Here is a 72089-nt window from a genome sequence, read left to right as displayed (position 1 = left end):
AGGGGGTTCGAGGTAGTCTTGCTTGATCCTATAAGGATAAACAGGGTGAACGCCTTGTTGTTGTGAAAAGCAAGACTCCATCAGCTTTAGATATCAGTCAAAAAGTAAGATTCGAGAGAGATATGAACATCAGACATCAAGTGAAGCTGATGAGAACATGGAGAGAAGGTTTTCAGATGCAAAGTTGTATTCATAGAGCTTGATTCTCAAGAAGAACACTCGAGTTGTATATCTTGATGGGATTTCAAGTCATTATATTCAAAGAGTAGGGACAATTCTTATGTCCAAAAGAAAGAGCACATCTAAAAGAAACAAGAGCCTGAGAAAGATAAAAAGGAGAAGGGAATGTGTCCCTAAGACAACTCCTTAGAAATATTAAAGACCCAGATGATGGAGCCAGCAAGATAGATTGAATATGGGAATTGTCTTCAGCATTTGGACACTAATGAGAGTTGCTGAATCTTGAACATAAAATTCGAGATTTCCTAGATGAGAATAGAGCATCATGGTTGAAGTCTTGTCTGCAAATACCGCCAGACTCTCGAAAAAAAAATTCGAAGTCTTGAACCTTAAACATTCAAAGGCTTGTACATCAAAACACCAGGAGGCCATCCTTGGACGTTTGAGCCTTTATAGCCAAAATCCCAATGTTTAAAAAGAATCCTTTTGTGAGCCCTTTGAGCCAACGTTTTAAAACCAAACAATTCTTTCAACCATATTATAAACCCGGGGCATTTATGCACCCGAACTACGCGGACCTGATCCCCAGCTCTTCAGGGATACGTAGGCAACCTAATCAATTTAGGTTCGGTCAACCTTGGGGATAAATGCTAAATCATCCCCCTTTCAAAATTTTGAAGCTAAAAAGCTAAACCATTCTTTGTAAACCCCAAAGCGAACTACGCGGACCTGATCCTCCATTTTTGGGGTACGTAGGTAGTCTGGCAAGACCAGATTCGGTCCAAATCGTTTGAACTTTTGATATCTAACCCTTTTGAACCCGAGCCTACCTATAAAGTTCTTCTGGTGAAACGAGCAAAGGTTCATGGCAATTGAAAACAAAAACAGAAAGAAATGAAAAGAACAAGAGTCTGAAGACCCACTAGGTTGAAAACCCGAAAGGGAGGCCTAGAGTCATGCGTTTGTTAAGTCAACAACCAAAAGGGTTGGCTTATGTGAAAGTGAGGGTAGCGGTCTGATGGGTTGAAAATTGAAGAGGCAATCCAGTCAGAGGCAAAGACTTCTTACAAAAAGTGAGCTGATAAGCATGGAAGGAGTTCCTCGATTATGGAGAACTCTAAAGTTTGAATAGTATGAGAATTCTAGGCAAAAGCTGAGGCAAATGGTTTGCTAGACCAGAAACCTAGAATGCAATAATCAGAGTTCCCACCAGAGGAAACTCGAAGAGAAGAAGAAACAATCACTACACAAGGCAGGATCTTGAAATCCAAGTAGTGTCAGTGAGATTTACTTTGACACCTTTTTAAACTAGGGGCATTGAAACTGAGCAATCCAAAGGGGGTAATAACCATGACAAAAATCCTGATGGAGGAAATTAGTGCCTCTTGACATGGTTTTCAAAATTATTCTGAGAGCGGCTAGCCTTACCATTTAAAAATACACATCAGGTCTAAGGGTGAATCAAAAGTGAGTCGAGTCCCTCGAATAATATACGTCTTCTTTGCTAGAGTCCTTGAAAGTCTGTTCCTCATTCATATTTGTTTTCCTTCTAGGTCCAAGTCCTCTGGCACTGGAAGAATGGGTGTATACCTTCTGAAGTAAAAAACAAGTGAATAGATCTTGGTTTAGGTATCAGAGAAAGGCAAGAGATATCCTGTTCAGACATGGCGAAGATGTCAAATTTCAAGCAGTAGGTGGTGGAAAGAGTGAACCTCAAATAATGGTCAGTGGAATAAGAAATTTTTCTTGCTCAACCATCATCCTATCTTGATTCCAAAAAAAAAACCCATGCAAACCCAAATTTTCTTACCTATCCTGGTTCTACTCTCCTTAGGACTCTTGTCATGAAAGTATAATTCACTAGGGGCATCTTTTATGACTTGCGTCATAAAAGATATCAAGGAGAAAAGGCAATCAGTGCCAATGTTTATAACAAGTTGAGATAAGAGAGATATGAGCACAACTTAAACCAAATCTCTAAACTCCTCATATGAGTCCACTCTTCAAAAGAGTTAATTTTCAAAGAACATCAATTTCCCCAGTGGAGTCTAGAATTTGTTCCCACAACCTTCAAAACCTGAGCATAATGCTTTTCACCTGTTAAAGAAGGGCTAATATCCAAATCCCTGCAAGTTATCTGAGTCCAATTCTCAGCAAGGAACTCGTACTCTCAATTTTCTCGGCAAGAGGCGATCAGTCTAAAAAAAAATCATCATTCAAAATCAATCAATTCTCAGCAATATCCTTGTCTTTCCAAGGCTCTTCGTGGTCTACATTCAGGTATACCATGGACCCTTGCTTCCTGAGTGGCTCTTTGTGATATATCCTTTCAGATATATTATGGACCCACTATTCATGGTCATTTCATTCATATCTTTTACATGTCATTGTTTCTGTATGCTGGGCTCTTAGTGGCTTATTGTCATGGACCCCAGATTCAATGCTTGGCTCTTCACGGAGTATTGCCGTAGACCCTTGATTCTTTTCTACTGGGCTCTTCATGGTTTATTACCATGGACCCTAGATTCATTGTGTGGCTCTTTACGGTTTGTCACCGTGGACCCTCGATTACTTCTTGGCTCTTCATAGCTTATGGCTATGGACCCTTGATTCCTAGTTTTCTAACCTACCAACCTCCTCAATATCTTTCTCATGAGGCTCTTCGTGGTTTATTATCATGGACCCTCAATTCCCGTTTACCAAATATTCTCCCTGAGAGCATCCACCCCGAGTGAAAATACCAAATATTCTCCCTGAGAGCATCCACCCCGAGTGAAAATACCAAATATTCTCCCTGAGAGCATCCACCCCGAGTGAAAATACCAAATTTTCTCCCTGAGAGCATCCACCCCGAGTGAAAATACCAAATTTTCTCCCTGAGAGCATCCACCCCGAGTGAAAATACCAAAGAATTCTCTCTGAGAGCATCCACCCTGAGTGAAGAACCAAATATTCTCCCTGAGAGTATCCACCCCGAGTGAAGAACCGAATTATCCATGAGAGCATCCACCCTGAGTGAAGAAACCGAATTCTCTCTGAGAGCATCCACCCTGAGTGAAGAAACCGAATTCTCTCTGAGAGCATCCACCCCGAGTGAAGAAACCGAATTATCCTTGAGAGCATCCACCCCGAGTGAAGAAACCGAATTATCCCTGAGAGCATCTGCCCTGAGCGAAATATCTAATTTTTCTCCTTGAAAGCTTTCGCTCCAAGCGTAGAACCCAATTTCTCCTGAGAGTTTTTCGTCCTGAACGTAAAATCTAAATTTTCCTTGAATAGTGTTCGCCCCGAGCGCAGAAAGAACCAAGACCCCTGAGGCATCCATTCCATCTGAAGACCCCTGAGGCAACCTTTTCATTTCAAGACCCCTGAGGCAACCCTTCCATTTTCAGACCCCTGAGGCAACCATTCCATTTCAAGACCCCTGAGGCATCAATTCTTTCCAAATAATTCAATCTTTCTAAAATCACTTTCTTCATTCTTTTTTCTCTCCAATCCATCTTGGTCCGAGTCAGGTCGCATTAGAGTTAGGACTCATTTTGTCCAGTCATGTATAGAATTGAAGTGTGTGTTTTGCTGTGTTTTCTTACTTTCATGTACAGATCCTATACCTTTAGCTGTAGTATGCATGTGTTTGCACACTAGAACTCAGAAACCAATTAGGTATGACACTCATAACCTAGTTATTCTTAGGCGACACTTATTTCATTTCTTTTAGGTTTGCTTATTATTCATCTCCGAGACATGCATGATTAGATAGACGTCTTCTCGGAGATATTCGTTCCCATTTCATATGACTTTCGCCCAAAACTCTTCAAAATTATTAAATAAATGGCATAAGAGACCAGGTGTTTGCACTTGGGCGGATGAGGTGCTCTTTCGACCTTCCGAATTCGTAACCAGGCACGAACCCTCTTTTTATAATCTCTGGTTATCCGTTGCAACAGAGCATAGTATGGGATCTTTGGCCCACTTCCTTGGATGGCGACTCTTCTTTGTTTAAGGTACGCCTCGAATCTGGGCTAGTCCCCGAATCGAGAGGTATCTCACCTTTTATATCGCCACTCATGCTGTGAGAGGCACTTCTTTCGAGAGTTCCTTGGTAGAGCTCTCCATTCACGTGGATGATCCAGTGAGACTGCTAGTGTGGGGCACGCTCCCCGCCCCTCTCTCGGATCGGGGTCCACAAGTAGGTTCCATCCCAGCTAACCTACCAAAAAAATGTTGTCCTGAGTTGGATGATGATTACTGTGAAATACCCCAAACGTAGAAACGTTTTTGAGGGGGGTATTTTTGTCCGGAATAATTAATTTTTTTATTTAATAAAGTAAAGAGGGATAATTAGTTTTCTAATTAGAATAGGTTAGGGTTTCTAAAAGCCTTCTATTTTAGGACTCCTAGTAAGAGACTATAAAAATACACTTAAACTACAGCTTTTAGAACTTTAACCCCAAAGAGAGATTGGAGTCCTTGAAAGTTGAAATCTAAGAAAGAGAAGAGCAATAAAGCTTGTGGAGATCGTCTTCTAAAGGTATGTAGAACTTGATTTTATGATTAATTCTATTCTCTACCGAGATCTAAGATCTCTTGAGGAGAAGATTAAAAGTTTAATCTAGGGTTTTGTTGGATTGAAAACAACAACCATAGATTCGAGGTGAAAATCTTATATTCATCGAGTAAAGAATAATAGATTAGGGTTGAGGAAAATTGGTTTTCCCCGAAGATCTTCGCGATTTTTCGCATTTGATGCCCTAATCGATTGAAGAAATCAAGAGAAAATTTATTAACATATTTTAATATGCTTAAAGGAAGGAGAAAAAAGGGTTTTCGGGAGAGAAAAAAGGGTTTTCGGGTAGAAAATCAAAGGAAACTAGTGTTCTTGCGCGAATTGGGAAAACCCAAATCGTGAGTCTAGGACGCCTGAACACACTGTTAATGCCGAATTTTTGGAATATTTTTCCGGGCAGTTTTGAGAGCACAAATTTATTTTGTAAGACCTAGATATTAATCCAAAGTGTTAATCAAATGTTAATATGGATTGTAGGTGATATGGATACTACACAGTGATTTAAAGATCTTGTTCATGGGAAATGATTCAAACTTATATCACAGGTGAGTAGACTTGTTCTGCCACAGATATTCTGCATATTGAAAATGATTTATTATGCAAAGTTATGCATGTTCTTGATTGATATTGACTGTGTTAGTGTACACAAGGGCCAATATTCACAGTATGGTATGACTCCTAGTTCGTATCTACCACACGCACGTATGTGCCAATTAGACTTTATAGTCAAAATTTTGCATCACGACATGGTGTTGTTCGAGTGAAGATGCAACAGTTAAGGGCCGTTTGGATACACGAATTTTAGAATCTGGGATTTCTTCAAAATTGTAGCCAAGAGACAAGAGAAGAAGCGGACCAGCCGTCGTTTTGGACTTGTCGCCCTACTTTCTGTCAGCAAGAGAGTAGCAAATCCTCCCATATTTACAGGTTTTAGAAATCTCAGGATGCAGGAGAGATTTTTAAAACCTGAATTTCTCACTTAAAATCCAATAAACGCTCTCAGGACAACATACATCAGCTTGATCTTAAACCCTCGTTTACACTGTTTTTAAACTGAAAACCTGGATTCAAAAATCCTCGTACCCAAACAACCCCTTATAGTCCTTTGAGATGAAGTGTTATGCTTGATTTCCAGTGTATGAGACTTTTTCTAGGCGGTCGAAGGAAGGTCACGGATCAAGCTGCAATTATAACCCTATGCAGTATTTTCGAGGGTGTAATCTCATACAAGATCGTTGGGATTCGGCTTCCTACGAGTTAGTAGGCATGTTCTGTTGGCTACGTAGTCTAGCAGTACTAGTCTCACTACACCAGGCATCAGGCGCAGTTGCAGTTATAGTTAATGCATGTTTATGCCAGTTATACAGTTTTGCTAGCCAAATTGCTATGCCAGTTATAATTATTGCATAGATTGCCAGTTATGCTGTTTTTAGTGATTGATATCATATTATTAGTGTAGACATATCTATTTCACTGGGTATTAGCTCATTCCATGCATTCTATGTTACAGGTGGAGAACGGTAGGATGCTTGATTTTGCGGGCTTAGGAGTGAGCAAGGGCGACAGTTTAGGAGTTTATTATTTTAGTTATTCAGTTTAATTGAGACATAGCTTTAATAGGAATGAACATCTAGTTATTTCATTTGGTTTAAATTGATGTAGTCCATTGGCCAAGAGATTTCAGTTTCTGCATAGATTACTCTGATGGTGAATTAATTAATTAGTTACTGTTTTAGTGGCTCTGTTTATTGCATGGTTCCAGTATGAATACCTTACATATTCGTGGTTGATGAATATGTGGCGCTGTTATGTGCCTAGACCGGAATTCAATTTGGGAGCATGACAGTACTGACTTTTTTCAATTTGGTTAAAGTCAACACTTACAGCTGGAAACTGTCAGTTAATTTAGAAATTCAGAACTTTGTAAGATACGTGATGGGTCTCTTGGCGCCCTCTTCACCCCACCTTGTTGTTGAAGAATAGCACCCCTTCTGACATCTAATTTGCCTCACCACCCACGTATACTCCTCTACACACCTTTTGCATATGCTTGTTACCCTCTCAAGATCCCTGCAACAAATCTAAACTTGATTATAATTTTTAGATTTGGGATCAAAACAAGGCTGCAAGTTCCTGTTGCGACCCAGGTAGAACTTACCCTAAAAAACTAGCCATTAAGGGGAGGGTCCCGAATCCTTATAACCCATCCACATCAATTCACTTTTCTGATGTGGGATCTTTGCTTTCGCGTGGAACCCCCAACAATCTCCCCCTCCACCAGAAGCAATGTGAACAATCTCGCGAGCAACGGGTGAACTACAAGACCTTTCCCGAGGGATTTTCTTTGTCCTCGAGTGTATCCTTGAGGGTACATAGGATTTACCACGTCCCGGTTTTGATACCACTTGTTGGGACCTGGGTAGAACTCACCATTAAAAGCTAGCAATTAAGGGGAGGGTCCCAAGTCCATATAAGCCCATCCACCTCAATCTCACTTTTTCGATGTGGGATCTTTGCTTTCGTGTGAACCCCCAACAGTTCCTTGATCCTCACTCTGAACATATTCATGTGATACTTCCAGTTTGAAGAATCATTGGCAATGGTTCTGCCACCGATATAACAACCACCGTTGCACTGCTCTAGTGGATTACACTGTCATCACTTATTCTCCTAAAATTAGTTCACCGGCCACTAAATCGTGATTATATAGTTCTTGGATAAGAACTACTTCAGGACAACTTTTTTTTTGAGGGTTTGTGTAAGAGAAGAAATTAGTTAAGTTGTAATGCCCCTGTTTGGATCGCAAGAAAATATTTTTGACAGAATAATTTTTCTTGGGAATTTTTTTTTCCACAATTTTTTCTAAATTGATATGATTTTAGTTCAATTAGAGGTATATTATCATAACTTGAAAGCCTCTCTTAAGTAAAAATCAAAGGGGGTTGGTTAAAGTTATCTTTTCTAGTAGGTTAAAGAAAAAAACTAGAAAATTTCAGAAATAATTTCCTTTCCAAACTTTTCAACAAAATACTTGCAATCCAAACCCTGCCTAATGGAAATTTTGCCTACAAAAACGACTACTAGGAGAGAGCAATATTATAGAGTACTGACGGGAAATCAAAGGAGTGATATGACATCTTAAAGGAGTAACACAGAAATTACCCATAATTGAAGGAGCATAGACAATGTTGGCTTGGCCCAATGTTTTATTGGCCGAGTTTGGGTTATGTCAATGGACCCTTGGATCCAAAGGAATCAAATGTAATGGACAGGATTTGGGAGAGCAATGTTGGCTTGGCACAACAACTGGATCCCACCACGTCCATTGGATCCATATCCTAAGGTCCAAAATTATTTAGGATTGTGACCTAGACATAGGTACAAAATTTGATCACAGACGTAGCTAGCTCAATTGAGTTGACTTGACCTGACTCGTCTTAAAAAACTTGGGAACATTGAGTTGTCTAGACCCGACTCGAACCGACGATTTATAACGAGTTGACTCAAATTTTGGTTGAGTCAACCTGACCCCTCCAAATTTTAGTACGATGCTCTCTGCTGGCAAAGGTTAGTAGCACTCATTGTAGACAAAATGACTCTCACGTTGGAGTCCTCTCGATATCATCAAATTCAGAACTCTGTACTTGAAGCTCCAAGATACCCCAGCGGAAAAGAACATAAGGATCTCAAATATCCTTGGTCTCCCCTGCTTTAGCAAAGAAAAATCGTCAAGACATTGCATATGGGATCCTCCACCAGAGGACGTGGCTAAACTAAACTCTGATGCCTCTTTAGCCAATGACCAGGGTAGTATTGGTGGCCTCATCCGAAGCAGTGCTAGTAATATTCTGGTAATGTTTTCTTGGAATAAGGCCCAAGAAACTATTTCGGAGCTCGAACTTGAAGCCATCCTGGAAGGAGTGATGCTAGCAAGGTCTATGCATATCAGAAAGTTATGGATTGAAACAGACTCAATGAATGCTCTTCAAATCATCACAGGAAAATGCAACTGTCCTTGGAGGAAGAAAGTCACTCTCGAGTTACTGAAAGATCTCCTCACTTCATTTGAAATGTGGAAAGTGTCGCACCAATGGAGAGAAGCAAACTAACCGGCGGACTATCTCTCTAAACATGCCTGCCCTTTGAAAGGAATCAAAATTCTTCCCAACATAGCAGAGGTCTCTGAAATTCTGATGAACCTTCTTAAAAATGATACCCTGGGAGTCAGCTACTGTAGAATGCAATCTTTTCCCGTTGTGGACAGTTTTGTCCCTTTGCTTCTGTTTGTCTGGCCTTGTGCTTGTGTTGCCCTTGTGGCCCCCTTGTATCCTATCTCTTTTTTAGTTAATACATCTGGTTGGGGTCCTGCCTAACCCCAGCTTGCCAAAAAAAAAAAAGGGTGAGATATTTTTTCTCAACGAACTATTAATTAATTTATGGGGATTTGCTAGGAACCTTCACTGAAGGCATTTCGCGCTCTGGCTGTTGCATGAGAGAGCAGCCACCTCAGATGAATTAAAGTAATAAGACAAAATCTGTTGAAAAGTGAGCCTATGCGGTTGCTCTCTCATGCAACAGCTGCCCACGAAATGCCTTATGTGATGGTCCCTAGCAAATCCCTAATTTGTGACAAGGAATGTTAAGGTTTAATTGTCTTTCGAAAATTAATTTTCTTCCCGTCGTTTGTTGGCTTCATCTAGAAACTCTTAAGACTTAAAACAAAGAAAGTAGTAGAGAAGACCATGTATGAATGTCAAAGTAACTGTTTTTGTTTAAAGTATAAATGATTAAATAACACCCATTCCAACAGCTTAAGCTTTTGGAGTAATTGGTCGTTTCACATGGTATCAGGTCCGAAGGTTCTGAGTTCAAACCTCCTTGATAGCAAAAATCCACATGCATAGTCCACATGTGCCATGTGTAGGCCAACCCTAGAAAGAGGGGCCGCACGTGAGGGGGAGTGTTAAAGAATAAATGATTAAGTAACACCAATTCCAACGGCTTAAGCTTTTGCAGTACTTGGTCGTTTCACACTTTTAAACCACGAAAAAAGATTGATTTATTCATTAGTTCAAAAAAAGAAAAAAAACTATTTTAAAGCATTATCTGCTTAAAAAATGGACATTAATCACACATTTTTCGGGGACAAAAAAATTTAAGGAAATAATATCAGCACAACCAGAACCACCTTAGAATTGTGCTCAGACACGGAAAGAACGGACGGGAGGAGATGAAGCAAAACCAGAAAAAACAGAACCGTTTTTTTGTGTGGATCTCTTTCTTTTTCTATTGGAAAAAGCTACCTAAAACGTCTGTCCAGATTCTTAAGCCCCCAAAATCTCTTAGCCTTACCCAAACCGTATTCTCTTATCCTTTTTATAGACACCAAAGTGTCTGTTGGAAAGAGCCATTATTTATGAGTATTAATGTTAAGAGAAGCCACCATTAAGAGCCTTGAACGTTTCTCTTCCAACGGTCACAAATGTGACCGTTGGAGATGAAATGGTTTTGCTACTTTAATGAGTGTTATTATCACAACCGTTTAACAAATGGGGTAAGCTGAAAACAATTTTCGGAATTAAAAAGAATCTTTTCATTTAACCCAAAAAAGCACTCAAAAGTCACTAGCTTTTGAAATAAGAGGGAAACCAAATTTTGAATCTTTCCCTCTAAATTTTAAAGACTAGGCAAAAAGCAATTTTGACATTTACAAACCTTTAAAATTTCCAACAGTACTACAACTAGAACTAGGAGTTGTAGTTACACTAGTAGTAGAAGTTGAAGTGAAAATAGGCAATTCCTCCACTTCCATTCCCATCCAACCCTCAAATTCCTCTATCCCAGGAAACTCATTCTCTAGCTGGCTTTCAAGTATTACCGGTGCCATTAATACTTCAAGATTAGGATGTTCACAAGGCAATGGCTGTTGTTGCTGTTGTTGTTGTTCTTGATTATACTATTCTTGTGGTGGGTTTTCAGGGAAAGGAAAATTGAGCTTCTCACGGGGCCCACAGAATTCGATCGCGGCATTGTCATAAGCCCTAGCGGCATCTTCCGCAGTGTCAAATGTGCCTAACCAGACTCGAACCGCTCTTCGGGGGTCCCTAATCTCGGCACCCGATTTACCCCACGGCCTCTGTCAGACGCCCCGATACTTCTTCTTATTTTATGTGAATAATTGGCAACCCAAGCAACCGTCGATACCACAATATTAGCAAGTCTCAGCTCCGCCGGAAAATTGCAAAAGACTAGAAGAACTTCCGCCATTGTCGGTGCCGGAGCGGATAACATGATCTCGGCCTCGCGCTCGCTGGAGATTGGGAAGAGGGAGTTTGATGTCTCTCCGTGTGGCTGTGAAGATTCTGATCTTTTGAGCCTTTTGGAGGTTGATTTTGCTTTGCCTTTTGCTTCCTCCATCACTCTCTCTGTTTTTAATTTTGGGGAGACATGTTGGAGAGTGAGGGCAATGAGAGTATTTGTATGTACGGGGTGCTTACATGGAGTGCCAACATTGCACTGTCATCCTACGCGGCCATGCACTTTATGCACGTTGCATTTGTTGTATAAAGTATAAACCCCTTTAGTCCTGGTGGAGCCTGGAATTTGGTCTAGTGGGGGAAAAGAATAGCTGTTGTTGTATGTTGTAGCCCACATTTTTTTAGAGATTTCTATAAACAAGATGCAGCCTATTTACATTGCGGCCTATCGAATGAACACTTTGGATCATCCTATGAAGTGGGACCTAGTCCTTTGTGAAAAGTACTACAGTTTGGATCAACCTATTCATATTGTGGCCCAACTAATCCCGAATTTCGCTCCTGATTGGGTGCAACCTATTTACACTGTGGCCCAACAAATGTACTCTTTGAATCAACCTATGAAGTGTTCCCGTCGTCAGTTTTTGACAATCTCATAATTACCTATACCAGTCATGAGTTTTTATACGGTGCGTGGCTGGCCGTATAGTCCACCATTTACAAAAAGGACTGTACATCCCACTTCACGGGTTGATTCAAACTGTTCATTTGTTTGGCCACGATGTAGATAGGTTGTGCCCAAAAACTCATGTCCATTTGATGATCCTAACCTATAGAGGTTGTTCCTTTGTTGATCAGAGGGTTAGGATCATACTATGAAAATGATTTTTGGGAAATAACTTATTTATATTGTGGTCCAAGAAATGAACGATTTGAATCATCCCATGAAAATGGGTTTCAATTTTTTTTGAAAAATTCATACGGCCACAAACCATATCCAGACTTTTGGTAGGTGAGTGGGTAAGTGAGATGAGAGAGAGAGAGAGAGAGAGAGAGTTAATTGCATTAATTTCGCTGTTTGTTGACATAATCACGAAACGGAGAAATAAAAAAAGGAAAATTTTCCTATTTTGAGGGTTTTGCTATGCACTTAAGGTGCATTGGAAGTAGGGTTGCAACTCGGGTCGGGCGGGTCGGGTTTTGAAGAACCCTATCCTACCTGAGAAATATCTCGGGTCGGGTCGGGTTTTTTCCCGGAAAACCCATGATTCCCAAACCCGGCCCTACCCATGATAATTCTCGGGCCGAGTCGGGTCGGGTTGGGTTTTTGTTTCACGTTGACGTGTTGTAGAAAAAAAAACAATTCTTCACACCAAAAATCTCTGAATTTATGTAATCAAGTGTATAAATTAAGAAGGAAACTATGTTCCCACATCGCAAAACATGATCGCCTCAATGAAAACAATTATATCAATATATTGAAAAGTAATTTCCTATGTTATTCAAGAGATAATTAAAAATGTCATAGTTCGCATACATAAGTTGGGTCTGGTTTCGGGGTTTTTTCTTTAAACCCTGCCCTACCCAAAATTGAGTTGGGTTTTTAAACTAAAACCCATTGGAAAGAGGATGATGACAATAACAAATGCCTAACACAACCATAACAAATCCCTAACAAGTAAACAAGATGCTGACAATACACCATAGCAGTGTACGGAACATTTAAATGTATTCAAATGTATCATAATGGACCTACTTGAGAAGCTTAGGTTTGATAGCCAAAGAAAAATAAAAGATCCAATAAAATCTAATTTTAGGAGAGGGGAGTTTCACCTCTCTGCAATGGAATTTCGTTTGGAATTTTTACAATAGCCCATGGAGTTTGATTTTGGCATGGGAAGAAGAAGGTAAAAAAGTCAAAATGGTAGGTGAAATGATTTGTTGCTTACTTTTTTAGAGGGAAAGGCAACATAAGGGCATTTTTGTCCTTAAACACTCATTGGGATGCGTTTCACCCATTTTTGAGAAATTAGCCAACTCTACCCTTTTTTGAGATTTTCAAGATAAAAATCACAATTTTTTGAGAATTTTTCCTAAAATATATAATGAATTGAAATATGTTCCCATAAGTGAAACAGTTCTCATGCAGGGTAAAATAAATAAATAAATAGCATCTCATGGAGGATGATGGACAGTTAAGAAATTTAAAAATTGAAGCTCTGTCATGGAGGTGGAAAGATCATTCCAGTATTACAACTAGAACTAGTAATTGCAGTTACACCAGTAGTAGTAGTAGTAGTAGTAGAAGTTGAAGTGAATATAGGAGATTCCTCCACTTCCATTCCCATCCAATCCTCAAATTCTTCTATCCCAGGAAACTCATTCTCTAGCTGGCTTTCAAGTATTACCGGTATCTATAATACTTCAAGATTAGGATGTTTAGAAGGCAATGGCTGTTGTTGCTGTTGTTGTTGATTATACTGTTCTTGTGGTGGGTTTTCTGGGAAAGGAAATTGAGCTTTGCATGGGGCCTACGGAATTCGATCGCCGCATTGTCATAAGCCCTAGCGGCATCTTCTGCAGTGTCAAATGTGCCTAACCAGACTCGAACCGCTCTACGGGGGTCCCTAATCTCGGCAGCCTGTTTACCCCACAGCCTCTGTCGAACGCCCCGATACTTCTTCTAATTTTCTGTGAATAATTGGCAACCCAAGCAACCGTCGATACTGTAATATTGGCAAGTCTCAGCTCCGCCAGAAAATGGCAAAAGACTAGTAGAACTTCCGGCATTGTCGGTGCCGGAGATAACCCGGGTGAAGGGTGAAGGCGGATAACATGATCTCGGCTCGCGCTTGCTGGAGATTGGGAAGAGGGAGTTTGATGTCTCTCCTTGTGGCTGTGAAGATTCTGATCTTTTGAGCCTTTTGGAGGTTAGAAGTTTCAATCTTAGAGACTTGCTAACCTTAGGTGTGGCCTTGCATTTAGGCAAGCCTTTAAGTTGAAAACTAATCATCTAGGTTTGGAATGAATCTTAGGCTCCAAAATTGCATTAAGTGGCTTGCTATTATTGTGCCAAGATGCCAAATGAATTTGGCTAAGCTTAGAAAGTTCTATGGGAGCTCTCTTAGCCTGTAAATATAGACTATTGGTCCCTCTTCCTCTTACCATGAAAAGTGTTTTTCTCTTCGATGAGAAAATACATAAAAGGAGGTTTCCCATAAGCCTAATGGTAGGGATAATGAAGAGAAGAACAAGGGGCGTTTCTGGGCCCTTCGTTTTGCTCGGAAAAGCACCCATCTCGTTTAATTCAGATTTTTCTTTGTTTTTCATTGCCCAAGATCCAATGGGATTATTAATTTAATGTTTAAAATACAATTTGGTATCAGAGCCATAGGTTGTAGGCATTGAATTTCAAAGAAAATCAAGTTTTGGGTTATTTGTGGTCATTTGGAGGCTGCCGGAAATTCATTTCCGCCGGCTAATGGCAATATTTTCCGGCAATCGGCCGATAGTTTTGTATTCCTCTCTGACCAATGAATCTCCCACTAAAGTTTCGTATAGATCTGACGGTTGGAGAGTGAGAACTTACTTCCAAAGTCGATGGCATTTTTGGTAATTTCAAAAAATTAGTTTCAGCTTTAAAACTGGGAAAATGAAGAAGACGACTGATTTATGAATTTTAATACTAATAAATGATTTGCTAGCCAACTTCTCTAAAAGCTATTAAAGCATGGTTTTGCATATGATGAAAGCATGTCAGTTGAATTAAAAGAATAAGACAAAGTGTAATAGCATATTTTGAAAATTTGAGAAAAAGTTTCTGGTTTTAGAAACTGACGCTGTGAGGAAGACAACCACACGATTATTCTGGAAGTTTTTAAAGAAACTGATGTATGTTTGTAGTTTTGAAGCTTTAAACAATTACTTAAAGACAAAACTTATATTCGTAGTTTTCAAGAAAAACAACACGTGTTGGTAGTTTTTTTAAACTGGTATTTTTAGTTACATACTTTTTTTAAACGTAAGTGCGTCACCAGTGAGAACTGGTGGGGTGATTTATCTTAAAGTGAAATAACGTTCAGTAGGGGTGTGATTTTTCCTGAGGACGAATGACATCCAGAGGGGGTGAATTTATCCTGAACAGTTTTCTAATTTTTTTTATGCGGCAGTTCAGCATTCTTCCGTCCAACTCTTTGCGAACTGAAATCGGTTCAGGGGTCCTCTAGGTCACCTCTATCTTCCGTTAAATTTTTTTTTTTTTTAGGGGTGTTCATTATTTGGTTATAACCAAATCACCAAACCGAATTGCTTCGGTCGGTTCGGTTCGGTTTTTGCTTTTTTTTTTTTTGGAAATTCAGTTATTTGGTTTCGGTTTCGGTTATCTCAAAAAAAATTCGGCTAACCGAATAACCGAAATTATGACAAAAAAATATTATTTTTTCAAAAAAAAATGCTATATGGGCACTTCGTAGGATGATCAAAATCGTCAATTTGATTGATCACAACTTAATTAGGTTATGCTCAAAAAATCATTTCGATAGGATGATCCTAGCCCTCCGATCCAAACCAAATAACCGAATTTTTAATTGGTTCGGTTTCAGTTATCGAAATTTGATAACCGAAATTATTTCGGTTATCAAATTTTAATCTATTCGGTTCGGTTATAGCCGAACGAACACCTCTAGCCATAGCCTTTCATTTTTTATGAAATCTGAACCTTTTGGCATATTTGGGTTCCCCTACTACAAGATTTTTTATGCCGTTTTTGAAATCTTTTTTTACAAGATACAATTGTTTCCTAAGGTTTCCGTCGTTCCGGATCCATTGGCGTAGGTTTCGAAGCCATCTGAGTATCGGATCTTATAGCTCATGTGTAAATATGCTTGTAGGGCCTCCCTTTGTGAATAGGATTTGGACCCTTTAGAATTGCAGTTCTTTGTTTCTCACAATTGATACTTGTTTGGTCTTACTTTGATGCATTAATTGCACAAAATGTCTTTTTGTGATATGCATGTTTAGTTTACCTTTATGCACCCAAACACATATTGTGGATGTTTTATATGCCAATAGATCTTTTAACCCTTTTGATTCCTCGATCTTAAGGTTTTCAGGCATACTATTAATTGTGTGCATCTTATTGTTGTTATTGGATATGAATCTAATATGAAGATATGCTTTCGGGCTCCTTTTAATATCCAATTATATTTTATGTGTACTTTTGTGTTTGGATTTAGTTTGATTACTTAGAAATATTTGTGCATGCTTAGTGAATAAGGGTGTCAATTTTGGCTCGGGCTCGGAAGCTCGCTCGAGCTCAGCTCGAATCCTTAACGAGCCGAGCCGAGCCGGTTGGCCAGGTTCGTTAAGCTTAACGAGCCGAGCCCCGAGCTAGGCCAGGCTTGGCTCGTTAAGAATTTAATATATTTAAATATATATATTATATATTAATATATACACTAAAAGGGTTGTCTAGGGAGTGAAAGGCGGAGGCAAAATATGTCACTTCTTTTTTGGAACTCCATTTGTTACTTGGACCACCCCCCGTAGTGTAAAGAGAGTAGTCAAATTACACTAGATAGGGCTGTCCAGGGAAGATGACGGATGTGAACTTAATATAAGCTGAGCACGATAATGCTCGGGAGCCGCTCGAGAGCCTGACCGAGCCGAGCCTGGTTCGAGCCCGAGCCGAGCCGAGCTTGGCCAAGCTCGGCTTGGCTCGTTTACACCCTTATTAGTGAAGGAACTTTGGATTCATGCAACAAAGTTTCCAAAGGAATCCTATGGATTTTGAAGCACAAATTAAGAGCCTTATCTGTGAACACGCACTAATGGATTGAAATCTTGTGACTTGCATTATTGGTTGATCGTGGATTAACACTGTTGTTGCACGTGTATCTATTTAGTTTCCCTTAGGGGTGGACATGGTTCGGTTCGGTTCGGTTCTGGGATAAACCCAGAACCGAACCACCAACGGTCGGTTCCCAGGTTCTGGAACCAGAACCGAACCAGGTGAACCTGGAACCGAACCGAACCAGAACCGAATTTAATCGGTTCGGTTCGGTTCTGGTTCTGCAACAGTAGCAAAAAGAGACCATGTCACTTAGACAATGAAGACTTGTAGTCTTGCTGCGGTTATCATTTGTAATAGTAATACAGTTTAGACATATTGAAAGAGACCATGTCATTGAAAGGTTAAAAAGGTTAAAAGAGACCAACCATGTCAAATGCCACATTTATACAAATACAAACCTATTAGAATTCAAGAGATAAGCCATGTATATCTAAACCACCTTCAGGTTTGATTAATGTACAAACCTGTTAAAGAATAGAAACCAACCATGTAAAAGAGTCAATGACCAACCAAAGGCCACCTTTATACAAATACAAACCTGTTAGAATTCAAGAGACCAACCATACAAATACAAACCTGTGAGAAGTACAACAAAATCCAAACCATCCAATTTCCAAACCACTTAAGACCCAAAAATAAAACAAGATACAACACCACCACCTCTTCTCCACCTAAAAGAATAGTCAAGACTCAAGATATAGTCACAACCCAACATAGCATCTAAAGTCTAAGCATCCCAAGCATCAAACTTCAAACTTCAAAGTTGAAACTTGAAACCACAAAAAGATATAACATGCACATGATCCAAATCGAAAAGAGGGAAAAATAAAAAGAAATTCCATCCAATCCTCCAATGTCCAAGCTCACACTTCTTTGCATCATTTTTTCCTCGGATCCATAGATATTCTGAAAAAAATAACATAAATTTAGTATATTAGTATCTGAATAATAAATTAAATAGTGCAAGATAAACTTTCTGAAGCAATAAAATTATTTAAATTTAGTTATGTTGAAGCCATTTACCATAAAAAACATGAGTGAAGTGGCATTTCGACTTTCAAGGTCAATCCAAAGAAACTTCCGTACTATCAACTGCAAAGGTATAATATAAATCAAATTTTGATGAAAATGAAAATTTTTGTGAGCTTCCTACAATTAATTATAACATAATAATTGAGTTAACATTAAAAAAAAATGTTACCTAATTCAAATTCTTCAAGTTCATCTAGTTGTTCTTCTATTTCAATAGGGAGTGGCGAAGCCCGTAACCAATCCTGTCCACAAATCAAGCACTCCACTAACTTAGGGGTTAGAGAACTGCGAAACTGATCAAGAATACGACCTCCGGTGCTGAAAGCAGACTCTGAGGCAACAGTGGATACGGGAATAGCTAGAACATCTCTTGCTATTTGGGAAAGAATTTTGTATCTAGAACTATTCACTTTCCACCAATTCAATATTTCAAATTTTGGGTCTTGAGTTTCACATCCTTCCTCTAAGTATCTATCCACCTCAGACTTAGAATCCTCACTCTCCTCTTCTTTTAAGAATGCAACAAACTCTGAGTCAACAATCTCCGATTCAACAACCTCCATGTCATTTACATTCTGAACTGTACTAGTAGTGGGCGGTGAGGAAATAGATTTGTAATGCACAAAGAGACGATGTAATGCTCCACCTACTCTATTAGTGAGTGCACTAACCTTATCCGAAGTATAAAGTTTAGAATAACAAAATTTAACATACTTCAATTTAAATCGAGGATCCAACACCACAGCAAGCAATAACATCATGTTTACTTTATCAATGTTTCCCCAATACTTATCAAATTTTTCCTTCATTTTGAAAGCCATATTGCTCAAAAAAACATCTTCACTTTTCAACAACTCATACAACTGACGTTCAATTTTAAAAACTTCATGAAAGTATGAGTTAGATGTAACATGCAAAGATCCAGATAATCGTAGAGTAGCATCGTAGAAAGTTTTCAAAAAATGAGTCAACACTCGAGCATTATCCCAATCTTCAAAAGTAGGAGACCCATCTTTCAACTCTGTCACAAAAAGTACATCTTCATCTTCAAGCCTTTCAAAAGCTTTTCTAAATTTCAATGCAGTTTCCAACATAAGATAAGTAGAGTTCCATCTAGTTGGGACATCTAGGCAAAGAGAACTCTTACATGTGATTCTCTCTTTCTCCACACAAGACTTGAATCTTCCCAATCTAGATGGAGAACTCCTAATGTACCTTACTGCCTGTGGAACCAGATCCGGGACGGGCGTGGAGGACGGGCCCCCGCGCGAGTCTCTCTAGATCGTCCACGTGAAGGAGAGCCCCACCAAGGAACTCTCGAAAGAGTGCCCCTCACAGCATGAACGGCGATGTAAAGTGAGATACCTCTCGATTCGGGGACTAGCCCAGATTCGAGGCGTACCTTAAACAAAGAAGAGTCGCCATCCAAGGAAGTGGGCCCTGGATCCCATGCTGTGCTCTGTTGCAACGGATAACCAGAGATATAAAATAGGGTTCGTGCCTGATGACGAATGGGGAAGGGATTAGGCGCCCCCAATTCGCCCAAGTGCTAGCACCTGGTCTCTTATGCCATTTATTATTAATTTTGAAGAGTTTTGGGCGAAAATCATGCGAAATGGGAACGAATATCTCCGAGATAACGTCTAGCTAATCATGCATGTCTCGGAGATGAATAAGAAGCACACACAAAAGAAATGAAAGATATGTCGCCTAAGAATAGCTAGGTTATGAGTGCCATGCCTAATTGGTGTCTAAGTTCTGGTGGACAAGCACATGCATGTTACAGCTAAAGGTATAAGATCTGTACATAAAAATAAGAAAACACAGCAAAACACACAACACAACACGACTCGACACACGACCCGACACGACAAACCCTAGACTCTAATGCAATACTTGACTCGGACCAGGATGGCCATCCATCCTAGCTGCACTACGTATCCCGGCCTCGGGAAGAATCAGAGCCAACGTAGTTCGGTGCCCTATTCTAAACTACGATGCCTAAAACTCTAGGACCGCTATCCTAGACTCGATCCACTAGACTCGACTGATGTTTAAAGCTTTTTGTGCGATTGCTTAAATTCAAGTGGATTGTAATTTTTAGGACTCTATATGCCCTAACTAATGCAAGTTGATTAGCCTTAAGCTAATGCAGGTGGGCCCTATATCCTATGTGTATCTAGGCTGTGCAACATAAAGAAAACCATGGGCTGACTATATGCTTCCTAGTCTAGCCATCGGTTCGACTAAGTGTCTGACCGATCGACTCGAGGCCTCCTAACTCTAGGGACACTCACACGACAGGACACACCACATCAATACAAATCAAGACCGACTCCTAACTCTAAAACACCCTAAATATCTAGGACAGACTCCTAACTCTAGGGGAAGATCTTTTTGAAAAGGTTTTGAAGTTTTTTGTATTTTTTGGAGGTTTTGAAGTTATGAAAAATGGTGAAAGTTGTGAGAAATATTTACAAAAAATGGTGACTGAAAATGGTGAAAGGGTGTAAAAATGGTGTCTAAAAATGGTGACTGAACTCAGGGTGCCAGCAGCACGCCTGAGCTGCCTACGTACCCCTCAGCTAGGGATCAAGCCATCCGTAGTTCGGACCAGAATTCCTAACTACTCTGCACATGACTCAAGATTTTTTTTGAAATTTTGATTTTTAAAATGTTTTTGGATTTTGAATTGTTTTTGAGATGTTTTTGAATTTTCAAGTGTTTTTTGGAATGTTTTTGTTGTTTTCAAGTATTTTTGAAATGTTTTTATTGTTTTTTGACACCAGAGAATAAAATCCTATCATCATACGGGTAGGGAGACTTCTGGAATCCCGCAAAGGTTGGATAGCATCCTATGCTTTGCGGGGGAACGAACAGGAAAATAACTCGGCAAGGGTTGGACAGCATCCTATACCTTGCAGGAGCGGGTAAAGATCACGACTTGATGAGAGGATGGACAGAATCCTAACCCCTATGATGATAGGAAAAACTCCTGGACTGACTGAAGGACTGACTCCTGTGCTGAAGACTGTTATAATTACTATTTATAATTACTATACAAGATTACTATTCAAAACTACTATTCATAATTACTATTTATAGGTACTATTCAAAACTACTATTCATAATTACTATTTATAAGTACTATTCAAAACTACTATTCATAATTACTATTTATAAGTACTATTCAAAACTACTATTCATAGTAGGACTCGTTGATGTGGGACCCGCTGTTGTGGGACCCGCTGCGGGACCCGTTGTGGGACCCGCTGTGGGACCCGCTGATGTGGGACCCGCGGATGTGGGACCCTCTGTGGGACCCGCTTTGGGACCCGTTGTGGGACCCGCTGATGTGGGACCCGCTGATGTGGGACCCGCTGTGGGACCCACGGATGTGGGACCCTCTGTGGGACCCGTTGATGTGGGACCCGCTGTGGGACCCACGGATGTGGGACCCTCTGCAGGACCCGCTGTTGTGGGACCCGTTGATGTGGGACCCGCTGATGTGGGACCCGCTGATGTGGGACCCGCTGATGTGGGACCCGCTAATGTGGGACCCACTGCTGTGGGACCCACTGTTGTGGGACCCGTTGTGGGACCCGCTGTTGTGGGACCCGCTGGGACCCGCTGTGGGACCTACTGATGTGGGACCCGCTGTAGGACCCGTTGTGGGACCCACTGTGGGACCCATGTAGTGCAAAGAATGAATAATTAAAAAATAAAAAATAAAAAAAATGAACTTACGCCACAAGAGATCCAGGAAGGTGTTGACAGAGTCGTGCTTGTGTGGGGCCCGCTGATGTGGGACCCGCTGATGTGGGACCCGCTGGAGGTGGGGCCCGCTGGAGGTGGGGCCCGCTGGAGGTGGGGTGGAGGAGATGTGGATGCCGGTGGAGCTCCGGTGGTTGGTTGGGAGGATGTCGGAGAAGGTGGTGGTGATCGGTGGATGGCCGGTCGGAAATGGGTTTGGCCTCGCCGGATTCCGGCTGGGTTGCCGGAGGAGAAGACTCTCTCTCTCTCTCTCTCTCTCTACAGATCTCTCCTCTCTCTCTCCCCTCTGCAGATCTCCCTCTCTCTCCCTCTCCCCTCTGGTTTTTTCTTCTTTTTTTTTTTTTCTCTTCCCTCTGGTTTTTTTTCTTCTCTCCCTCCTCTCTTTTCTCCCCTGGTCTTTTGGTTTTTTCTCGCGAGAGAGAAAACAATCATGAGTCATCATGATTTTTTTTTTCTTTTTTTTTCGTCAAATGGGAGGTGTGGGCCCAAGAAAAGAGAAAAAGGGGGGACAATGATGATGGGTTTTTATTTTATATTATATATATATATATATATATATATATATATATATATAAAAGAAACCGACGATTCGCTTCTCTCTCTCTCTAAAAAAAACGGATTTTTTATTTTTTTTATTATTTTTTTTATTTTATAAAAACAGGGTGGTGATATTGGCACTACCAATATTGATGGGCGCACTATTGGCGGAAAAATTGATGGGCGCACCATCCAATCGTGTCTTATTCGAAATCTGCTCTGCACCGTTCCAGGATAATTCACCCCCCTTTTCTGGTTTACACTACGGTCCTTTCTCTGCTCGTTCGCTAGGCGAACGTACTCGGATTTTGACGAAATTTTGCGGGGACCTAGCTGGGACCCAAAGCTAGCCTAGGGTTAAGTTTGGGACCCTAGATCATTGATCTGATGGGGTTTTGCACAAAATTGGAAGGTTTAGGGCACGGTCAAAATGGGGTGTCTACAGATGCCCCTCTTTGGCAGAGCGTGCTTGTCGCGCGAATGTCAAAGCTGAACAGACAACACATTTTAACTGGCCCAAAATCAGAGGTTTTTTTTTTTTTTTGATTTTTGAAAATGATACTCACAAAGATAACATGGTGAAATAGCCTTTCACCGGACTCTGACTCTACAAACGCTGGTGAGATAGCCTCTCTTGAACTCGTAACTCAATAATGGATGTATGGATGAGATAGCCTCTCTTGCAGAACCTTAAAAGATTGATTTGGCTGCGAGAGAGCCGGGAAAGATATTGGCATGGTTGCGATTGAACCAGAAGCCTAGAATTGACTTGATTGCGAATGAGTCGGAAGGTCAAAAATTTGCTTGGTTGCGAGCGAACCGAGAAGCGAAGGGTTGACTTGACTGCAAAGGAGCAAAAATCAGGGATACTGGCCGAGTTGCGAATGAACTATGAGACCGAATAATTGACTTGGTTGCGAATGAACCAGAAAGTCAGGGATTGACTCGACTGCGAATGAGTCAGAGTTAGGGAGATTAGCTTGATTGCGAATGAGTCAAAGGAACGGGAACTGGCTTGGTTGCGAACGAACTGAAGCGAACGAACCGAAAAGCAAAGGGTTTGACTTGACTGCGAGGGAGCCAGAGTCAAGGATACTGGCCTAGTTGCGAATGAACTAGAAAGTGAGGGATTGACTCGACTGCGAATGAGTCAGAGTCAGGGAGATTAGCTTGATTGCGAATGAATCAAGAAATCAGCAAGAAACTTGGCAGCGAATGAGCCGAAGAGTCTAAGATTTTAGCTTGGTTGCGAATGAACCAAAAGACTGGAATTTGATTTGAGCTGCGAATGAGTTAAGAATTGGAAGATTGACTCGACTGCGAAGGAGTCGAAGTCAGGGAGATTATCTTGATTGCGAATGAATCAAGAAATCAGCGAGAACTTGGCAGCGAATGTGCCGAAGAGTCCGAGATTTTGACCCGGTTGCGAATGAACCAAAAGGCCAGAATTATGACTTGGCTGCGAACGAACCGAAGTCAAAGAGATTAACTTGACTGCGAATGAGTCAAGAAATTAGAAAACAGGCCTGACTGCGAATGAGTCGGAAACCTAAGATTTTGACCCTGTTGCGAATGAACCAAAAGGTCGAGGATACGAGCTAGACTGCGAATGAGCCAAAACTCAAAGGATTGACCTGGTTGCGAATGAACCGAAAGGTCGAAGATATGCAAACCTGAATTTGGATCTGAGAATATAGCATCTTGGCAGATGATCAGGGCGGAACGATTAGACAGTTATCATGATCAAACCTATGACCTGGTTGCGAATGAACCGAAAGGTCGAGGATATGAGCGAGACTGCGAATGAGTCAGAACTCAAGGATTGACCTGGTTGCGAATGAACCGAAAGGTCGAAGATATGCAAACCTGAATTTGGATCTGAGAAGATAGCATCTTGGCAGATGATCAGGGCGGAATGATTAGACAGTTATCATGATCAAACCTATAACCTGGTTGCGAATGAACCGAAAGGTGGAGGTTATGAGCGAGACTGCGAATGAGTCAAAACTCAAGGATTGACCTGGTTGCGAATGAACCGAAAGGTCGAAGATATGCAAACCTGAATTTGGATCTGAGAAGATAGCATCTTGGCAGATGATCAGGGCGGAATGATTAGACAGTTATCATGATCAAACCTATAACCTGGTTGCGAATGAACCGAAAGGTGGAGGTTATGAGCGAGACTGCGAATGAGTCAAAACTCAAGGATTGACCTGGTTGCGAATGAACCGAAAGGTCGAAGATATGCAAACCTGAATTTGGATCTGAGAAGATAGCATCTTGGCAGATGATCAGGGCGGAATGATTAGACAGTTATCATGATCAAACCTATGACCTGGTTGCGAATGAATCGAAAGGTCGAGGATATGAGCGAGACTGCGAATGAGTCAAAACTCAAAGGATTGACTTGGTTGCGAATGAACCGAAAGGTCGAAGATATGCAAACCTGAATTTGGATCTGAGAAGATAGCATCTTGGCAGATGATCAGGGCGGAATGATTAGACAGCTATCATGATCAAACCTAAATTGGGATCTGGGAAGATAGCATCTTGACAGATCAACATGGTGGAATGATTAGACAGCTATCATGATCAAACCTAAATTGGGATCTGGGAAGATAGCATCTTGACAGATCACCATGGCGGAATGATTAGACAGCTATCATGATCAAACCTAAATTGGGATCTGGGAAGATAGCATCTTGACAGATCAACACGGCGGAATGATTAGACAGCTATCATGATCAAACCTAAATTGGGATCTGGGAAGATAGCATCTTGACAGATCAACACGGCGGAATGATTAGACAGCTATCATGATCAAACCGAAATTGGGATCTGGGAAGGTAGCATCTTGACAGATCAACAGGGCGGAATGATTAGACAGTTATCATGATCAAACCTAAATTGGGATCTGGGAAGATAGCATCTAGACAGATCACCATGGCGGAATGATTAGACAGCTATCATGATCATACCTAAATTGGGATATGGGAAGATAGCATCTTGACAGATCAACATGGCGGAATGATTAGACAGCTATCATGATCAAACCACTCTAAGAATCAAGAGCACGAAACTCAAGGAGGAACAATTTTGATTCAAGAAATCGAGATTTCGATCGATTCCATTACATGATTGATTGTCTCTTGCCGAGAACGTTAGGAGTGTGCGATCTCTGCTGAGAACCAGACACAGGTAACTTGCTGAGGTTTTGAGTATTGACCATTTTTCTGATTTTGCCGGGGATTGAAGGCTGCGCGAGCAAATTCTAGACTCTGCTTGGGAAACTGATTTTCTGGGGAAGTAGACCTTTTAGATAGTGCACTCGTCTGAGAAGTTTGAAGTTTGGCTCGAGATATACTCTTACATCTCTTATCTCAAATTACTGAAGACATTGGCACTGATTGCCTTTTGTGCTTGATATCTTTTATGACGCAAGTCATAAAAGATGCCCCTAGTATATTGTGTTTCCATGACAGGAGTTTTAAGGAGGCATGGCAATGATGGTTGAAGAAAAGATGCTTCGTTTCATGAAGGCTCGAGGATGCAAAGTTCTTTTGTATGGAGAGAATAGGACAATAACCATGATGGCTGAGTCTGGAAATCTCTTCTTTCGCATGGCTCACTTTTGGAGGCTTAAGGTCTCGGGTAGGTTTGAACAAGATGTCTCCCGCCCCTTCTGATACCTAAACCAGGATTTACTCTGAATTTTCTTCGCAATTTGGAGGACACGCTCCCATTCTTCTAGCACCCGACAGTTTGGACTTTGCAAGGAAAGGGAACACAAATATGAAGGAGGAATAGATTTCCAAGGACTCGGTCAAAGAAGATTCTTGTTGTTCGGAGGACTCGACTCGCTTTCGACTCACTCTTGGATCTGATGTGTTATTTTTCAAGGGTATGGCTTAGCCACTCTTAGAGTATTTCGAAGACCGTGTCAAGAGGCACTATTCTCCTTTTTCGGTGTTTATGTCATGATTATTATCCCTTTCGGATTGCTCGGTTTCAATGCCCCTAGTTTAGATGAATGTTAAAGTAAGCTTGCTGGCACTACTTGGACTCCAAGATTTTACCCTGGTTGAAGACTGTTTCTCCACCTCAATGATTCGCTTTTTCGTTGGAAGTCATTGCCATTGACCAGATTGCCTTGTCAGGTTTTCAATCTGGCGGACCGCTTGCCCTAACTTTTGCCTGGTTCGCCCTTTCGGGTTTTCAATCCAGCGGGCTCGATACCCTAACTTTTGCCTAAGCTGAATTTTCAGTTGTCAACTTAGCGGGTAAATGACCCTAAATTTTGCCTAGACCGCCCTCCCGGGTTTTCAACCTAGCGGGTCTTCAAACTCCATCATTTTTTCTTCTTGACTTTGAACCTCTGCTTGTTCACCAGAAGGACTTTCTAGGCGGGCTTGGGTTCAAAAGGGTTAGATATCGGAAGTTCAAACGATTTGGATCGAATCTGGTCTTGCCAGACTACCTACGTACCCCAAAAATGGAGGATCAGATCCGCGTAGTTCGCTTTGGGTTTAACAAAGAATGGTTTAGCTTTTTAGCTTCAAAAGTTTGAAAAGGGGATGATTTAGCTTTTATCCCCAAGGATTTGACCGAACCTGAATTGATCAAGTTGCCTACGTACCCCCGAAGAGTTGGGGATCAGGTCCGCGTAGTTCGGGTCGAAATGCCCCTGGTTTGCGGGTGTTTGAAAAGAATGTTTGATTTTGTTGAGGCTCGAAGGTGTTCGCAAAAGGATTTTTTTTAAACTTGGGATTTGTGGCGTTTAAGGCTCTGGCGTCCAAGGATGACCTTCTGATGTTTTGGCATACAAGCTTCTTGAATGGCTAAGGTTCAATGGCTTTGAACTTTTTTTTTTTTTAGGAGTCTGGCGGCATTTCCTGGCAAGACTTCATCTGCACTGTGCAAGCTAGACTGATTGAATTCCCACTTTGTCTTTGAGATCTTGCACTGATATTTGGGATTCTACGACTCTGGGTCTTCTCTGAATGCTGAAGATTTTGAAATTTTCAATCTACTTATCGACTCCGCTTCCTGCGATTCTGATTCTCTTGAGGAGTTGACGCGGGGCATGCTCCCTTCTCCTTTCTTCTCTGGATTCTATCTTATTTTTCTTTGTTCATTCTGATTTTTATTTTTTTGCTTGGATGTGGGGAATGCCCCTACGCCTGGAATGCTTTAACTTGAAATTCCATCGCAATGTATAGCCCAAGTATTCTTTTTGGGGTTCATGCTCTATGCTCATGACTTTGTTGTCTGAAAGTCTTCTCTCAATTTTTCATTCACTGCATTTGATGTTTGGTATTCTTTATTTGAATTTTTTTGCTTTTTTGACCTGTCTGAAGCCGAGGGTGACTCACATTGAACGATGCCAAGGCACGCTTCTGGTTTATCCTCATAGGACCAAGCAACACTTCTTTGAACCCTCTAAATAGGTTTATCGATTCTTTGCGCTCTTCGGGAGATTTTGCCAATCCTTACTTCCCGAGTTTCGGATTTCGATACCACTATCCACGGTATCGATTTCATCTGCAAGTGGCTTTGCTCGACGCTCTTCCTCTCGTTTGATTATCTTTCAAATCACGAGGAGAATTTCATCGGCATCCTCGTCCGAGGAGGGTGTCTTTAGTTATTTTAAACATTAGATCCAAGAGTGAATCATAAAACATTGAAGATATTGAAATCAAACTTTATTGAATTGAAAACTTTCAAGTACATCAATAGTTCTCAACACGCCTCAGTGGGGTCTTCATCAGACTTGACAGAAAATAAAACACCGACTCTAAATGAAAAAGACTGACAAACAGGACACCCCCTTCTTTTTTTTCTTTTTTTTTTGACATTGACACTATGACTCACCAACCTTCAACACAAGAGTTGGTATACACTCGATAGAAGTTAAATCTTGAAACATGACATTTGGAACACCTCACTTGAAACACGACACTTGGACGCGGACAAGGACTAGGCACTGAAGTTCAGAAGTACACGTCTTCCTCCATGATGTTGTCGGCTAGTGGTTTCGGTCCTGGTATAGGAATCTCGGAAGAGGCGGTCCCATGCAGTTTTGTCGACCTGGCCCAAACTGCCCTTGAAAACCTGCTGGTGGCATCATGCTCTCTGCCCTGACATTCTTCGGAGGCTCACATTCTGACATTTTTTCTTTCCCTTTCGGTTCATCCCTCTGCTTTGATGCAGCATAAACAGAGGTGGTGGAACCTTTGAAGGGTTGAATAGGTCTAACCGGTGCATAATTCATGAAAGCACAGAGTTCAGGAAGGGAAGAGTCTCCATCTATCTCGTCCTGAATTTTGTGTTTCAATGCCAGGCACTTTTCTGTTGTATGACCAATACCTCTATGGTACTCGCAATACTGATCTCTTCTCCAGTGCTTGGGGAGTGGGTTAGGAATAAGCTTCGGATCTAAAAGTGTCAAACGACCTTCGCTGACCCATTTCTTCATGATAACTTCCTGAGAACATGGTAGCTGAGCGCATTCTCTCCTCAGTCTCTGACCCATCCTCTCTTCTACTTCTATGATTGGCTTCTTAAAAGGTTGACGATAAGGTTCAACATTCTGAACTTCACTGGGAACAAATACAGGCTTCGTCCCACTATGCAAATCAACGTATCTGTCAAGAATTAAACTCTGAACTGATGTTTCTTCTGTCATAGTACCCATATCGGCAAACTGCTTAGGAGCTGAATCATATCCGGTAGACAGATATCGTATCTGAGTTTTCATCTCCCTCACTTCTTCAGTTAACATGGCCATCTGACCAAAGAGTTTAACCATCCAGTTTTCCATTCGGATGAGGGCCGACCTTTCAAAAGATTCCTCCATTGGTCGAAGGCTTGATGGAACAGGTGGCATTTCTGAGATAGGACGAATAAGGGATGCAGGATCCAATAATGGTTCATCCGTAGAGATAGCTCCTACCATCGGTAAAGGGCCAACTGATCTTTGCACTGGTTTTTTGGTAGCCCCGGGTTCTCCAACAACTACCTTACCACCCTTGATAAGTTTTAGGATCTTATGTTTCAGGGCTTGGCAACTGTTGGATGAATGTCCATGAACTCGATGATATTCACAGAAATCTTGTTCATAAAATTTGCTAGGAAGAGGATTTGGAGGAGAAGAAGGTTCAGGAAGTTCAAGTTTACCCACTTCGACCAATTCTCTCAAAGCTTTTTCAAGATTCTTCGGCAATGGAGGAATCTCTTCTTGTAACCTCTGAATAGGCTTGTTTCCTTTCTGAACCACCTTCTTGAAAGGTTGACGAGAGGTCTCCACATTACTGACTTCTTCAGCTGCTACCATAGTCCTCTTTCCGTCTCTAACATCAGTTGAGGTCCTTGTCTTTAGGCCTTTAGCCAGTGCATCCTCTACTTGGGTTCCCGTCTTGATGAGGTGATTGAAATCGAGAAAGTATTGGATAGCCATATGATGATAATACTGTGGAGACAGGTTCTTAACTACAATCTTGATCTGATCTTCATCGGACAATCTGTGGGTCATCTGAGCAGCTTTTCTCCTCCATCTTCGGATGAAGGAAGTGAAAGTTTCATTATGCCCCTGTTTCAACATTTTCAGATCCCTTTTGGTTACCTCTATCCCTTCCTCCATGGAAAATTGTTCCACAAACTTGTTAGCAATGTCTTCTAAGGTTCGGATCTCTTCAGACTTCAGACTCAAAAACCATTTCTTTGCAGTTCCGACTAGAGACCTGGGGAATAGGAAAGCAATCTGCTCTGGAGAGAGTCCATGTTGCTGTAGAAGAGGAATGACAGATTTCAGATGACTGGTGGGGCATCCCGTCCCATCATACTTGTCAAGATCAGGTACTGTGAACTTAGGAGGAAGAACAACTCCCGGGACTGTCATGAAGTCGGACATGTTCAACTTCTTAGGGCCTTGGAACTTCATGCTTTCCATTTCTCGGGTTAGCTTATCCAATCTATTTGTTATCGCTCTGCCCTCATTGGCTCTCTCCAGATGAGGGAAACAATTATCTTCTGCATACTGCTCATCCTCGACATCGTCTTCGACATTCAAAACAGCAAGCCTGGCCATTGCAGGATGTGGGGGAGGTATAAGTGGAATTTGCCGGGGTACAGGTTCTTCAGAAGTAGAACCTCTATCACTTTTCAGACGGACTATCTCCTCACTCATATTATTCATCTGTTGGAGCATAGACTTCATCAACTCATTCATCTCGGCCAGAGTATTTCCAGATTCAGCCATAGGTTCTGGTGTGGGTTGAATAGAAATAGGTACTGCAAATGAGTGAGGTTAATAAGGTCAGATTCCCGCCATGGAATGGACAAACACTATAGCTCAATATAGGGTAATCAAATGAAAATCCCATACACAAGCTGAGACAAAAGATGATACGAGTATATCCTCCCATGGATAAAATCCGGCAGCATAACATCTATGCAAGAAATGTGGTAAGATAAGCACATGGTTTGTCAACGAACCAGAAAAGATAATGATTACGCTCAAGGTTTCTAAAAAAAAATCGGCAGCATGACGGCTATACTAGGAGATATGGTACGGTAAGCACATGGTTTGTCAACAAGCCTAAAAAGATAGTGACCACACTCAAGGTATTTAGGAAAAATCCGGCAGCATGACGGCTGTAGTAGGAGAGACTCAGCAACTAAACATGAAGAGTATGCCGTCATGGTCAAGATAAAGCAGGGCTCTCAGCAAGAACACACACTCCGGTAATGATGATGGCAAGATAGACTCATAATCGACATGCGGAGTGATCTGATCAGGATCGATCAAATGATCAGGCTCACGGAAAACAGATCATGACTAAAAGAGCCAAGAATCTTATGATAATCCACAGAATGGATAGATGGGGAAAAATTGATTAGATTATAAGAAAACCTAACTAAGAAGCAAGCCCTAATCTAATAATAAATATATACATATATATACATCCTAACCAGGGGCACCAACCCTAGTCTAATCTAGCGGAGTCGAGAGAGTCTCGACTCATGACAGACAAGTGAGTGTACTAGGACTGCGTCTGTAGCCACATAAGGTGGGCTACAATAATCTATAGATAGGACATGGCTCCTAAACCTAGGCTCCAACATGTGTAAGCCACACATGTTCGTCCTTATATGAATGCAATATACTTATATAAACACGGGTACTTCCTAGTTGGGTTTCACTAGGTCAGTAAGTATATACATAATATATAAAACAAAGTAGGGCTCCGAACTCAATCTATCGGGTACTATGCGTATGAAACATACTTAATATGTATAACTCAAGTGCACCGAGTGTTATACATAGTATGCTTCATTGCTCATCGGCTGCTGTAAACACAAGTGCACCGAGTGTTTACGGCCGCAGCGCTGGCGCATAGCTTGGAAATAGATTCAACAGCACCATCAGGGTGTAATGACATCCCAGTCGGGCACGCATCGAATCTATCCCGTGGAGCCAATAATGAAAAACAACGAAAGAAATAAAGAATGAACGATATGGCAACATATGATGTGCAGTGTGTGAATCCCTCGTTTTATTTACGCACCTACTTGGTGCCCCTGGATTTCTAACGATAAAGTTCCCATTTAACTTGGTTTTGACCCAAATTTCTTCAAAATTAGTAAAAATGGCATTTTTACAGAGTTAGGCAATGTTTCAAGAACTCCCCAGCAGAGTCGCCAGCCTGTGGAACCAGATCCGGGACGGGCGTGGAGGACGGGCCCCCGCGCGAGTCTCTCTAGATCGTCCACGTGAAGGAGAGCCCCACCAAGGAACTCTCGAAAGAGTGCCCCTCACAGCATGAACGGCGATGTAAAGTGAGATACCTCTCGATTCGGGGACTAGCCCAGATTCGAGGCGTACCTTAAACAAAGAAGAGTCGCCATCCAAGGAAGTGGGCCCTGGATCCCATGCTGTGCTCTGTTGCAACGGATAACCAGAGATATAAAATAGGGTTCGTGCCTGATGACGAATGGGGAAGGGATTAGGCGCCCCCAATTCGCCCAAGTGCTAGCACCTGGTCTCTTATGCCATTTATTATTAATTTTGAAGAGTTTTGGGCGAAAATCATGCGAAATGGGAACGAATATCTCCGAGATAACGTCTAGCTAATCATGCATGTCTCGGAGATGAATAAGAAGCACACACAAAAGAAATGAAAGATATGTCGCCTAAGAATAGCTAGGTTATGAGTGCCATGCCTAATTGGTGTCTAAGTTCTGGTGGACAAGCACATGCATGTTACAGCTAAAGGTATAAGATCTGTACATAAAAATAAGAAAACACAGCAAAACACACAACACAACACGACTCGACACACGACCCGACACGACAAACCCTAGACTCTAATGCAATACTTGACTCGGACCAGGATGGCCATCCATCCTAGCTGCACTACGTATCCCGGCCTCGGGAAGAATCAGAGCCAACGTAGTTCGGTGCCCTATTCTAAACTACGATGCCTAAAACTCTAGGACCGCTATCCTAGACTCGATCCACTAGACTCGACTGATGTTTAAAGCTTTTTGTGCGATTGCTTAAATTCAAGTGGATTGTAATTTTTAGGACTCTATATGCCCTAACTAATGCAAGTTGATTAGCCTTAAGCTAATGCAGGTGGGCCCTATATCCTATGTGTATCTAGGCTGTGCAACATAAAGAAAACCATGGGCTGACTATATGCTTCCTAGTCTAGCCATCGGTTCGACTAAGTGTCTGACCGATCGACTCGAGGCCTCCTAACTCTAGGGACACTCACACGACAGGACACACCACATCAATACAAATCAAGACCGACTCCTAACTCTAAAACACCCTAAATATCTAGGACAGACTCCTAACTCTAGGGGAAGATCTTTTTGAAAAGGTTTTGAAGTTTTTTGTATTTTTTGGAGGTTTTGAAGTTATGAAAAATGGTGAAAGTTGTGAGAAATATTTACAAAAAATGGTGACTGAAAATGGTGAAAGGGTGTAAAAATGGTGTCTAAAAATGGTGACTGAACTCAGGGTGCCAGCAGCACGCCTGAGCTGCCTACGTACCCCTCAGCTAGGGATCAAGCCATCCGTAGTTCGGACCAGAATTCCTAACTACTCTGCACATGACTCAAGATTTTTTTTGAAATTTTGATTTTTAAAATGTTTTTGGATTTTGAATTGTTTTTGAGATGTTTTTGAATTTTCAAGTGTTTTTTGGAATGTTTTTGTTGTTTTCAAGTATTTTTGAAATGTTTTTATTGTTTTTTGACACCAGAGAATAAAATCCTATCATCATACGGGTAGGGAGACTTCTGGAATCCCGCAAAGGTTGGATAGCATCCTATGCTTTGCGGGGGAACGAACAGGAAAATAACTCGGCAAGGGTTGGACAGCATCCTATACCTTGCAGGAGCGGGTAAAGATCACGACTTGATGAGAGGATGGACAGAATCCTAACCCCTATGATGATAGGAAAAACTCCTGGACTGACTGAAGGACTGACTCCTGTGCTGAAGACTGTTATAATTACTATTTATAATTACTATACAAGATTACTATTCAAAACTACTATTCATAATTACTATTTATAGGTACTATTCAAAACTACTATTCATAATTACTATTTATAAGTACTATTCAAAACTACTATTCATAATTACTATTTATAAGTACTATTCAAAACTACTATTCATAGTAGGACTCGTTGATGTGGGACCCGCTGTTGTGGGACCCGCTGCGGGACCCGTTGTGGGACCCGTTGTGGGACCCGCTGTGGGACCCGCTGATGTGGGACCCGCGGATGTGGGACCCTCTGTGGGACCCGCTTTGGGACCCGTTGTGGGACCCGCTGATGTGGGACCCGCTGATGTGGGACCCGCTGTGGGACCCACGGATGTGGGACCCTCTGTGGGACCCGTTGATGTGGGACCCGCTGTGGGACCCACGGATGTGGGACCCTCTGCAGGACCCGCTGTTGTGGGACCCGTTGATGTGGGACCCGCTGATGTGGGACCCGCTGATGTGGGACCCGCTGATGTGGGACCCACTGCTGTGGGACCCACTGTTGTGGGACCCGTTGTGGGACCCGCTGTTGTGGGACCCGCTGGGACCCGCTGTGGGACCTACTGATGTGGGACCCGCTGTAGGACCCGTTGTGGGACCCACTGTGGGACCCATGTAGTGCAAAGAATGAATAATTAAAAAATAAAAAATAAAAAAAATGAACTTACGCCACAAGAGATCCAGGAAGGTGTTGACAGAGTCGTGCTTGTGTGGGGCCCGCTGATGTGGGACCCGCTGATGTGGGACCCGCTGGAGGTGGGGCCCGCTGGAGGTGGGGTGGAGGAGATGTGGATGCCGGTGGAGCTCCGGTGGTTGGTTGGGAGGATGTCGGAGAAGGTGGTGGTGATCGGTGGATGGCCGGTCGGAAATGGGTTTGGCCTCGCCGGATTCCGGCTGGGTTGCCGGAGGAGAAGACTCTCTCTCTCTCTCTCTCTCTACAGATCTCTCCTCTCTCTCTCCCCTCTGCAGATCTCCCTCTCTCTCCCTCTCCCCTCTGGTTTTTTCTTCTTTTTTTTTTTTTCTCTTCCCTCTGGTTTTTTTTCTTCTCTCCCTCCTCTCTTTTCTCCCCTGGTCTTTTGGTTTTTTCTCGCGAGAGAGAAAACAATCATGAGTCATCATGATTTTTTTTTTCTTTTTTTTTCGTCAAATGGGAGGTGTGGGCCCAAGAAAAGAGAAAAAGGGGGGACAATGATGATGGGTTTTTATTTTATATTATATATATATATATATATATATATATATATATATATATATATATATATATAAAAGAAACCGACGATTCGCTTCTCTCTCTCTCTAAAAAAAACGGATTTTTTATTTTTTTATTATTTTTTTTATTTTATAAAAACAGGGTGGTGATATTGGCACTACCAATATTGATGGGCGCACTATTGGCGGAAAAATTGATGGGCGCACCATCCAATCGTGTCTTATTCGAAATCTGCTCTGCACCGTTCCAGGATAATTCACCCCCCTTTTCTGGTTTACACTACGGTCCTTTCTCTGCTCGTTCGCTAGGCGAACGTACTCGGATTTTGACGAAATTTTGCGGGGACCTAGCTGGGACCCAAAGCTAGCCTAGGGTTAAGTTTGGGACCCTAGATCATTGATCTGATGGGGTTTTGCACAAAATTGGAAGGTTTAGGGCACGGTCAAAATGGGGTGTCTACACTGCCCCACGAATTCGAGAAATCGATTCGATGACCTCATTTATCCCATCTTTGACAATCAAATTTAATATGTGTGCACAACATCTCATGTGAAAGAACTCACCATCTAAAATGAAACCATTTCTATTAGAAATTTTTTTCTTCAAATATCCAACAGCTGTATCGTTTGAACTTGCATTATCTACTGTAATTGTGCACACATTTTCTATACCCCATTGTATCATGCATGACTCGACAGCTTGTCCTATTGCCTCACCCTTATGACTAGAAATGATACAAAAGTTTATTATTCTCTTATGCAATTCCCAATCATGATCAATGAAATGGGCTGTAAGGCACATATAGGAAAGATTTTGTAAAGAAGTCCATGCATCTGTTGTCAGGGAAACTCTTTGGTTTGTTTTATGCAACAAGTCCTTCATTTTTTTTTTCTCACTGGCATACAATGCCAAACAATCTCTAGCCACTGTTCGACGGCCAACTAACTTAAATCTAGGTTGCATGACACTACAAAAATACCGGAAACCCTCTCGTTCCACAAACCTAAAAGGTAATTCATCAATTATGATCATCCTAGTGAGTGCCTCTCTACACAATTCTTGATCGAATTTCCATGCAACAAGACTACTATCTCCTCCCTCTTGTGACACTGATTGATATGAGGAAAGAAGCTTTTGCCTCTTGTCTTGAAAATTGGGATACTTAGGACAATTTCTAAAATGCTTCCATAATGTACTAGTCCCATAACTACTACTATATGTATAAGCACTTTTGCAATAATTACATATTGCCTTTTCAGGTTTCCCCTCTTCCATATTCAGGACTTTAGTAAAGTGCACCCACACCTCAGATATAATAGCCTTTTTTTTAGTGGGGCATACCTTTGTAGATTGAGAGCTGACTTCCTCAGTAGGATTTGAACCTCCACCAACTTCGGCATTAGGATTGTAGGTGTCTCCCATACTTGACATCTAATAAGAAATAAAAACAATAAAAAAATTAATATCCCATACATGGGTAGTTGGGTACTACATAGTACATACAATGCTACACAGTCGGTGTATGATCAATTTACCAATATGTGCACATTTTTTTCTGCAAGCATCACTTATAAAACCCTAAACTAGGATTAATAATGGTGTGACCTCAACACAAAACCCTTTTAGATTAGATGCAAAAGGGTTTGCAAAAGGCCCTGTTTGTTTCAGATTGATGAAAATAGAGATGTCTCATATTCCAAAAGGCCCTGTTTGTTTCAGATTTTTGCAACTGAGTGTTGCCCCAAAACTGATTATTGGACTCCAAATTACGTTTAATTTGGAGTCCATTAATCGGTTTATGCCTTTGTGGTCCACAAACAGCTGCAAAAATCAAACACGAACAGGGCCTCCATAGTAGTCCAAGCAATTATTTGATTGCTGCTTACACACGTCAAAAGAGTATACTACTTGTGTCAACAGTCCAATTTTAAATTCTAAGGGCTGTACCCATGCCAAAAAAAAGTAGCTTTGATTCTCTACATCCTTTTCAGGACTGTGCAAACAGAACATGGTAGGAAATTTGCATGACAATGGAACAGTAAATTTGGTAATCTTTTGCCAACTTCTCTCTAAATAATTACATAAAAAGTATAACTCCTTTCTAATTAATTCAAATTATTTTCATCATATGGGTGAAGGCGTGAAACCAGTCTTTATCAAGGGGGTATACCTATTTTCTGAGGCACAAGGCCAACCAAAGAGAGTCATATCATATAGATCTATACCACTAAGACAGATGTATCCTATTACATACAGTATGTTCCATAGAACCACAATATAGCGGGGTACTACTATGCATAATCCACCCGCATTACCTGAATATCACAACCATGCCACTGTGCATACGTCTAAGATGTAGGTACTCAACAAAGCTCCAAATGCTGATACTAATAAAGTAATAATGACTGGTTTGCCAATGGCTCTCTATGAATTAATAATTATGATTGCGCCTATATATGGATAATTACGATTACCATAACTGATGTTGATTTATTTGTGGGAAAATGATAAAACCTTCTTACTTTTTAAAGTAATTAACACAAACTATTTAAAAATTCATCCTGTAAAAAACAGACTTACTTTTCAAAGACTTAGGGAACATTTGGATGGCCGGAATTGGGAAGCAGAAACAGTACCACATTCCGTTTCTGCCAATTCCGACTTTTGGTTCAAATTTTTCCGTGGGATGAGAGATACTGGGCGAAAATAAAGGGGTAATTTTTGGCGGAACGTAACCCACCTAAGAGGTGGTATTCTGATTCCAACGCGCCTCTCTCTCCCCCGATAGTCTTCCTCTATCCCTAACATCTCTCTCTCTCTCTCTCTCTCTCTAGCTACATGGGAGGGAATTGAAAAGATGAAGAAAACAAATAGGGCATGAATAAAAACGACACATACCTTCCTCTTCTTCTTCTTCTTCTTCTTTTTCGTCTTCACCACGCCGGTCGGACGGACGGACGGAGGTGGGTGCCGGTGGACCGATGGAGGCGCAGCAGAAAGTCGAAACAGGAAAGGGATGGGTTTTGCAAAAAAGCAAATCTAGGGTTTTCATTTGTCTAACTTAATTCCTTTTGAATGATATTAGCCTCAGTCAAAATTGATATCAACAACCCCTTTTTTTGTTAAAGAATTAACAAATTCTTAGCCTAAAAAATGATATCAACACCCCCCTTTTTGTTAATATTACAAAATGATATAATGAAGTGCCGGTTCGGTTCGGTTCTCGGTTCCCGGTCCCCAGACCCAGAACCGAACCGAAATCCATCGGTTCCCAGTTCTGGGAACCAGAACCGAACCATCATTTCGCAGAACCGAACCGAACCGAACCGAAGCTGCCGGTTCGGTTCGGTTCTTCGGTTAAAACCGGAACCATGTCCACCCCTAGTTTCCCTTGTGAATCCAACTACAGTTTATGCATGCTCATTATTCACATAAAAGATTTTTGTGCGTATATGTAAATGATTTTTTGGATTCACGCAACAAAGTTTCCAAAGGATCCCAATTGGACGTGAGGCACAAATTGAGAAGCTTACATATGTATGTACACAGTGAGAGCTAGTTTGCAATCTTGAAAATTGCGTAAGGGTTTTGATCGGCCCAACGGAATGTCATTGCTCTTATGTAATTTTGTGTATGTGTTATTTTATGGCCAACTTTAAATATGTAATCTCCTTAAATTGTTGTTTTGGGTGGTATAAGGAAGTTGCAAATGAATAATCAGGTTTGGAATTCTATTATGTCCAACAATGATGGAATTCCTAGTGCTAGGTTCATTTTCACTTATCTCGTTGCTGCGAGAGCTCACTGTGTGTTGTGGTTCTCCCCAACGGAAGTGCCACGATGATACGACGAGTGTCTCGACAGGATCACATAAGGATATTTTGAGTGATCTTGTAAAGATCTAACAAATCGGTTTGTCGGCCAAACCGATAAAACAATGTAAATTCTTAATTTACATTGTTGAAGAACTTAACTATTTGGTGGTCGGTTTAAAAAGCTAAGAGATAAAACTCATTTTTTAAGCGTCCTATGTGGGGTGGGGTTGAGGAGCTTGTTAATTTTAACATGGGAAAGGAGAACTCGAGGAAACCAAGGTTAAAGTCTAAAAGAAAGAAGATCTTATTTATGAGATTTTATATCCCCTATTTATTCTGGACATGATAAGGTTGGGATATATGTGGACCGTAAAAACCAGAAAAGGATCTCTCAATGACATGATAGGATATACGTGGACCAATCAAAAGCCAGGAAAGGGTCTCTTGATGATGAAGACAAAGGGTGGTTCTTGGAGAAAATGTGTAAGCAAAAAGCAAGAGGGGACGCTCTGGGCTTGATCGACAAGCAAGATTTTTGTGCTCCTTCTTGATCATGAGGGTATAGTATGTCTTCTTTCTCTCTTTTTGATCTATGGTTGGAATAGTCTAGGATGGTGATTTTGCTTTCATTTTTTATGTTTTGAATCTCTTAGCATGGTTAGATCGTTCATGTATTTCGGGTAAAACTAAGGAGAGGGATCACACCCATGATCCAGATTCTTAGGTTCCTTTCATTCGAAAAAAATCCCCTGTTTCTTCAGAAAGTTAATTTTCTTCCTATACTTTGTTGACTTCATCTAGAATCTTGACTTGAAACAAAGAAAAGAGTAGAGAAGAAGCGAGCTGTGACTCCAACCATGCACCATTGGATGATCCAAACCGTCCATTCGATTGGCCATAACATAAATAGGTTGTGCCCAAAAAAATATTTACGCATGATAATTTCAACCCTGCCATATAGAGGTTTCCATAATATGCATTTCCTCTATAGATCGAAGGGCTATGATCATCCTGTGGAAATAAATTTTTGGAAAGAACCTATTTGTATTATGGCCCATCAAAATGGACGGTTTGGATCATCCTATGGTGCAGGCCGTACAGTAGTTCTAGTAGGGGACCATAGGGCTTAAATCATATAATTACACGCATTATGTTTCTGAATGGAAAGTGGTATATCCGCCCCTTTTGATTACCACGAACACCCCCTATCAGTGTTTGTGGCAATCAGGAGCATTAAATTCTTCTGAAATATGTACAACAGCCCCTCTTTAGTCATTGATACACTGACAGGGGGTGTTCCTGGTGAGCAAAAGGGGCGGATATATCATTTCCCTTCTAAATAGTTTTGAGATATTTCCGTCTTCCATTCATTCAATAAGTGGGCCTTTGGACTTATTTAAATTTGTGGGGTCACTACAGGATCCATGACCCAATCACAACGTAAATTTCTTATTGATACAAGGACAATTATTGAGGCCGGTCTCTTATGGTGTCGGTCTTTCTACCTCCACTGTTTTTAAGATTAGTGCTTACTTTGCACTAAAGTCCGAAACTAACCGCACAGTGTAATATTTTGCAATCTCTTCAGAAATGCAGTGAAACTTTAAAAAATAATCCAAAGTCTAAGAATTTTATTAATTCAATCAAATATATAATGAATGAAAATATATTCCCATAAGTGAAACAGTTCTCATGCAGGCTAAAATAAATAAATAAATAAATAACTTGTCATGGAGGGTGATGAACTGTTAAGAAATTTAAAAATGGAAGCTCTGTCATGGTCTCATGGAGGTGGAAAGCCCATTTCAGTACTATGTAGTTGCAGTATATCAGTAGTAGTAGCAGCAGCAGTAGCAGTGAATATAAGAAATTCGTCCACTTCCATTCTCATCCAATCCTCAATCCTCAAATTCATCTATCTCAGGAAACTCATTTTTTATCTGGCTATCAAGTATTACCGGTGCCGGCGCCACTGGTTTTGGCACCGGAAAGTCGATCTGAAAAGGAAAAGATACTTCAAGATTTGGATGTTCATTAGGCAATGTCTGATTATACAATTCTTGTGGTGGGTTTTCAGGGAAAGGAAAATTGAGCTTTGCACGTGGCCCACGGAATTCAATCGCGGCATTGTCATAAGCCCTAGCGGCATCTTCTGCGGTGTCAAATGTGCCCAACCAAACTCGTACCGCTCTTCGGGGGTCTCTAATCTCGGCAGCCCATTTGCCCCACGGCCTCTGTCGAACGCCCCGATACTTCTTCTTATTTTCCGCTTGGGCTGTGAAAAGATGGCACCCCAAGCAACCATTTATACCACATTGTTCACAAGTCTCGGCTATGCTGGAAAATGGCAAAAGACTAGTAGAACTTCCGGCATTATCTCCACCGGAGATTACCCGGGTGAAGGCAGATACCATGATGTCTCCTTCACGCTCGCTGGAGATAGGAAAGGGGGAGTTTGATGTTTCCCCTTGTGTTTCTGAAGATTCTGATCTTTTGAGCCTTTTGGTGGTTGATTTTGCTTTGCCTTTTGCTTTCCTCATTGCTCTCTTTCTTTTTCTTATGTTGGAGAGAGTGAGGTATTCTTATGTTGGAGAGTGAGGTATTGGAGTGGGGTAATGAGGGGTATTTATAAGTAGAGAGTGCTTCGGCGTAGGATGACACCGCTTAGTTGGCACTTGGGGATTGCTTAGTCGGCCCTTTGAATTTTTGGTCTTACACCGCTTAGTTGGCACTTGGGGACTGCTTGGTCGGCCCTTTGAATTTTTTGTCTTAGTAACCTGTTCCTTTGGTGGGAGGATTATGTGAACAGGGGGACCAAGGACGTGGTCCTTGACGTCATATTTTTGTCCCCCTCTTCTTCCTTGGGTAAGCCCCACTTTACTGTATTTATGACTACACTTTAAGACTAGAGATGGGTGATCCCACGAAGAAAAAGGTGACCTTGGTGAACTTTTATAATTTCAAGGTTGATTCTACTCAAGGATTGGTGGATTGGTCCTTGTCTTCGAAAGGCAGAGCCTTCATTAACTTTTATTTGGAAAAATAGGGAAGTGATATTCCCCGCGCCCCCCTTCTGACAGATAAAATTCCCCCCTTTAACTTTATCTATTAAGTTTTAAAGGTAGAGAAAAAGGGGGTGAATTTATCCTCAAGCAGTGAACCATTCTCACAGAAGCCGTCAAACCATTGAAGGTGGGGATTTTATCCATTTAGGTTTAAACCCTAAATAATCAGATTAAACTAAAATAATTGTGGAAGTTTATATTGAAAAAAATATGATTTTAATTATTTATGAAAACGGTTTTAATCAGAAAAAGTTGATTTGAATCGGCAAATAATTGCATCTTTTAGGAAATTGACGGACAAAGGTCCGACCAAAACCCGAAATCAAGAGCAGGGTAAAACAAGCACACAATAGTAACCCACAAAGAACACATATTCGATTTACGTGTTCTGACATAAAGTCCTATATCCAGGGGAGATCCAGATACATATTTCACTTATCAAGAAGTAAAGATTACGTGGGTGAAGGCGGATATGACGTGGAATTGGAATGGGGTGTTTTTGGTGATGTCACGGCCGGAGATGACGTGGGTGAAGGCGGATACCATGATCTCCGGCTCTTGCTCACCTGAGAGCGGAAAAGGAGTGCTTGATGTCTCTCCTTGTGTTTGTGAAGCTTCTGACCTTTTGAGCCTGCTCTGTTTGCCGGAGTTTTTTTTTTACGCATGGAGGCTAAAAATATATTTACGCATGATAATTTCAACCCTGTCATATGGAGGTTTACATAATATGCATTTCCTCTATAGATCGAAGGGCTATGATAATCTTTTGGAAATATTTTTATTGGAACAACCTATTTATGGCCCATCAAATGGACGGTTTGGATCATCCTATGGTGGAGGCCGTACAGTAGTTCTAGCAAGGGACTATAAGTTTTAAACCATATAATTACACCGTGGACCAAAAAATAATTTATATAACCTTTACACGACCACGAAAGTACACGCAATATCTATCTGAGTAGTCTTGAGATATTTCCGGCTTCCATTCGTTCAATAAAGTGGGTTTTCGGACTTTGTTTCTTCTATTTTAATTTGTGGGGTCACAACGAGATCCATGACCCAATCACAACCGAAATTTCTTATTGATACAGAGACACTGGTGTCAGAAAGGGCAAAAAGGTCTTTCTACCTCATTTTTCAAGATTCGTTCGTACTTTGCACTAAAGTCCAAGACTACGCGCATAGCGTAAGAGTTTGGAATCTTTATCTGCATGCAGTCTAAAATAAACAAGTAAATAATTTGTCATGGAGGGTGATGGACCTTTGAGAAATTAAAAAATGGAAGCTCTGTCATGGAGGTGGAAAGCCCATTCTAGTACTACAACTAGTAGTTGTAGTTGCAGTAGTAAAAGTAGTAGTAGTAGTGAATATAAGAAATTCGTCCACTTCCGTTCTCATCCAATCCTCAAATTCATCTCTCTCAGGAAACTTATTTTCTGTCTGGCTTTCAAGTATTACTGGTGCCGGCGCCACTGGTAGTGCCTGGAAAGGTTACCACCTTCGAAGAAGGCAGTTGCAGCCAGAAGGAGGTCAGATTTGATCAAGTCCCAACAAGAAGAGTAGAAGATACCTCCAAACCCATTTGGCCCAGGGACGCTTTCCAGTGGGCTGCTGAATATGGCTTTTTTGATTTCCTCCTCCGATGGGGCTGCTAGAAGCATCTGATTGTCTGCAGGAGAAATCAACTTAGGGATGAGATTTAGAAGGCCGTGGTGAGTCCTTTTCCCCTCCTCAGCTAATGCTTTTTCAAAGTAGGTGGAAGCCAAGTCTTTGATCATGCCCTTGTCTGTGATCCAGTTCCCGTTATGTCTTATTTTGGTGACCCCTCCCAGGTTCCTTTGATGGTGCATTGCAGCATGGAAGTATTAATTGTTTCTGTCTCCTTCTTTTAACCACTTCTCCTTGGTTTTCTGTCTAAGGAAAATTTCCTCATGGAGAATGGTTTCATTCAACCTGCCTATGGCTTCTGATAGACTTTCCGATGTGGTGGCATTTGGGTTAGTTTGGTGGTCCAACTCGGCTTTGAGAACCATGTCTTCATTGGATCTGACATTTTGGAAAACATTGCCAATATCTCTCTATTCCAGGTTTTCAGTACATTTTTTGTGTTTTTCAGTTTGGCAGAAATGATCTCAAGAGGATTACCAGTGGCTTCAATAGACCAGGCAGACTTCACAATGGATTGAAATTGGGGGTGTTTTGACCACATAGCTTGGAATTTGAATGGTTTTATTTGGGGGGTTAAGGTGGGATGGATGTTTAAAAGGAGGGGACAATGATCTGAGCAGGTGCGGGAGAGATGGGTGATGGAGGTGGAGGGGATTGAGCTTAGCCACTGAGAGTTTGTGAGAACCCTGTCTAATCTGGTCCAAGATATCTGGCCATTCCTACTGATGCCATACCTAGTGAATTTGCTACCAATGAACCCAGCATCAATGAGGCCTGCGCCATCTATGGCTGATTGGAACTCTCGGCATGGAGCGGGATCTGGAGGCCTTCCTCCTAATTTCTGATCAGGAGATAACAGGGCATTGAAGTCCCTCCGACAGCCCAAGCTTTAGAAAAGGATTGGCTGCAGTCCCAGAGGTAACTTCATAGATCTCTCCTTTCTATGATGGAACAACTGGCATACTTAAGGGTCATAAAGGCTTCTGAACCAGATTGCAAGTGAGCAATCTCTACTGACAGCGCTTGGTTATTAGAAGAAACCCGACTCATTGAGAGGGAGCCATCCCATAGAATCCAAATTTTGGATGATTCGTTGAGGTTTGTCATATAGTTGGTGAAGTGTAGCAGCTCTGCAGCTTTATGAACCTCTAGTTCATTTAAGAATGGCTCTAAAAGAACAATGAAATTGAGCTTGTGAAGCTTGGATAAAGCTTTCAGCCTTCTCCTGGAAGGCCTATTTTTGCCCCTCCTAATATTCCAGATAAGACCGTTAATCATGGGACAATTTTCCGGGTCCTCCCAGATCGCTTCCTCTTTTCTTTGGTTGGGAGCTGGGTTTAATCGGGAGCTGGGGTGAGAGTTTTTGGAGAATGGGATCATTTGGGTGCTGGAAAGAGAATTCTTGGGCTGGGGGTTGATCAGGCAGAAGATGATCGGTGGGATTGTGCATTGGGTAGGAGGATGGCAGGGGGGGGGGGTGAGGAGGATGGCGAAAGAGTAAGGAGGTGAGGTGAGGGGGATATTGGGGAATGTGCTGAGGGGCCATGGAGTGGAGAGGGAGCTAAAGGAGGAGGGTTAGAAAGGTCTCTGCCAGTCAGATTGGCTAATCGAGAGTTGTCTAATTTAACCAGCTCTGAGAGTGTTGAGGTTCTAGCCTAAAAAAAATCCTCACTTATTGAGAGGTTAGAGGAAGTAGTGATAGAGGAAGGGTGAAAGTCTACTGGTGATGAATCATAATGAGCTGACCTTTCGATGGCTAGAGGGGCGGGCTCCGATGAGGGCAAGGCCATCAGGGGATGTGGGGTGGGGAAGCCGCTTGGTTGATTTCTTGAGAGAGGTAAATGGTGGGGAGGCTCAGTTGAATGAGCAGAGGATGGTAGTGGGGGGAGTAATGGGTTCTAGCAGGGGCAGGCAGGTTAAGTCCACAACGAGGGATAGACCATCGGGGGAGAACAGAGGGATAGAGAGGGGGGAGGGAGGTGGTAAGGTCGAGGGCGTCAATTGGGTTATTGACGGTTGGAGATGTGGCAGATTTTGGGTAATGACTGGGTCAAGGGCTACCTGACTATCTGGTTGCATACTAGGTGATTCAGCAGGGGAGATAAGGTTTGGAGTTCCTACTGATACAAGTTCGAAGGCGCCTACTTCGGTCGGAGATCCTCCCGATAGTGGGTGAACATCTTCAAGGTTGATTGGGTCAAGTGGGGCAGCATGCACTCCTGGAGTTTGTTTATGAAAAGCCAATTCCACCCAAGATTTGGTGGCTCTATTCAAGTCTGGATGAAGGGAATTTTCAGGGGGCACAGCAGCTGCCAACCCCTCAGTTGGGGAGGAAGGCTTAGCATATGGGTCTTGGATTTTAGGGGGTTGGAGCTTACAGTTAGGTTGTAAGTGGCCAAATTTGAGACAACAACTACAGTAGTGTGGGATTCTTTCATAGATTACCTTCTCCCATTTGCCTTTTTGCCCAGGGAATCCTAGCCAAAGCCATTCCGGAAGGGGCGCGTTAATTCGGATTTCTACGCAGAGTCTGGCTGCTTCTGTTCTAGAGCCAGTATATGTATATCCATCAATTTTTAACACTCTACCAACAAGACCTCCAACGGAGACTAGAAAATCGTCATTGTAGCAGAATAGGGGGGTGCCATGGAGCGAAATCCAGACAAGGGCGATGGGGGGTTCTTCTCCTGGAGAGAAATCAGGGGTCCATCTTAGGAATCTAAGTAGAAGACCCTGAATCTTGATGCTGACAGAGAGCCATACAGCCATGAAATCCGTGTCGGATCCTAAGCAGATTAGGAGATGGCGTTGATCAAGAGAGGTTATTATAGGATCCTCTGAGAGGGAGTGTTTCTTCTTCAGAGATTCTCTGAGCAGAGCGAATGGGGGTTTCCCATAGGAGCATTTTGCGATCAAGGCCAAACAGAAGGGTGCCGATCCTTTTAGAATGTCGTCCCCAGTGAAGTTGATAGCTGGTTCTCCGGTGGGAGTTTTTCCAGGAGCTTTCACACCCAAACAGAGTTTGGGGAGAAATAATCTCCTTGTAACAGAAGCTGCAAACGATTTGGTGGGGGGGGGGGGTTCTCTCTCTGGAAAACAATTGGGGGAGGGGGAATAGGTAGAATGGTGGGGCGAGGGAGTGTGGGGTCATCTGATGGGGCAGATGGGGGAAGAACCCCCACAATGGGGGGTTCGGTTGCAAGCATAGGGAGGGTCTCTATGTCAAATCAGGGGCGAGGGTAGGGAGAGAAAACATTCACACAGTGAGGGAAGGATGGTGGAGGCGGAGGGAGGGGTTTTGCCCTAAGAATCAGTTTCAGGATGTGACCGTTGGAGATGAAATGGTTTTGCTACTTTAATGAGTGTTATTATCACAACCGTTTAACAATTAATGGGGTAAGATGAAAACCGTTTTGGGCATTAAAAAGAATATTTTCATTTAACCCAAAAAAGCACCCAAAAGTCACTAGCTTTTGAAATAAGAGGGAAACAAAATTTTGAATCTTTCCCTCTAAATTTTAAAGACAAGGCAAAAAGCAATTTTGTCATTTACAAACCTTTAAAATTTCCAACAGTACTATAACTAGAACTAGTAGTTGTAGTTACACTAGTAGTAGAAGTTGAAGTGAATATAGGCAATTCCTCCACTTCCATTCCCATCCAATCCTCAAATTCCTCTATCCCAGGAAACTCATTCTCTAGCTGGCTTTCAAGTATTACTGGTGCCTGTAATACTTCAAGATTAGGATGTTCATAAGGCAATGACTGTTGTTCTTGTTGTTGTTGTTGTTCTTGATTATACTGTTCTTGTGGTGGGTTTTCAGGGAAAGGAAAATTGAGCTTCTCACAGGGCCCACAGAATTCGATCGCCGCATTGTCATAAGCCCTAGCGGCATCTTCCACAGTGTCAAATGTGCCTAACCAGACTCGAACCGCTCTACGGGGGGTCCCTAATCTCGGCAGCCGATTTACCCCACGGCCTCTGTCAGACTCCCCGATACTTCTTCTTATTTTATGTGAATAATTGGCAACCCAAGCAACCGTCGATACCACAATATTAGCAAGTCTCAGCTCTGCCTGAAAATTGCAAAAGACTAGAAGAACTTCCGCCATTGTCGGTGCCGGAGATAACCCGGGATCTCGGCCTCGCGCTCGCTGGAGATTGGGAAGAGGGAGTTTGATGTCTCTCCGTGTGGCTGTGAAGATTCTGATCTTTTGGAGGTTGATTTTGCTTTGCCTTTTGCTTCCTCCATCACTCTCTCTGTTTTTAATTTTGGGGAGACATGTTGGAGAGTGGGGGCAATGAGAGTATTTGTATGTACGGGGTGCTTACATGGACTGCCAACATTGCACTGTTTTCCTACGCGGCCATGCACTTTATGCACGTTGCATTTGTCGTATAAAGTATAAACCCCTTTAGTCCTGGTGGAGCCTGGAATTTGGTCTAGTGGGGGAAAAGAATGGCTGTTGTTGTATGTTGTGGCCCACATTTTTATAGAGATTTCAATAAACAAGATGCAGCCTAAGCCTATTTACATTGCGGCCTATCGAATGAACACTTTGGATCATCCTATGAAGTGGGACCTAGTCCTTTGTGAAAAGTACTACAGTTTGGATCAACCTATTCATATTGTGGCCCAACTAATCCCGGATTTCGCTCCTGATTGGGTGCAACCTATTTACACTGTGGCCCAACAAATGAACTCTTTGAATCAACCTATGAAGTGTTTCCGTCATCAGTTTTGACAATCTCATAATTACCTATACCAGTCATGAGTTTTTATATGGTGCGTGGCTGACCGTATAGTCCACCATTTACAAAAAGGACTGTACATCCCACTTCACGGGTTGATCCAAACCATTCATTTGTTTGGCCACGATGTAGATAGGTTGTGCCCAAAAACTCATGTCCATTTGATGATCCTAAGCTATAGAGGTTGTTCCTTTGTTGATCAGAGGGTTAGGATCATACTATGAAAATGATTTTTGGGAAATAACTTATTTATATTTTGGTCAATGAACGATTTGAATCATCCCATGAAAATGGGTTTCAATTTTCTTTTGAAAAATTCATACGGCCACAAACCATATCCAGACTTTTGGCAGGTGAGTGGGTAAGTGAGGATGAGAGAGAGAGAGAGAGTCAATTGCATTAATTTCGCTGTTTGTTGACAGAATCACGAAACGGAGAATATAAGAAAAGGAAAATTTTCCTATTTTGAGGGTTTTGTCAATTGCATTAATTTCGCTGTTTGTTGACAGAATCACGAAACGGAGAATATAAAAAAAGGAAAATTTTCCTATTTTGAGGGTTTTGCTATGCACTTAAGGTGCATTGGAAGTAGGGGTGCAACTCGGGTCGGTGCATTGGAAGTAGGGGTGCAACTCGGGTCGGGCGGGTCGGGTTTTGAAGAACCCTATCCTACCCGAGAAATATCTCGGGTCGGGTTTTTTTCACGTTGACGTGTTGTAGAAAAAAAACAAATATTCACACCAAAAATCTCTGAATTTATGTAATCTAAGTGTATAAATTAAGAAGGAAACTATGTTCCCACATCACAAAACATGATCGCCTCAATGAAAACAATTATATCAATATATTGAAAAGTAATTTCCTATGTTATTCAAGAGATAATTAAAAATGTCATAGTACGCATACATAAGTTGGGTCTGGTTTCGGGGTTTTTTCTTTAAACCCGGCCCTACCCAAAATTGAGCTGGGTTTTTAAACTAAAACCAGACCCTACCCAAGACTCATGATTTCTAAACCCGACCTATGCTATTTTCAGGTCAGGTAAAGCCCGACCCAAGTTGCAACCCTAATTGGAAGTGATATTTTACAATCATTTTACACATTGTTTGATAAAAATACTCATATTCTGTGGCTTGATTATCAAAAACATGTGTAAAATATCATTTCCTAGTTTGAGTCGACCATTAGTGGTATGAACCTTTCATTAACTTTTATAAAAAAATCGGCTGTGGTATGAACCCCATCTGTGGTATGAACCCTTTTACAGCTGATGTAAGCAGTGAGGAACAAGCACATGGTGGTTTTGGACGTTATATTGGGTTTATCAAAGTCATATATTTGTACCCCTTTTATTCCCTAAGTAAGCCCCACTTTAGTGTATTTAATTATTGAGAATTTATATGACTACACTTGTAGACTACACATGCATGAACCAAGGAAGAAAATACTCTGGGATTGGCGGCTGGTCGTGTTTCCACAAAGCAAAACCTTCATTAACTTTTATAAAAGTCGGTTTGTCTTTTTTCCACTTAAAATTGGAGTCGACCTCAGCAGAGGCCTCTGACCAGACGACCCGCAAATCTGCAAAAGTAGATTCGAATTAGCAAATAATTGGGTCTTTTACCGATTTTCATTGATTTAGGGGATTCAAACTGATTTTTTTTTCCCAATCTAAATTGTTTTTGAGATATCTTATTGAATTGAATTTCTGTTGCCGATTAAGATTGTTGCCTTTGTTGCGTGTGAAATCTCACCCCAAAAGAGCCATCTGCTGCTCTTGTTTTTATCCTTCATAGTTTCATCCGATTGGAAATCCTTTAACCCAACACAACCACCACCTACCCATAGCCATTGAAGCCAGCCAATTCCCTCTTGTTTCAGCCACCTCGTTCATCCTTAATTTCAGCCTTAACCTTTAGTTTTTTCACAAAAAAACCCCTCCATATTGTAAACCAATCAACCTGAGAATAACCCTCTTAAATTCTTGAAACCCAACTACCGAAAATCCTATTAATCCATCCATAGCCGAATACCCTTCCAATCTATGAGCTTCCGCCATATGCTCTGATACCAAATAATGCAGAGTCGATGCGGCGGATTGCTCTGATACCAAATAACGCAGGGTCCCACAACGGATTGATGCTCTGATACCACATAACGCATGAGCGGATAGTGAAATCAATGGGCTGATTTTAGAATTGGTTTTGCGGGAATAGTAGAGGTGGAGATCGGGTAATAATACGTGGCTAAATTTAGGAAAGAGAAGAGCAGTATGGCTCTATTATGGAGGGTCAAAAGAGCAGCAGATAACTCTTGTGTACGTTCTCGAAAAAGCAACAAGAGGCAACAAAAAACGGCAACCAAATTTTTATTCCAATAAAAAGATGTAAAATTCATTTACATGGAAGTCTATTTATAGACTTTTGGTATAGAAATAAATCCTAAATCAACCAAAATTATGAAAAAAGCGTCTACTTTTACTAAAACTCAATTAACTCCTAAAAATTCTCTAAACCAATCCTAAAAGATCTCTATATCAAACTACACTTACCTCCAACTTTTGCAACCAATTCCTACTTTAACTTAAACTAGGAAACACAAAAGAAAACTTCTAAAATCTCTCCAATTCATCCAAATCCTAAAACCCCTAATTTATCTCTAAATTCCTAACATTTCTCTAACTCTCCTAAAATATCTAGAAGTATCCAAAATCCAAGCTACTTTTGGACTACTACTCCTACTAAAATTCGTCCCAATAAAATAAAAAAAGTTCTAATAAATCAAACACTAGCGATCAACGTGGGCCGTTGATTTAGACGCCGTGGCGTCTTGGACGATCTGATTAATGTTCTGATGATCTTGATCGTTGATCTTCGTGATCGTGCGAGATGCACCTGCATCACCAACCACGAAGGTACAAGCATGGCTGTGCTGATAAAATTTACCAAAATTTATTTTATATAACTTACAGGCCAACCACGAAGGTACTAGCGTTAACTAGCTGAATAGTGTTCCATGAGATATTTCTTCCATCCATTTATTCAACAAGTGGGCCCTCAACTTTGTTTGATCGGAACCGTTTATTTTAATTTGAGGGGTCAATACGGCTCCCTGACCCAAACTCAACCTCAATTTCTTATTGATTTTAGGTGTGGCCCATATAAATTAAATCAAAGGTTTCATATTCAAGGATCCAAAAAAAAAAAACTTTATTCTCTTTACGTATATATTCAGAAACGCGGGCATTGCAACATTCAGAAATAATCCAAAGTCAAGAATTTTATTGATTCGAGTTTTTATATGGTGCCGGACCGTCAAGTACTGTAAAAAAGGTACCCCTTTGATATTTGATCCAACAGCTGCCCACTTTTTAAGAGGCTTCTGTTGGATCAAATATCAAGGGTGGTACTTTTGAAGTACCACCTTCATGGGACTTGGCATCATATAATTTCTCTATTAATTCAATCGAATATATAATGAATGAAAATATGTTCCCAAAAGTGAAACAGTTCTCATGCAGGCTAAAATAAATAAATAAAGGGCGGTGATGTTTCTCCCCCCTCTAATGGATATTCTCCCCCCCCCCCCCCCCCCACCTTTAACAGAAATCGTTAACTTTTAAGCCTTGGAGAATGATGGACCATTAAGAAATTTAAAAATGGAAACTCTGTCATGGAGGTGGAAAGACCATTCCAGTACTTGTTGGAAAATATCCAAATCTTAAGAAGCTCAAATATTACGATTCTTAAGATTGTTGGAAAATATCCATATCTTAAGAAGCCCAAATATTACGATTCTTAGGACTGTTGGAGAAATCCATATCTTAGGAAACCCAAATATTATGGTTCTTAAGATTGTTGTATAAAATCGACGGATCCGATTTCTACATTTCTTATAACCAAATGATGAAGAAATTATATATAGCTTAATCGAACCCAAAAACAGAAAGTTGAAGTCAAAACATATTTTGCAATCTTTATCCGCATGCAGTCTTTTTCTCTTCAGAAATGCAGTGAAACTTTAAAAAATAATCCAAAGTCTAAGAATTTTATTGATTCAATCAAATATACAATGAATGAAAATATATCCCCGTGAGTGAAATAGTTCTCATGCAGGCTAAAATAAATAAATAAATAACTTGTCATGGAGGGTTATGGACCGTTGAGAAATTTAAAAATGGAAACTCTGTCATGGAGGTGGAAAGCCCATTCCAGTACTATGTAGTTGCAGTAGTATCAGTAGTAGTAGTAGCAGCAGTAGCAGTGAATATAAGAAATTCTTCCACTTCCATTCTCATCCAATCCTCAATCCTCAAATTCATCTATCTCAGGAAACTCATTTTCTATCTGGCTTTCAAGTATTACAAGTGCAGCGCCACTGGTTCTGGCACCGGAAAGTCGATTTGAAAAGGAAAAGATACTTCAAGATTTGGATGTTCATTAGGCAATGTCTGATTAAACAATTCTTGTGGTGGGTTTTCAGGGAAAGGAAAATTGAGCTTTGCACGTGGCCCATGGAATTCATTCGCGGCATTGTCATAAGCCCTAGCGGCATCTTATGCGGTGTCAAATGTGCCCAACCAGACTTGTACCGCTCTTCGGGGGTCTCTAATCTCGGCAGCCCATTTGCCCCACGGCCTCTGTCGAACGCCCTGATACTTCTTCTTATTTTCCCCTTGGGGATTGAAAAGATGGCACCCTAAGCAACCATTTATACCACATTGTTCACAAGTCTCGGGTATGCCGGAAAATGGCAAAAGACTAGTAGAACTTCCGGCATTATCGCCACCGGAGATGACCCGGGTGAAGGCAGATAACATGATCTCTGCTTCACGCTCACTGGAGATTGGAAAGGGGGAGTTTGATGTTTCCCCTTGTGTTTCTGAAGATTCTGATCTTTTGAGCCTTTTGGTGGTTGATTTTGCTTTGCCTTTTGCTTTCCTCATTGCTTTCTTTCTTATGTTGGAGAGAGTGAGGTATTCTTATGTTGGAGAGCGAGGTATTGGAGTGGGGTAATGAGGGGTATTTATAAGTAGAGAATGCTTTGGCGTAGGATGACACCGCTTAGTTGGCACTTGGGGACTGCTTAGTTGGCCCTTTGAATTTTTTGTAAGGACAACCTGTTCCTTTGGTGGGAGGATTATGTGAACAGGGGGACCAAGGATGCGGTACTTTTGGACGTACATAGGGTTCCTTGACGTCATATTTTTGTCCCCCTTTTCTTCCCTATGTAAGCCCCACTTTAGTGTATTTATGACTATACTTTAAGACTATAGATGGGTGATCCCAGGAAGAAAAAAGGGACCTTCGTGAACTTTTATAATTTCAAGATTGATTGTACTCAAGGATTGGTGGACTCTTCCTTGTTTTCGAAAGGCGGAGCCTTCATTAACTTTTATTTGGAAAAAAGGGAAGTGATATTCCCCGCGCCCCCCCCCCCCTTCTGACAGATAAAATCCCCCCTTCCCTTTAACATTATCCATTAAGTTTTAAAGGCAGAGAAAAAGGGGGTGAATTTATCCTCAGGCAGTGAACCATTCTCACAGAAGCCGTCAAACCGTTAAAGGTGGGGATTTTATCTATTTAGGTTGAAACCCTAAATAATCAGATTAAACTAAAATAATTGTGGAAGAAGTTTATATTGAAAAAAAATATGATATTAATTATTTATAAAAACGGTTTTAATAAAAAAAAGTTGATTTGAATCGTCAAATAATTGCATCTTTTAGAAAATTGACGGACAAAGGGTCGACCAAAACCCGAAATAAAGAGCAGGGTAAAACAAGCACACAATAGTAACCCACAAAGAACACACATTCAATTTACGTGATCTGACATAAAGTTCTATATCCAGGGGAGATCCAGATACATATTTCACTTATCAAGAAGTAAAGATTACAATAGGCACACCTCAATTGATCCAACACTTGATCGATTTCCAAATCATTTCCTTACCACCATTTCAACAACCCCTTCTTGATTTCCTCTCTTGTAGTGTTTACACCCATTTTTGGGTTTAGTCGGTCATAAAAGACTGAGTTGTTGAATATCGGTTCATTTGGACTTGGTCAACAAAACTATATGCCATGCTAGCATTTGATGGACGTGTAGAGCAACGTGCATATACTGGAGCCTAAAAGGATGGGCGGTTATTGAAGATTTTCCCATCAGAGCATGTTTATCTTTAATTCTAATCGATCGAGTTGGACCAAATTATCAAGACGACCGAATTATCAAGACACCATCTGATTGGACTGATTCATGGATGTGGCACTATATGTGCTCATCATGGGCTGAAAAACCCAGCCCTACCACTGGGAAGTTTTTTTTTTTTTTTTTTTTTCTAAATGGGTGTCCTTATAAAAAAATGGGAATAAAATTTAAAAACCGTGTATAGAGTGCCATCATCAAACTGAGCTTAAGTTTATAAAACTTGTATGGGGTGTCATTATAAAAAAGGACTTTAGATTACTTTGGGCTTTTGGAGATAAGTAGCAAGGATTTAAGCTTTTGAGAAGTTTCCTCCAATTAGAATATCTTTCTCTCAACAACTCGGTCAGAGAAAGACCGAGTTGTTGACTATCAGTTCATTTGGACTTGGTCAACGAAACTATCTGCCACGCTGGCATTTGATGGACGTGAAGAGCAACGTGGATATAATGAAGCATAGGAGGATGGGCAGCTATTGAAGATTTTCCCATCAGAGCATGCATATTTTTAAAGTCAATCGGTGGAGTGGGACCGAATTATCAAAATACCATCTAGTTGGACTGATTCAAGGATGTGGCACTACAGGTGCCAATCGTGGGAAGGTAGATGATAACACTTGGAAAATGGAAGATGTGAGAATAAAGTAGCCCAGCATGTAAACCTGACAAACGGGTGGGTCAGGTCGGGTTGACCCGCGGGTCATGCAGGTTGCGGGTCAAAATGACCCACATTCCTACGGGTCAGCAGCCGGTGACCCGTATCCAGTGCGGGTGGGTCGGGTCGACCCACGGGTTGACCTGCAATTTTTTCTAAAACAATGTTTTTCCAAAACAGTGTTTTCTATGTATGAATTCACGCCCTAATTTTCAAAATGGACGGTAAATACTACACCATAGGATGACCCAAACCGTCCATTTGATGTCCCTGGAGGATTGCTTAGGTTGGTTTTTATAGAGAAGGAAAAAAAAAAGACGTTAGGGCGTATCAATCAAAGGGGATTTTTACGAGGATAACGTACGTAAGCAGTGTGGACCAACAACATGGTAGTTTTGGAGGGTTTGGCTATTGATATTGACACTACCATATTTTAAGGGATTTGCTAGCTTCCATCACAAAGGGCATTTCGTGGAGTTTTTGTCGCATGAGAGAGCACCCACCTCAGATGAATTAAATGAATGAGGAAAAATCTGGGACTATGTGGCTGATCTCATGCAACAGATGCTATGCGAAATGCCTTAGCAACTCCCATGTTTTAATAATTGCACAAATGTAGCTTGTCTTTTCGTAATTAATTGGCTTTTAGAGCTTTTGGGGTACCGTCATAGCATCTGACATGTTTATTTTGGGGAACCTTTCCTATAGCCATCCTTCGGCTTCTTATTTTTTGTCACTTTCGCTTGCTATTCACCGCAAGCACTTCCTCACTTTCTCTTGGTTAATGAAGAGATTCTTCAGCTCCAGGAGAGATGGTTGCATTGGCCAACCACGTATAACGGTGATAAATCCACTAAACTCGGGCCTCTGGCCACGGATCATCATACTCCGCATCCGGCTTTCACTAATCTTAGACTTCTCATCTAATTGAGACATCTCATTACATAAGTTTTTAGCTTTAAAAAATAATCAGAGATTGATAAATTACCTTGTGTTAATGAACCGATCTCATTCTCCAAGAACTGCAACCGTGCATCGGTCGCCCGTGGAAAGAGAGATGAGAATGCCTCCCACGCTTCTTTCAGAGTTTTCGCATCTCTAATATGCTCAGTCAACTCCTTCTGTATTGACGCCTTCAATACGTACAACGCTTTTTTGGCACGGATCTTCCACTTCCGCAGCATATCCACTTCCTCTTCTGGTGCCTCGTTGTCATTGTCATTCACTATCTCCCATAGATCCTGGCCTCGAAGATATGACTCCAAGCACAACTTCTAATAGATGTAATTGGTATTGTTGAGATTTTCAACTCCCGCCAACATGCCAACACTGTCCGCCATCTCTTCTTCAACCTCGATATCACCTTGAAGCAACCAAAGAACAAATCCGTATTTCCGCCTCGATATCCCCTCGAAGCAAATCCAAGAACAAACCAATATTCAGACCGAACACCTCGCTCTGATATCAAATGTGAACCTAGAAGAGAGAAATTATTTGCAAAAGAGAAATGTCAGATCCAACAAAAATTTTAAACGTTAAAGAATCACTCTAATATTTTTATTCGCAAGTACTTTATTATATACATCAACTCTGCTAGCTCGGTTGGATAACTTCAACCAAGTTTAGATAAAATCAAACTCTAGTTTCTCCTAAAAAAAACTCTTCTATACGAATCTAGATAAAAAAAACTAGTTCTAGATAAACTCAACCTCTACCTAATGGCTATCCAACTCTAAACAAATAACAAAAATACAAGGACTCTAAGAGATTCGGTGATGATTACACATTCACAAAGGGCTAAATCCCTCATGCAGCGAAGGACCAAGGTCCTTCAACACACTCAGATATTCCCCTACCATCCAAAAAATAAAAAAAAATCAATTAAAGCTAAGAGAACGAGATCTGAATAGACCAAACAGAAATTCTAACATCCTCCTTCCACAACCCTTCCCACAACAACCTCAGATCCCAAGAAACCAGAAAACACTAACCCCCTCTCAAAACACCAGCCAATCAACCCCAAAAGTCCGGCACCACAAACTATTTACAAACTGAAAGACCCCTCATCAGGTTACTATGGGGGTGGGGCATAACAATTTTTAAATGTTACGAGACAAGATGCGGGCTCCAAGAGGGGTCTTCATCACCACAACAAAGTTTAGCTCCTCAGTCAGATCTGGCAGTTGACCGTCAACAGCACTTGACCAGCTAAAAGCATTGACCAAATTAGCAACGGCAAAGGGAACTTGAATCTTAGCCAACTCCATTCCCGCACAAACTCACATCCCTCCTCCAAAGGGAAGAAACCCTTTCTCGAACCCTCCCTTACTTTCTCCACCATTGCCCCAAAACCTCTCTGGCCAAAAACGGTAGGGCTTCTCCCACAACTTGGGGTCATGGTGCACTGCGTAAATGTTCACCATCACTTCCGTGCCGACCCCCACCGTCTCTCCCATCAACTTGGTCTCCTTCGCCACCATGTGAGGCACAACCAATGGCGCTATCGGTTTCATCCTCATTGTCTCCTTCACCCCGGCTTGTAGATAGTGCAACTTACTCATCTCTTCAATCCTTACCACCCTCTCGTGGTTGCCACTTTCGTTGTTTATATTTGTAATCTCTTTGTAGAGCTTGTCTTGAATTTGAGGATTGTGAATTAGGAATGCAAGTGCCCATAGAGTAGTGGAACCCTTACTATTCACTCCAAGAAGGAACATTTCGAACAAGCTGAAGATCGTGACTTGTTCCGGAAAGTTTTGTGACAGGAGGAAGTGCAGGTAGGAATTCGGAGGTGGCGAGGAGAGGTGTGGGCATATCAATTTTTCAATGTTTAGCTTCACTTTGATGACCTGTTTGAAGGTTCGGTTGAGAAAAGGGATGTGCCGAGCAAACGGAAATGCATCCACGACATGACCATGGCTGCTTAATCTGATAGCATCTTCCACTGCTTTATCCATCCCAACCAAGAACAATTCATCTTTGAAATCGGATCCAAAACAAAGGCGACTCAGTAGTCGGATCGTCATTAGCCTTATATGACGAAACGGCTTGACAACGCCGGAATTCTGGTCGGCTTCCTCTTTCATGTTCCGGATTATGAGGCGTATGTCGCTTTCTTGCAACTGGGGTTGGGATGAGATGTTGAGAGGGCCGAGAGGGTTGTTCTGAAGGCCTCGCCGGAGTGCCAGCTAGTGATTGCCAGCGTTGGAGGAAGCAATTGTGTTCCCATTTGCAGTGAAAAGTTTATTGGTGAATGGCACGCTACGAGCAGCATAGTTGCTCGATTTGTTGACTAGCACTTCCCAAGCGAGATCGATATTGCTTACTATGATCATTGGCCACCAGCTTCCTAACCAAATTGTCATCACTTTGCCATGGATTCGGGCTAGTTTGGCCAATGTGACATGGATCAAATATCCACCAATGGATAGCTGGTGCATATTTCCGATTATCGGCAATTTTGTGGGCCCTTTTGGCCATTTCATTGTGTTTTTCGCCGGTGATCTAAATAGTAATCTTGTCAACAACAGGGAGATTGCCACGGTTGTGGACAGGAATGCAATCCATTTCTCCATGTCTTCTTGCTTTCTTTAGTCCATCTCCTCACAACTTTCTTTTATGAGAATTTATATTGCCTAAACTTACCTAACATGTTGTCCAAGCATCAAAATTTTGCTAAGCAATTTTGGGGAAAGCCACTTGGCGGTTCACTTTTTGCGGGAGAGAAAAGCCACCTCAGATGAATTCAAATGAATAAGACAAAATCTACTTTAAAATGACTCTGGGTGGCTGTTCTATCCTTGTTTAAATGACCAATTGGAGAAGATTTTAATTTAAAAAAGGGAGTACCGGCTGACTGGCTCTAGGAAGAAGTAGGGGCTGGGCATAACTTCTTCAAAGATTTAAATAATTCCATTCTTGGGCCCCACCAACAGGGAGACAGAGAGAGAGAGAGAGAGAGAGAGAGAGAGAGAGAGAGAGAGAGAGAGAGAGTATAGTAGTTGTATCAATGTTGTACCGGTTAACAACCGGTAAAAAGGGGGTGAATTTATGGCAACCCTAAAAATGTTATAAGTGACAGATTTCAAAATTCATCCCTTAAAAAAAATATTTTTGAATATTAAAATATTTTTAAAATATTATTAGCGACGAATATCTATATCCATCTCTAAAAATGTAATTTTGTATATTAAAAATACTTTAAAAATATATATATTTTCAGCAACGTCGCTAATACTATATTTTGAGGGACAGATTTCAAAGCCACTAAATTTCTACTAATGGAGACAGTACTAATTTCCAACACAGTAAATCTATCATCGTGATTGATTTTTGGGGAAGGTTATAAATCCATCCCTAAAACGGGTTTAACAGGTTTTTCTGCTCCGTTTGGTTGCCGGAATTTTTTTGGTTCTTTGGATTTCTGTGGAACAAAAAACTCCTTGGGAGATTGGTGGAAAAAAAAAACTCCTTGGAAGTATCCTAGTAAAATAAAATCCCATGTTTGGTTGACCGGACTATGGTGGGAAGAAAAATGCTATGTTTGGTTGCTTGAACTGTTGGGAAGAAAAAAAATTCTTCTGCAAGCTTATTTTTGGTTCTTGGGAGTATTTTTTTTCCCAGGGTAGGGTTTCGTACGGGGTTATTTTGGTTCCTGGGATTCTTTTGGGTCCAGCAACCAAACGTGGGTTTCCTGTAGAAATTTCACAAAAGTCCCAAGAACCAAAAAAATTTCGGCAACCAAACGACTAGTTAGATTTTCGTTCAGAATCTAGCCAAAGAGAAAAAATGTACAAAAAGTAAAGGGCATTTTTACTCTTCACTTTTTGTTTTTGCTTGGTAAAGGCTACTATATTGGCACTACCCCATTTTAATAATTGCACAAGCTCAGCTTGTCTTTTCTTCTTTAAAATTGCTGTCAATTCCCAAAAAGCTTTCAAAAGCCAATTTAAAAAGAAAAGACAATTTGACTGTGCGCCATTTTTAAAACATGGTAGTGCCAATCATGGTTTTAAATTTCGGTTTCGTTACGGATTTTAGACCTCACTGAAATTTCGGCCGAAATTTAAGGAAAATAATAATAATAATTTAAAAATGAGATTTTTTTTTAAAATCCTCGAAAAAAATGAAATTTCGACCGAGTCGAAATAAAGTAATGTTTCGGGTATATGTGATTTCGGTTTCGGTTTCTACTGAAACCCCCGAAACCGAAACCTAAAATTTCGGATTTCGGTCAAAATTTAAAACCATGGTGCCCATATCAATAACCCTCTGTAAATTATGACGTTTAACTTATATCTACGTCTGCTCAAATTTCATCCAAATGGAGTAGTTGTTACTTGTTAATCATCACCGAATGACTCCCACTCACCAATAGTTTATATAGTTTATTTATATTTATATTGAAAATGACACCACTTTGCCAACATTTTAGCCCCTCTTTCTTACAAAACTTAAAAGTCTGTGGGGGTGGGCATATCATTTCTAAATGTTACGAGGCAAGATCCGGGCTACAAGCGGGGTCTTCATCACCACAACAAAGTTTAGCACTGTCATATCTGGCAGTTGACTGTCATAAACTCTTAACCCTCCTCCAAAGGGAAGAAACCCCTTCTCCAACCCTGCATTGCTTTCCCCACCATTTCCCCAAAACCTCTCGGGCCAAAAACTATAGGGCTCCTCCCACAACTTGGGGTCATGGTGCACTGCGTAAATGTTCACCATCACTTCCGTGCCGACCCTCACCGTCTCTCCCATCAACTTTGTCTCCTTCGCTACCATGTGAGGCGCAGCCAATGGCGCTATCGGTTTCATCCTCCTTGTCTCCTTCACCACGGCTTGTAGATAGTGCAACTTACTCATGTTGGGTATATAGTATAACCTAAATATGTTCTAATATAAGCCCAATAAGATAATGGAGCGATGCAGTGGGCCTACATGGGCTAGAGTCCATTAAGCGGTCAATAACCCTAGTGTATCTCTATATAAAGAGGCTGGAGGCAACAAACTAGTTATTCCAAACTAGATACCTAGGGTGTAATGCTTAAGCAACCTTGCTTGACTCTAACAACTCATCTCTTCAATCCTCACCACCCTCTCGTGGTTGCTAAGCAATTTTGGGGAAAGCCACTTGGCGGCTCACTTTTTGCGGGAGAGAAAAGCCACCTCAGATGAATTCAAATGAATTAGACAAAATCTACTTAAAAATGATTCTGTGTGGCTGTTCTATCCTTGTGACCAATTGTGGAAGAGTTTAATTTTAAAAAAGGACGGTTTCTAGTTCAAAACATTCTAGACTTTAGTTTAGTGAATTGCCACACAATTTCACGGAAAGCCATTTCCCGGCTCACTTTTTAGCAGATTTTGTCTTGTTCATTTAATTCGTGGAAAGTGATTAGAGCTTAAGCAACGGTTGTTGATTTAGGATTTAATGAAAAGAATGATTACTCAAAAAGTTACTTCTAGTATCAATGGTCTAAGGATGTTTTGGGTCCCACAAGGGGGCATGATCGATGACCATTGATCTTGTGGAAGATAAATAAGATCTTGGTCATATCCTAAACGGGCATCCCTTGCGTAAGATAATGGACTACATAATCCTTTCTTGGTTGAACCCTAAATGGTATTTGTTGGATCAAGGTCCTAGGCCATCCGATCAAGTTGTTCTCATTGGCATTTTGGCTCTACTTATGCCTGTAGTTAAGATCAACGGATTAGATCATATACAAGAAGCTGAGGTGGGCCCATGGCTATCTTTTATGAAGGTTGGTAACAATTGCGGCAACATGATTTTTTTTACTTTAGAACATTTACCGACGCTCCCTAAAATGTGCTGGTATGATTTTTACCGGCAGATTTTATGGACTGCCCATATATATTCGCCGGTAAAAAAAAGTAGGTTTATACCGATGGTCCCTAAAAACAGGTGGTATATAGTGTTTTTACAGGTAGACAATAAGTGCCACCAGTATATGTCCCCGGAAAATACTACAAGAAAAAAACATAGAAATTTAGTAATTTTATTCACTTGCGATCTATTTATGAGTAATTTCAATTACCGGTGTCTATTTTGAGAGAGAGAGAGAGAGAGAGAGAGAGAGAGAGAGAGAGAGAGAGAGAGAGAGTAGTTGTACCAGTGTAGTACCGGTCAACAACCGGCAAATGTGGGGGATCAATTTATCCCGGAAGGGGTGAATTTATCACAGCCCTAAAAATATTTTTAAAAATATTATAAGCGTATATCAAAATTCGTTCCTAAAATTATAATTTTTGGTATATTAAAATATTTTAGAAATATTGTTAGTGATGGATTTCTAAATCCATCCGGGTCAAACAGGCTTGGTCAAAATGACCCGGAAAATTTTACGGGTCACTAAACTTGGACCCGCGGGTCACCCGCTTTATTACAACGAATTCTAGTTTTGTTTAAAAACTTCTTTGCCACTGCCGTATGCTAAGACACTGACATGAGATGTGGCGAATATATCATTTCCCTCATCAAAAAGGTCGCCCACATTATTCTAGAAAAAGTAAAGAGAAAATTTTGCAGTGACAAAATTGTCCTCTACCCACCATGAAAGAATTAATTTAAATGTTAGCTAAAAGAAGGGTAGTTTGGGTATTAGGGGATCATTACTGCCATCACTATGACAGCTGGGAAGTGGGATTTTATTAATGTGATGAAAATACCCTCACAAGTTTCAGGTATTTTTGTCACATATCCTTTATTCCTCTCCCAAAAAAAGTATCGCATTTTTTAACATGCACCCGCGGGTCCACCTGGCCCGGACCAGTTTTGACAGGCTTGGTGGACCCGCCGGTCAATTTAAAACGGGTCACGATATTGGGACCTGGACCCGGACCTAGAAATTACGGGCGAGCCGGGTCGAGCCGCGGGTCCGTGTCACTTCTTGCCAGGTCTAAGTACTTAGACGGTTTGTAATGATTTTTAAGTGGGCCCCACCTAAGTTCAATAAGGAATTGAGGTTTCTTTGGCCCATGTAGAGACAATATATTAGATACTGGGATTGAATTTAAGTGTGGACCCCACCTAAATTCAAAAGAAATTGAGGCTTCTTTGTACCATGGAGCCCATGGGCCATGGGCAACCAATCAAATATACGGTTCTAACCAAACAAAGTTGTAGGGCAACGTCTCAAGGAATATTGGTCACACAGATAAGGCGTGTACAAACAGTTCGTTGAGGAAAAAAGAATCCTTGCATATATAGTACTGAAATTTGGAGGGTCGAGTCAACTCACTAGAGTAATCAATTTTTGAAGCATAAAGTTGAAATCTCTTGGTTTATAATGGGGGCTGATATATTCGCCCCCTGCAAGGATAAATTCACCCCACTTTAGCCAGTGTCAAGCTAAGCCGGTATAACATACCCATTAGAGCCGGCCAGTACTCTCTCTCTCTCTCTCTCTCTCTCTCTCTCTCTCTCTCTCTCTCTCCACCTTTATGAGGCCAGTGATGAATGGTTTCGTTCTTTGAAGGTTGAAACTGTTGGTGGTCAAACCCAGCTAAGCGAACGAATAGTTGTGATGTCACGGGTCCCCCATCATCCAGCAAGAACGTAAGCTCAACCTGTGACCTACGCTCACACACAAACGGTTATGGACCACTTGGAGTTGGAACTCCGGAGGAACCCTCAGATTTCTCAAGTCAGTTTCGAGATCAACAAACTGAACAAACTGAGAGCTTAGTATAGGAAGATAGAGTGTTACCTCGGATTTGGGAGGGGGGGGGAGGGTTTTCTTTTATAGACGGAGGTTCCAGGTTCCCAAGTGTGACGAGACGACGACAGTGTCACCGTGCTATTCGTTTTTACATGGTGCCGACACCTGGCAAGGTATGGCCACCGAGGTATATATGGAGTTGATTGGACGCTCTTGGGGCATGACACTATCTCTGGGGCGGCATGTAGAAAGAGCGGAGATGATCGGGTGTTGTCCTCCCTTTTAGGCAATTAGCAGATGTGTCATATCCGCTGTGAGGCAGCGTGCACTGGTGAGGTGGTGGACAAGTATTGTACAGTATGGTCCTGGAGGAAGGTGGATATCAGTAGGTTGACAGGTTATGGTGGTCCGCTATGCCTGGAGATGGCCATGTGTAGGAGATGGAACAGCTACTACGGCTGAGGATGGGATGAGTTCAAACTAGTAATACCCAAAACTATCCCCTAGGGTAAATTCATTTCCCTCTAATGAGGAGGGTATTTTTGTCCCCCCAATTAAGTGATTAGGGTTGCACAAAGTTAGGTATTTCTTAAACTTAGTATAAATACCTAACTTTGTGCAAATCCCACAGAGGAAACCCTAAACCAAGGAGAAACGGCAGTAGTAGAAGAGATCATGTGGAGAGCTTAGAAGGAGTGAATCTTGAAGTCAAAGATCGTGATCTAGGTAAGAACTCCTTCTCAGTTACAAGAATATATTCTTTTGGTTGCAAAAGTTGAGAGTTTCTCCCGTTTAATGATTCGATTTCCTTGTACCTTCTTCCTTGATTGTTTCTTCTCGCGTCAAACGATGTTCTTAGGGTCTGATCATCACAGAGACTCCGTAGAACTAAGGTTTGAATGTTTTCAATGTCCGAGGAAGAAGATGCAATGCTTTTCGCACAAAAACCTAGATCTCCACCGATCATCGTCCAAAGGGTTTCTAACTGCCGGATTGGATTTGTTGGAGCCCTTCCGTCATCACTCGGATGATCGGTGTGTGAGTTGTGGTCGCAACGTTAATATGTTCTACCACAAAAATCACCTCCATTGGATGTTTGATCTATAAAGATTTCTATATGGGGTAATTTATCTATAGATTGAGGGGTTAGAATCATCCAATGGAGCTGATTTTTGTGGCACGGTCTAGTAATATTAAGGCCCAACAACTACTGAATAGTTTCGATTTTCAAGAAAGGTGGGCTTCAATATATTTTTCAAAATATATGCTCACCTACTAACATACCAAATAGGCACTGCGGTACCTCACCTACATGCATACATCATATAACGCATAATTTTTTTTGAAAATTCACTAGGTTGCTTTGTTTGACGATCCAGACTATTCATTTGTTGAGCTTCAATGTAAACAGTTTGTGCTAGACGATCCTAACCCTTTGATCTAATACGATGAGAACATATTTGAAGCTCCATGGATCAAATAGTTAGGATCATGGAAGGGAGATGTTTTTTTGGGCAACGCCTATATAAATTTACATTGGGTCGCAACAGATGACTGGTTAGGATATTCAAACAAAGTAAGCCCACGTTTTTTCTAAAATAATACATGTATATAGAATCATAGTATCCACCTCCTCCAAAGATCTAAACCATTCACTGTTGGGCCCTACTTGTGTTTAGAGAGAGAGAGAGAGAGAGAGAGTATTGGTTGTGAGAATAGAGTTTTTATATGGAGTAAGCCCGTATAGCCCTGTAATTTTCAAAATGGACTAACGCGTTGTATATTCAGCAAGAAATTATCTATGTTGGGTTTGTATTATCTATTCATAAGTTGTTGTCTATATGATTCATTTTGGGGGTACGAAGAGATATTAAAATCAGGTCTCCTGATGAGTGCGCATGTTTAAATTCGTTAGCTGTCAAATACAGTGGTGGGGCCCAATTCCTAACTCACTACTTAATTCATCCACTATTAAACTTAGGTGTCTTATTGAACTAACTTAGGCATCTAATCGGAAGATGCTAAAAGGGTCACCTTTTACACTCGTTGTCATAGCACATTTGTTATAGGGATGGAGAGCATAGGTCCGGTAAAATGCTACTGAGATCAGCTTCAAGGTTTTTTTTTGTACTACTGATTTGGGTAATGGTATCGGCAAGACCATGTTTTCATAATGTGGCCAACTCAACTTGTTTTTTGCCTTTTGAATTGGTTAATGAAAGCCTTTTTGGGAACGCTAATATCCTTTCACATCTGGTTAAACAATATTAGATAAAGACGAGTTCATCTTGTTTTCAGAACGAGCTAGTCTCAATCCTTTGCGCCTCTCTTGGGTCCGATCGGGGGCGGTTTGGCCACCATTGGGGCCGCAGCCGGTGGAGAAGCTTCTTGTGCACGTATAACAAACCTTCTAGAAGTGGAGTTATTATTGGAGAAGAAGAATATGGAGGCGTGAGAGGTGGTGGTGGGAATGTTAGAGGTGAGAACACAGTTAGAGGCTATAGAAGCCATGTTAGAGGTGGCCATATCTCCTGTGTCTTAGATATGTGTAGTACAACAAGTGATTGTAGAGATGAAATGAAAGAGAAAATAGTTAAAAACTTAGACCTCAAACAAACTAGTTTTCCTAGGTAAATTATCTACACATTGAAGAAACGGTAGGATTTTGGCCATTAGGATTGTGCCACGTGGACATCATATCCATTTGCTGTGGATAATGCTATCTCCCTTAGGCCTTGTTTGGATTGCAGGTATTTTCTGAAAAAGAAAACTTTTTCTAAAGTTTCTTACTTTTTCATTGTTTGATTACATATAATGTATGTAATTTTAGCCAAAGCAGTTCAAAATTTACTTAGAGGGACCTTCAATTTATAATGATATCCCCTAAATAAGCCATAACTATATTATTTTCAAACATATCGTGGAAATGAAAAAAATTTCCTAGGAAAGGAAATTTTGTACTACGAGCAGAGTTTTTCCTACAATCCAATCTTTACGAAGATGGGCTCTCAGTTCTACAGAAGTTTTAGGAAAAAGAAATAGGAAGATGGGTTTTGGGTTGTTTGGAAATCATTTGAGATATGGTCTCCATGTGGCAAAAACATACGTGAGGTAGAGTCGTTTGGTGATCCAAACCATTCATCTGATCTGATAGATGAATAGGCCTAGTACAGTATAACCCTCAAATTTGTGGAGATTTTTCTACTGTGGGCTCCCTATTTTCTGAACCGTCCATTGGGATTCTTCCTCGCTATTTATATGGTGGTTGGCCGTGCACGTTGTTTGGGTGATCCAAACCATTCATTTGTTGGGACCTAATGTAGATTGGGTGTACCTTGAAAAATCTTCTCCATGGGATGATCCTAACCCTCTGATATGTGGAGGTTTCTATACTGTGCCGTCAATTTTAAAACTCCACAAATCAGAGGGTGTCTACATCAGGGCCCAACAAATGAACGCAACGTGGCCCCATTGTATTTGTTGGCTGCACATGCATGCGTGGCTGTCAACCATATAATTTCTTGCTGAATATACATATAAGGAACTGATTTCTGAATATTTATCTTAGAAAGTCACGTGCAAAACCAACGCGTCCCCCCCCACGGCTTACGTCACCCCTTCCACAAAAAGAAAGACACAACTCAAAACGGGAAGCCACAAACTGAAAAAAGAAAAGAAAAAACTGACGTCAGAAAAGTAGGGGCGCCCGACAGAGGCCGTACGGGTACGGGTCGACCCGCTTGACCGGGTCACTTCTTGCCAGGTCTTCTTGCCAGGTCTAAGTACGTAGTAATGATTTTTAAGTGGGACCCACCTAAATTCAATGAGGAATTAAGGTTTCTTTGGGCCATGGAGAGGCCACAAATTAGATAGCTGAGATTGAATTTAAGTGTGGGCCCCACCTAAATTCAAAAGAAGTCGAGGTTTCTTTGGGCCATGGAGAACCAACAAAATAGACGTTTCTGACCATTAAACAAAGTTTTAGGGCCCACGCCTCAAGGAATACTGCTCACACAGATGAGGCGTGTAAAAACAATCGCGCTATGTGGAATCAAAAGAGTTCCTTTCACACGTGGACCATCATTCCTCATTGCTTACGTCAGCCATTCTAGATAATGGAAGACGCAACTCAAAACGGGAAGTCACAGACGGTAAAAAAAACTGACGTCAGAAATGCCACGTGCCTAACACCGTCCAACCAAATATAGATGAATCTTCTAGCTAGTCCGCGTAGGATAACTGTAATCAGCTGGCAATCCACGTAAGCACTCCTCCTTCCTTATAAATCCCCCTTCAAATTCCCTCTCCCTCTCTCCTATATTCCCCTACATGAGAAACAAATAGACAGAGAACGCAATGGAAAAAGAAGCAAAAGGCAAAGCAAAAGGCAAAGCAAAACAATCATCAACCTCCAAAAGGCTCAAAATATCAGAATCTTCACAAACACAACAAGAAGACACATCAAACTCCCCTTTTCAAATCTCCGGCGAACGCGAGGCCGAGATCATGGTATCCGCCTTAACCCATGTTATCTCCGGAGGTGGTGATATTGCCGAAACCACACCATTCCCATTCCAATTCCAATCACCTCCAATCGACATTGCCGAGACCGCCCCATTCCAAATCCAATCACCTCCTATAGACATTCCAATGAGCTCTACCTCACAACAAACTAGTAGTAGTAATAAGAAGTATAGGGGCGTCCGACGCAGGCCGTGGGGCAAATGGGCTGCGGAGATTAGGGACCCCCGTAGAGCGGTTCGAGTCTGGTTAGGCACATTTGATACAGCCGAAGATGCCGCTAGAGCTTACGATAATGCGGCGATCGAATTCCGTGGGCCCCGTGCGAAGCTCAATTTTCCTTTCCCTGAAAACCCACCTCCACAACAGTATAATCAACAACAACAACATCAGCCAATATTACCTTATGAACATCCCAATCCTACAGTTTCTTTTCCTTCTCAGATGCATTTTCCGGCACCGATTGAAAACCAACAAGAGAATCATCCCTTTGGCTTTCTTGGAATAGATGAATTTCAGGATTGGATGAGAATGGAAGGGGAGGAATTTCCTGTATTCACTTCAACTGCTGCTGCTACCACTGCTACTAGTGTAACTAGTACTGGAATGGACTTTCCACCTCCATGAATGATCACACCCCCATTAGATTTGTTTCACATATGCATACCAATATTTTTATTCATTATATAGAAACGTTTATTAAAAAGTAGGAGTGAATAAAGTATTTTTTTGTCTTATTTGGAGCCTTGAATATGAAATCTTGCCCGTATTTCTCTAATCTCTTAATCAATGGTTGGATCATCCTCATCTCACTAGGGCCATGGAATTTAAGGAAGGCGGTTTGGATTATTTTTTAAGTGGGCCCCATCTAAAGTCAGCAACGATTTTAGTTTTGTTTGTGTGGTGGAGTTCATGGTGGGCCTACAAAGTAAATGAAAATCAGTTTGAATCCCCTAAATAAATGACAATCAGTAAAAGACCCAATTATTTGCTGATTCAAATCTACACGGAAAGATATCAAGATTCAGTTCTAGTTTACTGGTTGTTAGACACAGGTCACACAAACAGTAAAATGGGGCAAAATAGAAAAGCAGGGGGGCGAATTTATCATTACTTTTGTTATTATTATTATTATTTTTAAATAAATGTGGCTCTGCCGGCTTTAGATTATGACAACAGGTTGAGTTCAAAGACCTAGGTCAATTCTTAGGTCCAATGATTGGTTTTGGACTCGCATTCAAGTCACATCAAACCAGGTTGAGTTCAAACACCTACGTCTATTCTTGGATCCTAACCCTCCGATCTTAATGTTAGAGGTTTGATCCTAACCCTCAATAGATCAGAGGGTTAAGACCAACCTATGGAAATGATTTTTGGGGCACAACCTATTTAGGCTGTGGCCCATCTAATGGACGGTCTGGATCATCCCATGGTGCGGGCCATACCGTACTTTTAATAAAGTGAGAAGTGCCCTCATCAAAATACTATTACTGATAACATTCCCCTAGGTTTATTATCCAAAGCAAAATAAAGAGAACTAATGGAGTTTTTTTTCCTAATGGCAATGGCAATGGCAATGGATATGAACTTTTACCATTTGGAAGGCTTGGGGAAGAAGAAGATAAACAGTGAAAAGGGTAGGTGAAATGGCATTGGGATCCGTGCCTAAAGGTGGAGGGAAAAGCAAGAGGAGTATTCTTGTCCTAGAACTACTTTAAAAGTACCTGACATCCCCTCTTTCGTGATTTCAAAAGTGTACCCCTGATTGATAATTTCAGTAAAACTTTGCATTTTTTAAATAATTTTCCCTAAATGAAACAGTTCTCATGGAGGCTAAAATAAATAAATATATAAATAAATAATTTCTCATGGAGGGTCAGGACCATTAGGAAATTTCAAAATGGAAGCTCTATCATCGTGGTGGAAAGCCCATAACCGTACTACAATTTGTAGTTACAGTACTAGCAGTTGAAGTGAATATAGGAAATCCTTCCACGTCCATTCCAACCAATCTTTAAATTCCTCTATCCCAGCCAAATCAAAGGGATCATTCTCTTGTTAATTCTCAAGTACCACGGGTGCAGCCACATGAATCTGAGATGGAAAAGAAACTGCAAGATTTGGGTGTTGATATTGTTGATTATATTGTTCTTGTGGTGGGTTTTTTGAGAAAGGAAAATTGAGCTTTGCACGGGCCCCACGGAATTCGATCGCCGCATTATCGTAAGTCCGAGCTACATCTTCCACGTTGTCAAATGTGCCTAACCAGACTCGAACCGCTCTACAGGGGTCTCTAAATCTCGGCTGCCCATTTACTCCACGGCCTCTGCTGGACGCCCCTATACTTCTTATTCGCCATTGTCCTACTAATTTCCACTTGGGACATGAAAAAATGGCACCCTAAGCAAACATTAATACCGCAATATTGACAAGTAGGAATAGATGAAAGACTAGTCTCTTTTGCAGTGCAACTCGTGGCATTCTCCTGACCCATCAAATGGATGGTTTGGATCAGCCTATGGTGTGAGCCGGACAGTCCATTTTGAAAAATACAAATACTAGAGTGTACGGGCTTACACCATAAAAAAACTCTATTCTTAAAAACATTACTCTCTCTCTCTCTCTCTCTCTCTAAACACAAATCCTTAGTAGGACCCAACAATGTATGGTTTAGATCTTTGAAATAGGTGGATACTAAAAACATGTACTTTATTTTTTATTTTTAAAAACCAGTCATTTGTTGCGACCCAATTAAAATATATATAGGCGTTGCCCAAAAAACATCTCCCTTTGATGATCCTAACTATTTGATCCATGGAGATTCATATATGTTCTCATCGTATTAGATCGGAGGGTTAAGATCGTCTAGCACAAACTGTTTAGAATGAAGCTCAACAAATGAATAGTCTAGATCTTAGAACAAAGCAACCTAGTGTAAAATACTCATATTTTGTGGCTTGATTATCAAAACATGTGTAAGATATCATTTCCAAGTTTGAGTCGACCATTTGTGGTATGAACCTTTCATTAACTTTTATAAAAAAATCGGTTGCGGTGGTATGAACCCCATCTGTGGTATGAACCGCTTTACGGCTTCTCTTTTTGAGTGAAGGTTATATATTTTTGGTTGGATGATGTAAGCAGTGAGGAACAAGGACACGGTCAAAGTCATATGTTTGTACCACTTTTATTCCCTAAGTAAGCCCCACCTTAGTGTATTCAATTATTGAGAATTTATATGACTACACTTGTAGACTACACATGCATGAACCAAGGAAGAAAATACTCTGGGATTGGTGACTGGTCTTGTTTCCACAAAGCAAAACCTTCATTAACTTTTATAAAAGTCGGTTTGTCTTTTTTCCACTTAAAATTAGAGTCGACCTCAGGAGAGGCCTTGAGTATTTCAGGAATATATTTACCCATTTTGACAAGATTTTCACTCTCCCTTTCTCTCTTGTGTCTTTACTTGAGAATACTCTTGAGAGACCTTAGGGCTTTTACTTGTTCATCTTTTCTTGAGAGAGAGTGGGTGCTTTTTACTTGTCTCATTGACGAATCCACTATCTTCTTCCAAGGAACTTAAATACGGCGTTCCTTCCGTCAAGTACAATCCGAGCGTCCAAGCTCCAAGAGTCTTAAATACGACGCCCTTTGTTGCCAAATACAATGAAGTGAAGAAGGATGTTGCTCACTTGCCTCTAGATAGGCTGATTAAAACTTGAGAAGAGTGGAGTAGCTCTTGGGGTTAAGACTGA

At 41.2% G+C, this 72089-nt stretch overlaps 1 protein-coding gene, 2 long non-coding RNA genes and 3 pseudogenes across 4 annotated transcripts; 3 read left to right on the top strand and 3 right to left on the bottom strand.

Annotated features, from left to right (window-relative positions):
• The first annotated feature begins 5222 nt into the window (after window positions 1-5222).
• Window positions 5223-6482, top strand: LOC143890650 (uncharacterized). The gene is made up of 2 exons (XR_013255205.1): window positions 5223-5292; window positions 6258-6482. It is a non-coding gene; the product is annotated as an uncharacterized LOC143890650 (long non-coding RNA).
• Window positions 6483-39110: 32628 nt separating this feature from the next.
• Window positions 39111-48048, top strand: LOC143889654 (uncharacterized). Of its 2 annotated transcripts, none has more exons than XR_013254899.1 (2): window positions 39111-39344; window positions 47338-48048. It is a non-coding gene; the product is annotated as an uncharacterized LOC143889654 (long non-coding RNA). The 2 variants fall into 2 exon arrangements; XR_013254898.1 differs by lacking the exon at window positions 47338-48048 and adding an exon at window positions 40858-41744.
• A 9360-nt stretch (window positions 48049-57408) lies between these two features.
• Window positions 57409-58215, bottom strand: LOC143890920 (piperic acid synthase CYP719A37 pseudogene; annotated as a pseudogene).
• A 102-nt stretch (window positions 58216-58317) lies between these two features.
• LOC143890919 (cheilanthifoline synthase pseudogene) lies at window positions 58318-58704 on the bottom strand (annotated as a pseudogene).
• A 1909-nt stretch (window positions 58705-60613) lies between these two features.
• On the bottom strand, window positions 60614-60991 carry LOC143890918 (pluviatolide synthase pseudogene; annotated as a pseudogene).
• A 7010-nt stretch (window positions 60992-68001) lies between these two features.
• On the top strand, window positions 68002-69037 carry LOC143890756 (uncharacterized). The gene has a single exon (XM_077395437.1). It carries the CDS (start codon window positions 68167-68169, stop codon window positions 68956-68958), a length of 792 nt encoding a protein of 263 aa, XP_077251552.1. The 5' UTR covers window positions 68002-68166; the 3' UTR covers window positions 68959-69037.
• The last annotated feature ends 3052 nt before the right edge of the window (window positions 69038-72089 follow it).

This window comes from Tasmannia lanceolata, unplaced genomic scaffold (genome assembly GCF_043159265.1).
Source record: "Tasmannia lanceolata isolate RefF3 unplaced genomic scaffold, GAP_Taslan_0.1 ptg000013l, whole genome shotgun sequence".
NCBI classification, from domain to species: domain Eukaryota; kingdom Viridiplantae; phylum Streptophyta; class Magnoliopsida; order Canellales; family Winteraceae; genus Tasmannia; species Tasmannia lanceolata.
This window is presented reverse-complemented; position numbering and strand designations above follow the sequence as displayed.

Excerpts from the sequence above, each read along its gene's own strand:
- LOC143890756 (XM_077395437.1), top strand. The coding sequence starts at position 68,167 with ATGGAAAAAGAAGCAAAAGGCAAAGCAAAAGGCAAAGCAAAACAATCA.